At 34.5% G+C, this 60,802-nt stretch overlaps 4 protein-coding genes across 4 annotated transcripts; 2 read left to right on the top strand and 2 right to left on the bottom strand.

The window, feature by feature from the left end:
* Positions 1 to 1,905: 1,905 nt before the first annotated feature.
* Positions 1,906 to 12,447, bottom strand: LOC128221982 (zinc finger protein 239-like). The gene is made up of 2 exons (XM_052930711.1): positions 12,370 to 12,447; positions 1,906 to 4,225 (listed from the first exon to the last, which is right to left on the bottom strand). The coding sequence occupies exon 2, from the start codon at positions 4,217 to 4,219 to the stop codon at positions 3,140 to 3,142; it is 1,080 nt and encodes a 359-aa protein (XP_052786671.1). The 5' UTR covers positions 4,220 to 4,225; positions 12,370 to 12,447; the 3' UTR covers positions 1,906 to 3,139.
* LOC128221431 (zinc finger protein 678-like) lies at positions 7,056 to 22,595 on the top strand. The gene is made up of 3 exons (XM_052930039.1): positions 7,056 to 7,171; positions 7,411 to 7,528; positions 21,528 to 22,595. Exons 1-3 carry the CDS (start codon positions 7,056 to 7,058, stop codon positions 22,593 to 22,595), a joined length of 1,302 nt encoding a protein of 433 aa, XP_052785999.1.
* Positions 22,596 to 29,554: 6,959 nt separating this feature from the next.
* LOC128221978 (zinc finger protein 271-like) lies at positions 29,555 to 42,241 on the bottom strand. The gene is made up of 2 exons (XM_052930707.1): positions 42,156 to 42,241; positions 29,555 to 31,050 (listed from the first exon to the last, which is right to left on the bottom strand). The coding sequence occupies exon 2, from the start codon at positions 31,042 to 31,044 to the stop codon at positions 29,836 to 29,838; it is 1,209 nt and encodes a 402-aa protein (XP_052786667.1). The 5' UTR covers positions 31,045 to 31,050; positions 42,156 to 42,241; the 3' UTR covers positions 29,555 to 29,835.
* A 5,244-nt stretch (positions 42,242 to 47,485) lies between these two features.
* Positions 47,486 to 52,698, top strand: LOC128221984 (zinc finger protein 28-like). The gene is made up of 2 exons (XM_052930712.1): positions 47,486 to 47,560; positions 51,225 to 52,698. Exon 2 carries the CDS (start codon positions 51,482 to 51,484, stop codon positions 52,556 to 52,558), a length of 1,077 nt encoding a protein of 358 aa, XP_052786672.1. The 5' UTR covers positions 47,486 to 47,560; positions 51,225 to 51,481; the 3' UTR covers positions 52,559 to 52,698.
* Positions 52,699 to 60,802: the final 8,104 nt, after the last annotated feature.

The raw sequence follows: 60,802 nt of genomic DNA, 5'->3' as shown, positions 1-60,802 counted from the left end.
CACTAAGTGTGACCTTGACCTTTGAGGTAGGGACACGGGTCTTGCGCGCGACACGTCGTCTTGGTATGTGGAACACATGTGGCAACTTATTTTAAAATCTGTCCATACAAGAGAAAGATACAGCCCGGACACGACAACCTATACTCTATGTTCTTATATGCAGCACTCCATTGTGAATAAACACTAAGTGTGACCTTGACCTTTGAGTTAGGGACACGGGTTTTGCAGGCGACACGTCGTCTTGGTATGTGGAACACATTTGGCAAGTTATTTTAAAATCTGTCCATACAAGGGAAAGTTACAGCCCGGACACGACAACCTATACTCTATGTCCTTATATGCAGCACTCTATTGTGAATAAGCACTAAGTGTGACCTTGACCTTTGAGGTAGGGACACGGGTCTTGCAGGCGACACGTCGTCTTGGTATGTGGAACACATGTGGCAAGTTATTTTAAAATCTGTCCATACAAGGGAAAGTTACAGCCCGGACACGACAACCTATACTCTATGTCCTTATATGCAGCACTCCATTGTGAATAAACACTAAGTGTGACCTTGACCTTTGAGGTAGGGACACGGGTCTTGCACGCCACACGTCGTCTTGGTATGTGGAACACATGTGGCAAGTTATTTTAAAATCTGTCCATACAAGGGAAAGTTACAGCCCGGACACGACAACCTATACTCTATGTCCTTATATGCAGCACTCCATTGTGAATAAACACTAAGTGTGACCTTGACCTTTGAGGTAGGGACACGGGTCTTGCACGCGACAAGTCGTCTTGGTATGTGGTATACATGTGGCAAGTTATTTTAAAATTTGTCCATACAAGAGAAAGTTACAGCTCGGACACGACAACCTATACTCTATGTCCTTATATGCAGCACTCCATTGTGAATAAACACTAAGTGTGACCTTGACCTTTGAGGTAGGGACACGAGTCTTGCACGCCACACGTCGTCTTGGTATGTGTAACACATGTGGCGAGTTATTTTAAAATATGTCCATACAAGGGAAAGTAACAGAGCCGGACGGACGGGTCGATTTTAATATGCCCACCTTCGGGGGCATAAAAAGCATTCAATGGCAATCATTTGTATTCGGGGCTAAAATGGAGTTTTGTTCCTCGTTGTAAGCTGGTCGTCAATAATTCTGCGAAGTATTAAGTGCATTGAATGAAGGGTATAGAAGTTTTTTTATTAAAATCCCAACTTGCCCTTAAAATTTCACCTGTCCTTAAACTTTAACCTAAGTCAATCAGGGACCATAACTTGTATAAAGGATAATATGGGGTTATGGAACCTCATTTTGTGATGGTCCTGAACAACTGTGTGAAGTATTAACTTAATTGGACGAGTGCATTAACCTCTAATTATTGTATGGTGGTCGTCAATTATAATGCGAAGAGTATATATTTGAGTGAATGGTATAGATTTTCCTAATTATAATCCAAACTTGCCCTAAAACTTATACCTAAATTCCTAAGTCAATCAGTGGCCATAGCTTGTATTAATGATACTATCGAGGTATATCGAGGTATATAGCCTCATTGTGTGATGGTCCTGAATAAGGGTGTAATTTATTATGTCAATTGAATTAGGGAAAAGAAGATATTAATTAATAAATATCCTAACGGTAACCTGCCCTAAAACTTAATCCAAGTTCCTAAGTCAATCTGGGGCCATAAATTGTATAAAGTACCTTAGGATAATATGGAGTAATATAACCTTATTATGTGATAATGACCCTGAAAAACTGTGTAAAATATTGAGTTCAAAATTGAATAAAGGGTATTAGGCTGAAATGAAAATCTCAAGTTAACCGAAAGCTTAACCGGCTTCCGGCGCCTACACCGATGCCGACACTGACGCCGACGCTTGGGCGTGTAGTATAGGCCTCTTTATTCATTCATATTGTTACGTTTTCCCTTCATCAATACGAGTTCGACCCGGCCTGTCACTTAGTACCTTGACGTTGAATAATACATAAATATAGTCAAGCTAGAAATGATTCATTTAATTAAATGTTCAGATATAACATAGTCTACAAATACTGAAATGGGTCACTCATATGTTAACCTACATAAATACAGTATTACTGATATTTGTCTGACAAGATTTAAACATACATTCAACATCTACAATGTTCCGGGTGAAATAAAGAGTTAAAACCCCAACTTGAATAACAGAAGATGGATATATATAAAAAATATTTTGTTACATAAAGTGCCAAATGCATGAATCTATATGTACATGTAGTTTGCGCAGTTTACAACAAAAGGTTTAAAATGCATTTTACACGATTAAAAACTCAACTACTTAATACGATTTATCATTAGAAACGATAAAACATATGAAAGAACCGTAGTTACAGTTTGGATTTCATTTGAAATACAATATTATATATAACACAAATAAAACCAGCGAAACATATATTTCAATATACATGTAGATACATTGTATCACTAGATGTAAAATTGTTTGGGCAAATTCAATCAGCAGCGCGTTGTTTAGCAATGGTAAAGCATGTAATACTTGGGTCAATTAAAACTGCTTAAACATTGTAATATAAGACGCATATATATATATAAGTAAGAAAGGATGAAACATATAAAAGAACCACAGTTAGGAATAAACCTGAATAACAATATTATGAATCACACAAATATATCAGATCTCTGATATATATCTCTGAGAGACCTCTCATATGACGCATATGCCCTGGGTAGGATTTAGTAAATTGCCGCTTCACATGTGTCTCTTATACACAAATATAAATGTGTTAGCGTTTCAGAGAGACGTCTGATATATGAGGTCGTAGTTTACTTAGGAGAAATCATCACAACATCTTTTACACTGAAATATAATATCTACTGTGTGTATTCTTAATGTTTCCGTGAACAAATTTTCTCTGAAGAAGCAACATCACATAGGTCACACATGTATGAGGCATCTTAAATGTATATGTTTCTGTAAAATACCTTATTTAGAGGAACAAGCATCACAGATTCAAACATGCATGGTTTCCCCTCTGTATGTATTATCGTGTGTAATTTTTATAAATTGCATGAGTGGTATCAGCAAGACATGTATATCCATATTTTCTTCGGACATGTATGCATTTAGTCTCTAAGACCTTACATGCTTAGCATAAAATCATCTGTATCGCATTTGTTAGTACTTGTATGGCTTCTTGTGTGTAATATCATATGTGTTTGTAACTGATATTTCCGAGAAAAGTCAGCATCACATATCCCACACTTATATGGCTTCTCTCCTATGTGTTTTCTTATATGTACCTGTAACCCTCTGTTCTGGGAAAAAGCAGCATCGCATAACTCACACTTGTATGGCTTCTCGCCTGTGTGCTTTCTTACATGTGGCTGTAACCCACTCTTCTGTGTGAAAGCAGCATCACAAAACTCACATTTGTATGGCTTCTCTCCAGTGTGTATTCTTAAATGTGAATGTAACCCACTTTTCTGGGAGAAAGCAGCATCACATATCTCACACTTATATGGCTTCTCTCCTTTGTGTATTCTAATATGTTCAAGTAAAGTACTTCGATGAGAGAACGCACCTTCACATATACCACATTCATATGGCTTTTCTCCCGTGTGTATTCTTATATGTCTTTGTAAATGATGCTTCAGAGAGAAAGCAGCATTACATATCTCACACTTGTATGGCTTCTCTCCAGTGTGTATTCTTAAATGTGAATGTAACCCACTTTTCTGGGAGAAAGCAGCATCACATATCTCACACTTGTATGGCTTCTCTCCTTTATGTATTCTTATATGATGAAGTAAAGTAGTTCGATGAGAGAAAGCAGCTTCACAAAACCCACATTGGTAAGGCTTCTCTCCAGTGTGTTTTCTTACATGTGTTTGTAATTCCTTTTTCTGACAAAAAGCAGCATCACATAACTCACACTTGTATGGCTTTTCTCCTGTGTGGATTTTTATATGTGCTTTTAAATTCCACTTCCGTGCAAAGGTAGCATCACATATCTCGCACTTGTAGGGCTTCTGTTTTGTGTGTGTTACCATATGGGTAAGTAAATTACTTTTTTGTGAAAAAACAGCATCACAAATCTCACACGTGTAAGTCTCCTCTACAGTATGCCTTATCGGGTGATGCTTTATTTCTGATTTCTGAGACAAATCAACACCACAGACTTCCAACGTGAATGTTTTTTCTGTTGTGTATGAATCCATGTGTATCTGACAATATAAGAAAGACATGTATGTAGTACACTCAAAATCGTGTTAATAACAAATTAAAATGATAATGTGTTGGAAGAGAATGCTTGTATCTAAGTAGCATGCATACGACAGGGGTTGACACTAACTTTTTGGACCACTGTCCACAATTTGGTATTGCCGTATAGCTTGTATGTCAGACACATTAGATAAAATCAAATGTTTATATCAATTCAGTTTGTTATTAAACTCTTTTAAACATTAAAGGACATGCCCCGCCTCTTTTTTCCATTCTAAGGGGGAAAGTCAGAAAAACTTTATAAGTGCTGATGAACACAAATATATACAATGCACTCAATATGATGGACATGCCAGATATATAACACAATGCTCATAATATGTTGGATTATAAATTAAAGCAATGTGCAAACAAGATTTCTAGGCATAATTGGATTTAACGCTGTTTTGGGGACTGGATAGAACCCACAAATTATGGTGGCATATTGCTGTCATTTATAAGTAAAATGTATAGTATTAAAGGGCGACCAATCCCAAACAAACGACTGGTCATTAAACTCGACCGCGATATTATTCCCATAAAAATTATGCCCACATTTGGTGATTATTTGGAAGTGGATTCTGAATAATAGAGCGGACAAGACAAATTTTAGGTAAGTTCTATAATTAAAGGGCGGCAATTCTTAAACAAAACTTCACCAAAATGGCTGGTTATCGGTATTGTCAAAGCTCGTTTATCCACGCGTACTAACTAAATTTGGTGATGACTGAACATAAGCTTCAAAAGCTTTTGGTAAAGACCGATTAAAGGTAATTTCTTTCAATCATGGGCGATAACGCTCGAAACAAGAGCTGTCACAGAGACAGCGTGCTCAACTATTCCGCCGCTTTTCAGTATATCGATAGAAAAGTTTTTGTGAAACATGCATGGATCACTGTTACATTTCAATGCAATACATGATGTGCTGAGATATTAACATAAATGTGGTAACATGCAAAATTTTAACCAGAATTCTTAAAAGTAATAATAAAGGGCCATTATATGCAAAATACAGTTATCTAACTTGGTTATCCAATTAGGTTGGGTGGTTGAATACCATTGTATAATGTCTCAATGCAATACATCAAGTAGTTGCTGAGATATTATCCTATGTGTGCTAACATGCAAGACCTTAACCAGAATTTCTATGTTGCATAATAAAGGGGCAAAAATTATGTAATATCAAAAATATAGATATCTTTCTTGATTAGATAAGAAGGTTAAATTGTTGGGAGCCTGTGTGTAAAGTTTCAATGCAAAACATGATGTATTCGCTGAGGTATTGACTTAAAAGAGGTTACATGCAAAACCTTATCCAGAATTTCTAAGCCTAATAATAAAGGGCAATTATTTTGCATTAAATGCAAACTAGAGTTATCTAACTTGATTAATTTAGTATGTTGGATGGTTTAGTACCATTGTATAAAGTCTCAATGCAATACCTCAAGTAGTTGCTGAGATATTAACCTAAGCGTGCTTGCAAGCAAAACCTTAACCAGAATTTCTAAGTCAAATAATAAAGGCTTTCCAGCAAACATGACCATATCGGGCCGATGTCGGGTGAATATCGGCATATCGACCACTGTTTGCCGATATCGGCCCGACATCGGCCCGATATGGGCATATTGACTGAAACATTGTATGCGTAATAATACTACCTGATTTAATTTGAATGTTTAAACACAATTACATAAACAATAGCTTTTATTTTTTCATGGACAAAAAACCTTTTATAAATATGTCAATATCGGGCCGACATTGGGCCGATGTATACGTGGTATTGCTTCAAGGGAGAGCAATGCATATGTTGCAACTTTCACTAGCAGTTCATTCTCCTGGCAATTAATAAATATTTAAATTCATTATCATTAAGTAAAAGAACCAACTAACATGTAAGTTTATATTGTGTTTTTTTTTTCATTAATTCTGTAATTAAAAGATTCAGTTCATGTTTATTTGATTTTTATCTACGAAATTATTTAGTTTTATATTCACTGCGGTATTTGTGCCATTTCAAAGAGATGATGAAAGTCAAATCATATTTTTGGTTTTAATCAATGGTAAGTACTACTAAGTATTTGAATCGTTATTGAGCGCATGAATATAAGGAATAATTATAGTACTATTCTGTTAATCTATAGTTTTATTCTCGAAAGTTATAAATACTTTTATTTCGAGTAAATATGTTGAAAAGGAATTCGTGTAATATATTTTCGTGACTAGTTTTCTTTGTTGTTTTATGAGTTTGAAAAAAAAAGCAAAAAATCAACATTTAGGTAGCATGTGCACACAAAAGCAAAGAATTACATTAATGATTTGGTTGGGTTTGAACGATTAATTTATCCGCTTCCATTTTAGACAAACTTAAAATGAACATTTCGTTATCAATTATGAATCATAATTGACACATTTTAATTTACAGTACCGTATATTGTGGAAAGATCGAAGTTGCAGAGAGCGGACAACTGCAAATTGAGACTCTGAAAATGAGTAATAAAGGCCAGCATAGAGGAGGTTTGTCTTTACGTCCCAATGTAACCATTTATACTGAACTTATTCATACTATGTTAGTTACAACCAGTCTGTCATGGTGTGCATTTATATATTTTTGTGAAGCAAAATAATTTATGATACATCTGTTAATGACTGAAGATCGAAGGTATTGATAAAAAGCATGTGATTTAGGCTATTTCACACTTAAGTAAAAGCAGGTTGACTATGCCAACCTTTAAATTTACATAAAGGGGAGAAATGATCAGGAGAACCGTGTTTTAATCAGATGAGGATGAATAAATGTCAGTGACAACACCACCAAGGCATTTGAAGGTGACAGTGGCAATGGCAGAACTGTTCTGCAAGCATCACAACAGTTACTACAAGATCCCCCAACAGTTGCGCAATCTCTACAGGTATATACCGTTTTTAACCTTTGTTTACAAGCATAGTTCAAGTATATAATCCCCCAGAAATATGCGAAGGAGTGTAGGCAAATTGAATACAAACAACAGAAAAGATAATTCACATTTAACAAAAACCCAATAAAAAATTAAGAATACCAAATTCCTTGAAAATGCATTTTGTAATACCCGTATCCTGAAAAAACTTATTATTTCTACCTATGTATTAATAGTACATGCACTTATTCCAGAGGCTGTCGAGAAATATCGTCGTTTCTCACAGGACAGGTACGAGAGACATATGCCGCCTGGATAGGGAGAGCATCGGACAGAGATGGTGGAAGGGAAATTAGGAAGGAAATGAGGCAGGCACAGATAACTGAGTGCATCCTTGGAACTCCGAGATGAAAAAAAACAAAACAATATTATGTTAAAACCCTTAATGTTTAATGCAGTAGCTTAACCTTAAGTATTGTTCAATCAAATAACTCTTATTTCAAGTCTTATTTTGTTTGTTTATTTATACAGTGTGTATTATGACATATCTATGTATTGTAACTTGTACATTTTGATAATACCTTTCTGGGGTAGTATCCACATTCTGTGATAACCCTATTGTTTAAATGTTTAAAGCACTGATAATAATAAAAAAAAATGTAAGATCAAATGGCTTATGTTCTTGTGTAGGAAATTTTAAGTATATAATATGCCTGTAGGTTTCCGGTAGATTTTCTCTGCATTATTATTTTCTCTCTCTGAAGACTAACCAAGACAACATCTTGTGTTTAACTATCATGTTCTGATGCCATTGAGCATAACAATCCAGCTGTATGAGAATATGGATGAAAAAGGATCGCGGCATCATGCTGGCTAAATGTCGGCTATTACAAATATGCCGACATCGGCCCGATGTCGAGCCGTGTTGCACATCCGACATCGGCCCGATGTAAATGCCGATGTCGGGTCGATATAAAATGTTTGTTGGGAATTAATTAATTATTATTTGCATTAAATGCAAACTACAGTTATCTAACTTTGTTAATTAAGTAGGTCAGATGGTTGAGTACCATTGTATAAAGTCCCAATGCAATATCTCAAGTAGTTGCTGAGATATTTACCTATGTGTGCTTGCACGCAAAACCTTAACCAAGGGGTGACGCGGACGCCGACGCCGACAAAAATTTTAGGTTCTAAAAATTTTCAGAATGAACCAGCAAGCATTTTCGTAAATGAGCCGATTTAACTCCAAAATTGGCTGTCTGCATTCGTAAAACAACAGCAATACTGTTATTGTCCAAAACAAAGCATCGGGTGGGGTTTGTACGCAAGAGAACCGTATTAAATAGTTGTTTGAAGCAAAAAATGCATTGAGTGAGTCGGGAAGCCTAGTAAGAACGTGCATTGTTTTCACGAGATATTTTAATACAGACATTATTTTGATCTAAAACAAGCGTCTTCGTAAACGAGCAATTACTCTTCATTCGGTGCACAAGGTCGTTTCTAAAAATTATCGTTGAAACATAGAGAAAACAGTGGCAATCCTCACCTAATCGAGGACGTTTATCACTCAAAACAATGAACCTGGAAGCAGGGGCGCACCTGACATTACTGCCCTTGTATAATAAAAATCAAATAATTTGCAACTTTAACTTGCCAAATTCACAGACTTATGTATTATAAAAATGAATTTTACTTAAAATAGTTCAACTGATTGAAATTATGACCATAAAAGTAATATTGACAAAATGTTATGATATTTTGAACTTCCAAGCTTTCAACTTTGGAAGTTTTCTTCAAATTTATGGAAGTTTTCGTACTTCCAAAGAATCAATTTTGGAAGTTTTAACCCATTTCTAGGGAGTAATATACTTCCGAACTTTCTTTAACGGAAGCCCTGTAGTGAGCGGACAAAATCCTTGCTGAGAAAACTATATTATGTACCCTTTTTAAACCAGCTTATAATTATTATTCACAATCCATTGCATGTTTAACAAATGAATATGAATGTCCAGTTTTCTCTTTGCTAAAATCTTAATGAATGTTAAATGCTGACAATACGGGGTCATGAGACTTTTTCTGTCAATTTTAGAGAGAAGATCCTAGTCAAATTAGGAAAATTTAATGTCATGAAAATAACCAAAAAGGAATGGAATTTCAGAGGTACAATTGTTTTAAGATTTAAAGAACAAACTACAAATGTACTTGCGCATAATTGTTAAGAAGAACATGCTTATTTTTATATTTAAAGTTTTGGAATACAAGGAAAAGCTGATTTTTCACTTAGGAGATATTTCAAATTCATTTCATTTTTATATTTCGTCTTAGAAAGAGCAAATTTTGCATAACAAGAGCTATCACAGAAGGTGATTAATACCCCCGAACGCCACCCTGATATGAGATTGCAGTCAACTATTTAGAAAGACAACCTATAAATGACAACTTTATTTTATGGACTATCGTCATTGTAATTTGCTAAAATAGTGTAATGATTCATGTACACTGAACTCCTTCTCATTGTGCTGTACCATTGTATAAAGTTTTATTACATTCCATCCGGTAGTTTTCAAATTATGCTCCGCACAGAAAAAAATAACAAAGGGCAATAACTCTGTAATTGGCTGAAATAGAATTGTAGTTCCTGTACACTGCACTTCCTCTCACTATCATCTATCACTGTATGAAGTTTTATTAAATTCCACCCAATAGTTTTCAAGTTATGCTCCGGACAAGAAAAAGTAACAAAGTGCAGTAACTCTGTAAATGGCTGGAATAGAATTGCGGTTCCTGTACACTGCACTTCCTCTCATTATAATCTATCACTGTATGAAGCTTTATTAAATCCCATCCAATAGTTTTTAAATTATGCTTGGGACAAGAAAAAAGTATTAAAGGCCATAACTCTGTAATTAGCAAAAATAGAGTTATGGTTCTTGTGCACTGCACTTCCTCTCATTGTGCTTTAACATTGTATGAAGTTTCAATAAATTCAATCAAGTAGCTTGCAAGTTAATATCTTGAAAAAAAATATACAGCAAAAAAACAAATAAAGGGCAATAACTAAGTAATTAGCAAAAAGTAGAGTTATGGTTCTTGAACACAGCACTTCCTCTCATTGTGCTGTACCAGTGTATGAAGTTCCAATGAATTCCATCCATCACTTTTCAAGTTATAATCCGGACAAAAAAAGTAACAAAGGACAATAACTTAGTAATAAGCAAGAATAGAGTTATGGTTATTGTACACTGCACTTCCTATCAGTTAATGCTTTACCATAATCCAATTACATCCAATAGTTTAAGTTAAGCTCCGGACAAGGTAAAATGCAACGGACCGACTGACAAACCACCCGACCGACCACAGGGTGGCTCCAATAACCCCCTTCACGGGGGTATAAATATCTTCAGACCAATGATAAAAGATTGCTAACAAAAGATCAGATCACAGATTTTTATATTTCTGTTAAAAAATAAATGTTGTATGGCTTAAACCGTTACTAACAGTTTAAGAAAAATATATTAAACATATATTTTTAACTTACATTTAAAAATCTACGATCTAATTTTTGTCAGCAGTAACTGGTTTTCATGTATTTTCGCAAAAATTGGTTCGTTCAAAGACAAAAACTCAAAGTTTTAAAAATGGTATGTCTGTGATAGTGCAACTTAAAAGCTACATTCTCACAGATTGAACATATTGACATCTTTTTTATTTTTATTTGTCTCTGAAATAGCAAATTTTTGCGGTTACAAAAACGATTTATTATTATAAAATGCATAAAACATCAATTTTTGAACTTAAATATAAAAATCCGCTTTCTAAATTTTTGTCAGCAGTCTAATATAACTAGTTACCATGGATTTTCGCAAACAATGGCTCGTTCCAAGATAAAAAAATATCTTAAAATGTTCAATCTTTTGGTGTGCAGCTTTAAAGCTGATATGCCATTTTTACAACTTTTTATTTTTTGTCTTGGAAAGAGCAAATTTTTGCATAAATATCTGCAAACCAATGATAAAAGATTGCTGACAAAAAAATCAGATTGTAGATTTTCATATATATATTCCCGTTCGAAACTGAATGTTTAATGGCTTTAACGGTTACTTACGTTTTAAGAAAAATGCATAAAACATTCATTTTTGGACTTATATATAAAATCTGCAATCTAATTTTTGTCAGCAGTCTTATTTAAATGGTTTCCATAGATTTTTCCAAAAATTGGCTTGTTCAAAGACAAAAAATAAAAAAAGTTCTCAAAACGTTCAATCTGTGAGAGTGCAGCTTTAAGACCAAAACATGAATGGAAAAATTTATGCTTTAATATTTTATCAGCAGGCGTCGATAAATCCACTTATATCTGATCCAATTAAATTGGTTATACAGTATGTTGAAAATGAAGAAATCAAGCCGTGAATTATTGTGAATTGAATAATAAAAATAATCAAATTTATTATATTAATAAATAATACTGGTTGTCGTTATCTGATTAAATTGATCCAGTCTTTTGAACCGGCCAATTAGATATTGATTTTTGGTTAAAATAATGTCACTATTCATTGATCATTCATAAAATTTCAATGCTGACAATTATCTCATACTTGTAAGATAATCATAAAAAGCCAACACCAGCTGTAATCCAACAGAGACTAGCACCATTCCAGAGACCTGATTACAGTGACTTTTAGTAAATGATGGTCTGGATGATCAACATATTTTTAGATGACTTTCAAATAACCAAAAAGGTTAGGTATCTATAATGTAATGTCTGTAAATACTCATCAGAATTAGCAGTTGGTCCCACATTGTTATTTGACGTCACACAACCAAAAGTCAGCCATTTCAGACATGTTATCACGATGTTGATTCCCAGAGATAAACGAGTTAAAACGATAGATCTATATCAATATGTTACTACATTTTATTTCTTCTTGGTTTGCAACAAGGCAGTCAATATCACCAAAACTAAATATAATTCTTCTTCAGACCTTTCAAGATGTTGATTGTTTTGTGAGATTAAGTTTGTTTATTATAACTAAATGACATGCCTCTGCAGTGCTATATATTAGTATTTCTGAATACTATTTAATACCGACAAGAGTTTTCGGACAGGCTTAAACTTCGGTGGACAGGCGGATTGTTTACAATTTAGCGAAGACAAGCACAAAACAACCGATCAAACAAACACCACAAATTGCTCAAAATAGTATACATACCCAAACGTTATCAGCTTACTGATAAATAACTTCGAATAACCTTTTAAAATGATGAAATGACACACTCCACCATTGCACGGTAACAGACAACGATTTTATGAATACAAAAAACAGTCAACACGTTTAGCTGTGTGTTGGATAATAACCGCAGCGATTACTTCCCCTGGATACATATCATGTATTCCAACCATGATTGGGAAACCTTAACAGCATTTATGTCTCAAAATTGTGTTTGTATTCCAGAAAGGATAAAAATAATCTGGTGTATCCATTGCAATAGTTGAAATCACCGAATAAACAAACGAAATATATAACTCTTGAAAAAGTTATCTAATCCGACATGTATATTTAAAAAAAGTCATCGAGCGCGTAAGTTGAAAGTTAATAGTACCGCCCTTATTATCGTTGTTGTTTGTAGAGTATTCAATGTGATTATGAGTGTTATTTTATATATTGGGTATTATTATTACTCCATGTTAGTCTATAGATTGTTCGAGAATACAAATAGTTTCTGACAAACATATATGTATAATATGATAACAATTTGCACAACAATATTTAGTTGCATAAAACTTAAGGTAAGTAAAACTATCTAAACCTTTTTTAAATTTAGCTGTTGCATAAAACAACCCTGACAAAACCTGTACAAAATAGCACATACCAGGAATAAATATTCGGTCAACCTCTAAGGGTGGGGTAAGCTTATTTACCCTCGCCATCGGGTTATACCCATTCGGCGAGCACGCTTCGTTTTACAGTATGTCTACACATTTTAATAACATTAATAACATCTCTTCTTAAATCGTAGCGTGGGTGCTTTGGACTGTATATATATATATATATATATAAGTAATCCAACACAATATGTAAAAATCTATGGTTAAAAATTCAATATTTAAATAATGCCTTAAGAATCTATCACATACGAATTAAAATCGAACACTTCAAATACATAAATAGAAATTCTACTATAATTATTTTTACTACACAAACATTTAAGGTTCAGCCTACATTTTAATAAGATGTCTCAATTTTAAAATTGTTTACAATAATAAGTGTTTATACACAAAGTATCCTTGGCATTATAACAACTAGCTCGCGTGAAATTATTTTTTTTTTTTTTTTTAATAACGAATTTCTCACAAGTTAGTTTCCTAAACCACCCGGTATATGCTGGTTTGCACTGAGGACTATGCCTCAGTGCTATAGTCCTCAGTGCTTTTGCTGGATTTTATTATATTATTATTATTTTTTATTTTTTGAGTGATTTTTTTTCTTGTTTATAATACAACAGCGATATTCAATAACATAATAAACATGTATATATAAGTGTCCAACTTTTTTTTTTTTTGGGGGGGGGGGGGGGACTTTATCGCTGTATAACCAGGTAAACCAGGATGGAGAATATAACCAGTCCCAGCTGAAGACTCCATCCTAAGGTTATTACATTGTGTGAAAGCGTTGCCAAGGATTCATTAAACTAAGAACCTCGAAGTAAGATGTTGTCCGTTATATATATCGTGGGGGGAGGGGTCATAATCTTAGTTGTATTGTCATATCAAATGATAACACAAAGGTATTTCGATATCTAAGTGAGAACACATGACAAATGGCAGAACTTGAGATATCACACTTGTAAGTGTGAAAACATGACACTGAGCAATTATTTGTTTGTGCAGATTTTTTCAGGGTTGTTATATGCAACAACTAGATTTAAAACATGTCTTAGATTTGGGCGTAAAAATGAAAAGTAATTATAACAACTTGAAACAAGATAAAATGTCTCTAAACAAATACAGAACTCTGAAGCATTTATTACAAGTTATACTCACCTTACTTTTTTATGCAACTAAATACGGCTGTGCATATTGTTATAATGTTTGTCTAAAAATAATTATAATCACGAACAATCTATAGATAAACAAAGTAGTTAATAATACAATAAACATAAATTGTAAAAATAACATTCATTATCACATCGAATACTCTACATTACAACAATGATTGTAAGGGCGATACAATGTTTATTTTACTTTCAAATTATATACACGCGATGACCCTTTTTAAAATATACATGTCGGCTTAATTAACTTTTTCACGAGTAATATTTCGTTTGTTTTTCCGATGAGTATACACCAGATTATGTTTATCCTTTCTGGAATTACAAAAACTTCGGCAAGTGCACGAATAATATGAGAACGACATATTCACACATTCATACAATGTTTTATATGGAAACCGACCGATTTGTCGGATCGGTACATTTTCTGGGTACGATGAAACACAAATAACTATGGTAGTGGATTCACCGAGTTTTTGCAGGATGATAAATTAACCTTTTTATTTCAACGGCTGAACAATTAATGATAAAAAACCTCAGTTGGCATAAAAAAGCGCAAGTGTTATTGATTATTTAACTTATAAAACAGTAGTATTAATCATCATGTTTTCGTCCGAGAAGGAATGTACACAAACCAATGATGTACCAATCATAAACTTATGGGGAAAAAGGTGGAGACTTCAGAAGCAATTAATTTAGAAAATATTCATGAGATTGACTTAATCCATGTCAGCAAAATCAAGGACCGTCTCAAGTGAAACTTGATTAAATTGCATCGAACTTTTCTAAATAATATTTGTGTCCAAAGACATGATTCTACCATGATTTCTTAATAACGAAGACCCAGTATGGTTAAGTCACGTTTAAATACTTTTCAGATATCGGCATATTTTCAGGTCGAAAAAAAATCAATATTTTATTGTTCTAAAAACACCAGACACGACCAGAGGCACATAATTAGCCTCTAACCTGACACGATATGTATTTTCATTCCAAAAAAACTGTATACGTGTGGTCTGCAGTAATTGTCTTAAATATGTGTGTACATATTTCTTTTAGGTTTAACACCAGAATAAAATTCCTCTTACCAAATTCTGGTGTTAAATCTAAACATTTGTGAAAGAAAACAACTTTGAGGCATAAATGTTAATCCGGTTCCCCAATCGTGGTAGGAATATACGATATGTATTCATTGTATGTTTATAATCGCTGCGGTAATTACCAACACACAGCTAAAAAGTGTTGATTGTTTCATGCATTCATAAAATCGGTGGAATATGTCGTTTCTTCATTTTAAAAGAAAATTATTTAACTTATCAAGGATACCAAATTTTATCTGGAAGAAATGTGCAGAATAAATAGTATAAATGGTACATGTGTATTTGTATCTTATTATACACTGATTCGATCTTGTTATTAGTAATAAATATGTAACATATGATAAATGAATTAATTTGGAAGTAGTAAAGGTTTTGACAAATACACACACAACTGAGTTTACAAGAATCACTTACCGAATGAAGACAATATATCTTTAATAAAAACACATCTTTTCTTTGCAACATGCGTTCTGACTAAACAAGTGCTATCATTAAAAAAGAATTACAAAAACACAGACATGTCCAGCAGTAATTGTAAAATTCCGAAAAACGTTGTTATTAAACTCAGTTGTGTGTGTATTTTGCTATTCATTGAATATTAATTTGTGCCATATTATTAGACTCCCCTATTTTTTGCAATTACGTGATTCTGATAGTCATGGCAGTTCCGTTTGTGATTGCCATATTATTAGATTCCCTTTTTTGCTTTTAAGTAATTCTGATATTCATGGCATAATCGTTTGTGATTGCAATATTATAACCCTCCCCTATTTTTGCAATTTAAATGATTTTGATATTCATGACATATTCATTTGTGATTGCAATATTATTTGACTCCCCTATTTTTGCATTTAAGTGATTGTGATATTCATGGCATGAATTCGTTTGTGATTGCAATATTATTAGACTCCCCTATTTATACGAAGTTTGATAGGGGTATATTGGAGTCAACCTGTGGTCGGTCGGTCGGTCCGTCGGTTTGTCGGTCGGTCCGTTGCAATTTACCTTGTCCGGAGCATAACTTAAAAACTATTTGATGGAATTGGATTAAAATTCATACAATGATATAGCATAATGAAAGGAAGTGCAGTGTACAATAACCATAACTATATTCTTGCTTATTACTGAGTTATTGCCCTTTTATACTTTTTTTGTCCGGAATATAACTTGAAAAGTACTGGATGGAATTCATTGGAACTTCATACAATGGTAAAGCACAATGAGAGGAAGTGCAGTGTTCAAGAACCATAACTCTACTTTAGCTAATTACTGAGTGATTGCTCTTTATTTTTTTTCGCTTTCAAATATTTTTCCAGACATTAACTTGCAAACTACTAGATGTAATTTATTAAAAATCAATACAATGGTAAAGCACAATGCAGTGCACAAGAATCATAACTCGATCTATTACAGCTAATTACAGAGTTACTGCCCTTTGTTACTTTTTTTCTTGTCCGGAGCATAACTTGAAAACTATTGGATGTAATTTAATAAAACTTCATACAGTGATAGATCATAATGAGTGAGAGGGAGTGGAGTGTACAGAAACCGCAATTCTATTTCAGCTAATTACAGAGTTACTGCCCTTTGTTACTTTTTCTTGTCCCGAGCATAACTTGAAAACTATTGGATGGAATTTAATAAAACTTCATACAGTGATAGATCATAATGAGAGGGAGTGCAGTGTATAGGAACTGCAACTCTATTGCAGCCAATTACAGTGTAACTGCCCTTTGTTACTTTTTCTTGTCCGGAGCATAACTTGAAAACTATTGGATGGAATTTAATAAAACTTCATACAGTGATAGATCATAATGAGATGGAGTGAAGTGTACATGAACGGCAATTCTATTTCAGCCAATTACTGAGTTATTGCCCTTTGTTACTTTTTCTTGTCCGGAGCATAACTTGAAAACTATTGGATGGAATTTAATAAAACTTCATACAGTGATAGATCATAATGGGAGGGGGTGCCGTGTACAGGAACCGCAATTCTATTTCAGCCAATTACAAAGTTACTGCCCTTTTTTCTTGTCAGGAGCATAACTTGAAAACTACCGGATAGAATGTAATAAAACTTTATACAATGGTACAGCACACTGAGATGGAGTTCAGTGTACATGAATCATTACACTATTTAAGCAAGTTACAGAGTTATTGCCCTTTTCTGTGTTTTTGTCAAACTTTTGTCCGGACAGTAACTTGAAAACTACTAGATGGAATTTCATAAAACTTCATACAATGATAAATCATAATGAGAGGCGGCGTTTGGGGTATTAATCACCTTCAGTGATAGCTCTAGTTTTGCATTTAAGTGATTTTGATATTCATGGCATGAATTCGTTTGTGATTGCAATATAATAGGTTTCATCTGATATTGCAATCTTGTGCTTTTTCTGATTCATCATATTCCGTTTGTGATTTCGCTGTTCACATTTTGATATTTTGTTTTTAATATGATATTCTTCTTACAGAAAAGGTTTTCATTCCGATGCGACACACACTTTTGATTGTATATTACGAACTATTCTTTTGCGAAATGGTTTTCATATTGACTTGCGACTTTTTCGAAAAAAATACACACACTATTTCAACCTAAATAACGTTCCATAAATCAAACTCTGTTTATAACCAAACACCAACTAAATATATATTCCAAAATATATATACTCAGTCTGATATTATGACGTTGAAATTTGATCTTTCTATTATATAATTGATCTTTTAGCTAATCTTATTCCAAAAACTTAGAAAAATAATTGATATGCGCATATCCATAAGCACAGTGATTATACCAGACAGACAGACAGAGTAGTTTATTGTCGTAAACATGTAAATAACAGTTTCTTGACAAAACATGATATGTCAAATTATAATTATTATGGTCACAATGATACATGGCAAAATAAGAACGAAAAGAGAAAAAAAATAAACACAGATAAAACATATTATTGCTTATTATTTTATAAAAATGGTAAATATCGAACTAAATGTAAATGCTTAATATATGTAATACCAGGAAAATAGAGATTTGGGAGGCTAATGTCATATATTTTTATATAGGCTAGGTCATATTATTGATCACGGAATTTCTTAAAAGAAATGCTTGGTTAATGTATTTACTTAGATTTCTTATTTCGACTATATTTTGAGATTTCATTAATTCAACAAATTTGTACATACTTGGGTTTCTAACATAGATTGTTTTTATCAACTCCTTTCTGATATTGTTATACACAGGGCATATTATGACAAAGTGGTATTCGTCTTCTATATCGTTAGAGTTACACAAAATACAACTACGCTCAGCCCTTTCAATTCTATTACGGCCATATCTTCCTGTTTCAATATGAAATTTATGTGACGACAATCTTAGCTTAGACAAAGCCATTCTTAATTTAATTGGTAAAACATCTTGATAAAATTCAATTCCAAAGTGTTCCTTAAGGTATTTATAAGTACATAGGGTATTACTGTTGTTAACATTTTCAAACCATGATTGTTTAAATACATCGAGCACTCCATTTTTAAACACAATATGAAAGCTTTTCAAATTAACAGGGTTTGAGTTTAACCACACATAAGAAAAACCATAGATATCTAACAAAGTTTTTACATCATTAGCCCAATTATTACGGTTAGCAAGACTGCCTAACATGTCATTGTATAGCTTATTTATAATAATATTATCTGAAGAAATAGTCTTACACCAAAATTTTATAATTCTACCATATATATTTACATATAATGGGTATCTACCTAACTCCCCATAAACGGCCATATTGCATGAGCTCGTTTTAACCCCAAGTATGGTTTTGCAAACTTCAAGTGAATACGCTCAATTTCTTTTGATTTGGAAACCCCACACACTTCACATCCATAATTCAACGTGGCACTTACAAAAGCGTCAAATAATTGGCAAAGAACGCTAGGTTTGAAATTATAATAGTTAGTATTATTAATAAGTACATTTAGTGCCTTAAGTCCCTTCTCTGCAATAGTTTCTTGGTTCAAAACAAAAGATCCAGTAAAATTAAAAACAGTACCAAGATAATTAAAATTATCAACCGTTTCAATGTACATTTTACGAAAAACCATTGACCTTCGTTTTATCTATATTAACTTCTAGGGCCCACTTGATACAGTATTCATGTAACGTATTTAGACTTTTTTGTAATTCATCAACAGATTTACCAAAAACAACCATATCATCAGCAAATAACATCAGTATAATATTCATATCGTCAATCGTAAGTCCGCATAATGGGTCACCTTCTAAAAATAGCTCAAGGTCATCAACGAAAAGGGCAAATAATATCTCCCCTTGCTTAAGGCCGACAGCACACTCAAAATATTCGGAAAGCGAAGTACATTTTTTAAACACATGATTTGACATTTGCATACATATTTTTAACAATTCTGAGCATTTTTTCATCAACTCCTGATCTATATAACTATAACTAACACTATCAAAGGCGCGTTTCATATCAATAAAGGCACAGTACAATCTTTGTTTACTACTTGCGTGCTTTTCGGACTGGGTGCATAGAAGTACAGTTGGTAACGTGCTAACAATATTATTAAGCAAGCCGTTTATATACCCATTACCAATATTTTATCTTACACATGTGTACAATAACCTATCAGACATTTCTATTAGTTAGACTAATTACACGCAACCTAGATATCCCTCCGCATTTTTGTAAACAAAATGGTTTAAATGCCAACAAATACATACCTCAATAGTGAACCCGTAAGACGTCCGGGAGACAAATGGCTAACGAATCATAGTGCCAGAAAGCATCGTGTACAAAACCTTTCTGATAACAATGGTCCGTTAACCAGATAATGCAGATCATTAGTCACAGAAATATCCAGTCAGTCAACAAATACAGCCACATTAGTGACAAACACCTCAAGAAATTTTAAAGAACATTTCAAACATTTTAATCTTGACCAACATAAGCAATATGCAATCAATGCCATCTGCTTCCCAGTTTAATCTGCTGTCGGTTACCGAAAACACAAAGACGATTTCCGCAGCACAGACATCTCCTTACACATCCCTTAGCGGCTAGAACATCATGGTCTCTGGTAGCTAAAGAACTTCAGCGGAAACGTTATGTATTTATACCTTTTGGGACGTGTTCATGTGTAGTAAACATGAAAAATAAATTTCAACTTTAAAGTTATGGAAGCCAGAACTAGTTCTCTCGAAACATTCTTGGTGGAACTTTTTCAACATCCATGTAATACAGAGTAAGGCTTTGCCGTAATCATCTGCATGTTGTGAACCTCCATGTACACTAAGATTGTACGAAAACGCTGCAAAATCATCGTAGAAAGCGACAGCGAAAAAATTAAACAGAGTAAAACTTGACAGACCGATGTAGGTCACATAAACCGCGTAAATGCGTGTACTCTAGAGTGTGACGTCATTAAATTGTGTACTTATTGTTGTTGTTTTTTGTCAAAATTGTTCTTTATTAATGTTGTTGGATATTTTACTACACATTTTTTATTCGTCACTTATTAAGCACTTTATCAGTATTAAAACTTGATAACTGCTAGTTACTATTGTCATTTTAATTTGGAACTATTTATATGGCGCATCGTTGACATTCTCCTCTGAGTACTTCGGCTGTCAAACAATCGGTTCAGAAAGTGGAACTAAACTGGTAACAAAAACACCATTTTAAGAATGTGAATTTTTTTTTATCTGACACTCGTTGTCATTAAAGGCAAGAACTTTATTAAACTCGTCCATGAAAGTTGTTAGTAAGCTCACCAAAGACTCGCTTAATAACACATTTCATAAACATCTTTAATACAACCTCGTATTAAATGACAACCCGTGTCAGATCCTATATGTATTGCAATAACAAACTGTCGTCAATAAGGAAAACCCGTCAATGAGGCAACCTACTATATGAGTTATGATGTTTATAAAATAGCTATGAACAAAATAACATAAAATATGGGGAATATTATTAAAACATGTGATTCGAAGAATTGACTTATTTGAACGATATTGTCATTCATGATACAAACATTTATTGTTTCGTTTAGATTCACATGGATATGCACAAAGAGAAGATCATACACATGCACGGTTTGTGGGACTGAGTTGTTTTTAAAGGAAAATTTAAAACGTCACATGAAAATACCCACTTGAGATATGCCATACACATGTTTGTGGGACTGAGTTGTTTTTAAAGGAAATTTTAAAACTTCACATGAAAATACACACAGGAGAGATGCCATACACATGTGAGATATGTAGTGCTGCTTTCTCTCGGAACGGTAATTTACAGAGGCATATACGAATACACACAGGAGAGAAGCCATACAAGTGTGAAATATGTGACGCTGCTTTCACCCAGACTAGTACTTTACAGAAACATATACGAATACACACAGGAGAGAAGCCCTACAAGTGCGAGCTATGTGATGCTGCTTTCTCCCAAAAAGGCGTACTACAGCAACATATACAAATACACAAAGGAGAAATGCCATACAAATGTGACATATGTAGTGCTGCTTTCTCTCAGACAAGTAATTTACAGAAACATATAAGAATACACAAAGGAGAGAAGCCATACAAGTGTGAGATATGTAAGGCTGCTTTCCCTCTGAAAGGTAATTTACAGAAACATATAAGAATACACACAGGAGAGAAGCCATACAAGTGTGAGATATGTGATGCTGCTTTCTCTCAGAAAGGGGTATTACAGCAACATATAAGAATACACACAGGAGAGAAGCCATACAAGTGCGAGATATGTGATGCTGCTTTCTCTCAGAAAGGTAATTTACAGAGTCATAAACGAATACACACAGGAGAGAAGCCATACACGTGTGATATATGTGATGTTGCTTTCGGTCTGAAATGGCACTTACAGAGACGTATAAGTATACACACAGGCGAGAAGCCATACAAGTGTTGGATATGTGATGCTGCTTTCTCCCAGAAAGGTTATTTAAAGAGTCATACAAGAATTCACACAAGAAAGAAGCCATACGAGTGTGATATATGTAATGCTGCTTTCTCTCGGAAAGATAAATTACAGCAACATATACGAATACACACAGAAGAGAAGCCATACAAGTGTGAGATATGTGATGCTGCTTTTTCTCTGAAAGGTGTATTACAGCAACATGTAATAGTACACACAGGAGATAATTTATACAAGTGTGAGATATGTGATGCTGCTTTCTCTCTGAAAGGTGTATTACAGCAACATATACGAATACACACAGGCGTTATACAAGTGCGAGATATGTGATGCTGATTGTCCACATTTGTTCTTATCAAAGGCATATAAGAATTTACGCCAAAGTGATGTCCTAAAAGTTAAGGCAGGGGATGCTGCTTTCCCTCCTATTAATAATATATAGAGGCATTTGGTGAACAACACAAAGGAGATAAGTCAGAGACATGTATGTGTATATTTGTAGCGTTGTTTGCGTTTCAAAGAAAAACAATACAATTGTGAAATATACCATTGAATATATTTAACCAATGGACAATATTGTTGATCATAGTAGCTTAAATCGCAGATTTACATGCATGTCTGCTTTTAAAATTGTCTTTATTAAATGTCTTCTTACAGCAGAAAAGCGTAGGAATCATTTTTTAGCTAGTTTAATGTTCAATATTTGGATACATTCAAAAAGACGCTGTGTAACGGTTTCCTGCCATCACGTGTTCATGAATAATAAAATTTTGAAGTTGGAAAATTAACGATACGGTGTTTTGTTTGTTTTAAAGAGTTGATAACGAGACCAATTGGACCGGTAAAACGTGAACATCCTACAACAGAGTACTAACCGCGTGTCATTAGAAGCAACGAAACAGAATAGCGAACCTGGAAACAAGTGTTTGTTTTACACGTTTTTAGATTTTAAGAAACTACATTGTGAACTCAGTCTGTCAAATTCATGCTTATATTTATGCATTTAGATAACTTGTATTGAAATTTAAACTGGATTTGAACTTTTCTTGCTTATTAAGAATTCATTTTCATCTTATGTTATAATTATTGAAGAATCAATGAATTACATTAATACTTCGTTCAGTCGTCTTTGAAGTTAATGTAGTAAGACTCTTACGTGGTTTCACATTCCAACAAGGAGGATCACTCTGTCATAAACTTATTTACTTGTATTTTATTGTACCAGAAAGAAATGGAAAAAAAAACCCAGTTAACTTCGCTATGCAAAGTATTTGTTTTGTTTAAACTTGTACAGAACGCTCACGAAATGCACATTCATGTTTAAATAAATTACATTACGGTCAGAATATATAGTCTCAAAAACTGTTGCTCCAACAGTTTTATCTATATTGTACTTAATATCAGCGTCCGGGTGTTCCTCGATATAACATTATTAAGTTTGGCATACGTTCGTATGCAAACTAATCTTTAATTGTTTTATAGTGTCACTTTTAAAATCGATTGAGTGAATCCATCGAAAATCAATTTGCACTCATTGGCTGTTTCTAGATAAATGCCATGGCAGTAAAAACTTGATATATTCCATTTAAATACCACATGCAATACTGGATGTTTTATTTACGGACCATTGTACATAACGAAAGCAAACGAAGATACAACGGCAGTACAAACGAGTATGTACTGATTAGACGGTGGCTGTGCAGCTAGATGGGTTTCTGAGAGAAGAAATATCATTTTGCATAGATTTCCTGGCAGAGAAATTGATAACTGTTTCGAATACGGATTAAAAGTTATTTAAAAAAACTGAGTGGTAATTATTTTGATTTGTGTCTTCTTTAAAGCAATTCACAGTTGGTCCATGCGTTGCAGTTTTTACACTTTGTCTCATTTAAAAAAGCTAGATTTGACTGTCGCCAAATTCTCTAATTGCTTGACGACCTTTATAAAAATCAATTTAAATTTCTATGGAGAAATCTATATTGTCATATGTCTAAAGAATATCAAAACAGTATCAGCTATTTATATCACACAACATGTTTAATAACCTCAGCAACAACTCAAAACAATGGTTTCGATGGTTTCCGCAATTTTGAGTAAAAAGATGTTGATGAAGTTGGTTTTTAAAAGAAATACAACTTATAGTTATACTATTGATGTCGGAAAACGCAGGTTATCATATTTTGATCAAACGCAATTTCTTTTTATCTTACCAAAATATAATGTTGAAAGACCCCAACCACTAGCAAAACAGTGATCACGTGGTCTTGCATTTGAATTGTGCATGTTAGATTTGTTAACATGTAATTAAATTAGGCTTGTGAACAATGAGCAAAAGATGTGAGGTCCAGATTTGGCTTTCATAGATTATAACCTTGTATCAAATTCCGTTTGTTCTCAAAATTGTACTGATAATTACCATTTATAACGTCATAAATGCTAAAAGAAAATTATTATTACGTCAGTTGTGTTGTCAATTCCGATTTCGTCAAAACGTTTGTTCGTGAAACCGTTGTAACTAAAATGTCGTAATGGTACGCCTTTATTAAACTATGTATTTGCACCAAGATAATGAAATACGAGCAAATGTCCAATATGTTATCCTAAATGGCGGATTTTATAGCCAATTTACACCGAAAACATCTGTTATCTGTTCCTCTGCATACATATCATGCATGTGATTACAAAAGTGCCAATGTAAATTTATGATGGCATGCCAATAGCATCATATTTTCACTGCTCCTCACACAGTTGTGTGTGCAGCATTAAAGGTGGTATCATAGTCACCGATCTTCACACAGTTGTGTGTAGAGCATTAAAGTTGGTATCATAGTCACCGATCTTCACACAGTTGTGTGTGTAGCATTAAAGTTGGTATCATAGTCACCGCTCCTCACACAGTTGTGTGTGTAGCATTAAAGGTGGTATCATAGTCATCGTTCCTCACACAGTTGTGTGTGTAGCATTAAAGTTGGTATCATAGTCACCGATCCTCACACAGTTGTGTGTGTTACATTAAAGTTGGTATCATAGTCACCGCTCCTCACACAGTTGTGTGTGTAGCATTAAAGGTGGTATCATAGTATCACTGCTCCTCACACAGTGTTTTTGTGCTGCATGAAAGGTATTATCTTAGTTTCACCGCTCCTCACACAGTTGTGTGTGCAGCATTAAAGGTGGTATCATAGTCACCGATCCTCACACTGTTGTGTGTGCAGCATTAAAGGTGGTATCATAGTATCACCGCTCCTCACACAGTGTTTTTGTGCTGCATGAAAGGTAGTATCATAGTTTCATCGCTCCTCACATAGTTGTGTGTGCAGCATTAAAGGTGGTATCATAGTCACCGATCCTCCCACAGTTGTGTGTGCAGCATTAAAGGTGGAATCATAGTCATCGCTCCTCCCACAGTTGTGTGTGCAGCATTTAAGGTGGTATCATAGTCCCCGATCCTCACACAGTTGTGTGTGCAGCATTAAAGGTAGTATCATAGTCACCGCTCCTCACACAGTTGTGTGTGCAGCATTAAAGGTGGTATCATAGTACTAGTATCACTGCTCCTCACACAGTTGTGTGTGCAGCATTTAAGGTAGTATCACAGTCACTGCTCCTCACACAGTTGTGTGTGCAGCATTAAAGGTAGTATCATAGTCACCACTCCTCACACAGATGTGTGTGCAGCATTAAAGGTAGTATCAAATTCACCGCTCCTCACACAGTTGTGTGTGCAACATTAAAGGTAGTATCAAAGTATCACTGCTTCTCACACAGTTGTGTGTGCAGCATTAAAGGTGGTATCATAGTATCACTGCTCCTCGCACAGTTGTGTGTGCAGCATCAAAGGTGGCACCATAGTCACCGCTCCTCACATAGTTGTGTGTGCAACATTAAAGGTGGTATCATAGTCACCGCTCCTCACACAGATAAGTGTGCAGCATTAAAGGTGGTATCATAGTATCACTGCTCCTCGCACAGTTGTGTATGCAGCATTAAAGATGGTATCATAGTATCACTGATCCTCGCACAGTTGTGTGTGCAGCATTAAAGGTGGTATCATAGTATCACTGATCCTCACACAATTGTGTGTGCAGCATTAATGGTGGTATCATAGTCACAGATCCTCACACAGTTGTGTGTGCAGCATTAAAGGTAGTATCATAGTATCACTGCTCCTCACACAGTTGTGTGTGCAGCCTTAAAGGTGGTATCATAGTCAACGCTCCTCACACAGTTGTGTGTGCAGCATTAAAGGTAGTATCATAGTATCACTGCTCCTCACACAATTGTGTGTGCAGCATTAAAGGTGGTATCATAGTCACTGCTCCTCACACAGTTGTGTGTGCAGCATTAAAGGTAGTATCATAGTATCACTGCTCCTCACACAGTTGTGTGCAGCATTAAAGGTTGTATCATAGTCACCGCTCCTCACAAAGATGTGTGTGCAGCATTAAAGGTAGTATCAAATTCACCGCTCCTCACACAGTTGTGTGTGCAGCATTAAAGGTAGTATCAAAGTATCACTGCTTCTCACACAGTTGTGTGTGCAGCATTAAAGGTGGTATCATAGTATCACTGCTCCTCGCACAGTTGTGTGTGCAGCATCAAAGGTGGCATCATAGTCACCGCTCCTCACATAGTTGTGTGTGCAACATTAAAGGTGGTATCATAGTCACCGCTCCTCACACAGATGTGTGTGCAGCATTAAAGATGGTATCATAGTATCACTGCTCCTCGCAGTTGTGTATGCAGCATTAAAGATGGTATCATAGTATCACTGATCCTCACACAGTTGTGTGTGCAGCATTAAAGGTGGTATCATAGTATCACTGATCCTCACACAGTTGTGTGTGCAGCATTAAAGGTGGTATCATAGTCACTGATCCTCACACAGTTGTGTGTGCAGCATTAAAGGTAGTATCATAGTATCACTGCTCCTCACACAGTTGTGTGTGCAGCATTAACGGTGGTATCATAGTCAACGCTCCTCACACAGTTGTGTGTGCAGCATTAAAGGTAGTATCATAGTATCACTGCTCCTCACACAATTGTGTGTGCAGCATTAAAGGTGGTATCATAGTCACCGCTCCTCACAGTTGTGTGTGCAGCATTAAAGGTGGTATCATAGTATCACTGCTCCTTACACAGTTGTGTGTGCAGCATTAAAGGTTGTATCATAGTCACCGCTCCTCACACAGATGTGTGTGCAGCATTAAAGGTGGTATCATAGTGTCACTGCTCCTTACACAATTGTGTGTGCAGCATTAAAGGTGGTATCATAGTCACCGCTCCTCACACAGATGTGTGTGCAGCATTAAAGGTGGTATCATAGTATCACTGCTGCTTACACAGTTGTGTGTGCAGCATTAAAGGTTGTATCATAGTCACCGCTCCTCACACTGATGTGTGTGTAGTATTAAAGGTGGTATCATAGTATCACTGCTCCTTACACAGTTGTGTGTGCAGCATTAAAGATTGTATCATAGTCACCGCTCCTCACACAGTTGTGTGTGCAGCATTAAAGGTGGTATCATAGTATCACTGCTCCTTACACAGTTGTGTGTGCAGCATTAAAGGTCGTATCATAGTCACCGCTCCTCACACAGTTGTGTGTGCAGCATTAAAGGTGGTATCATAGTCACTGCTCCTCACACAGTTGTGTGTGCAGCATTAAAGGTGGTATCATAGTCACCGCTCCTCACACAGTTGTGTGTGCAGCATTAATGGTTGTATCATAGTATCACCGCTCCTCACACAGTTGTGTGTGCAGCATTAAAGGTGATATCATAGTCACTGCTCCTCACACAAATTTTTGTGCTAAATAAAAGGTAGTATCATAGTTTCAACGCTCCTCACACAGTTTTGTGTGCTGTAAAAAATTTACGTTTGCATCATAGTTTTACCGCGCCTCACATAGTTTTGTGTGCAGCATTAAAGTTATATATTTTTGTAATTATGTAAGTATATCCGATAACCAGAGCTTCGTTTACAAATAAAGATGGTTTAAACAAGTCCAATTTTAACAAAGAACTTGAGGCTTCTAGTTTTCATATGTTTTTGAATTTCTTCCATATTTTCAATATAATTTAGCCAGAACTGCTTTTGGTGAACATTCGCAAAATATAAATCGCTGTCTTGACTGAATTTGAATTATAAGCTGTATTAAATTAAATGCTTGTCCTTTGCCCAAGACAGAGCGATTTCGTACACCAACTGCATTCGGATTAAAAGGTGTTTCAACAGTCATACTTGTCCTTTACCCAAAATTGAACGATGAGAGAAATAAAATATTGTTCAAAATATATGGATGGTTTATGATAAAATGGTTCAATTTCAAATAATGATACCAGACAACTGCGTATATGATAGTAATAGTTGTTGTCGAACTGATACCTTTTTTGATTTCTGCTTCATATAAATACAAAATTGCCCTATACGAAATATATCAATTAAAATCTTAATAATAATTTGAAGTAGGGGAGGTAATAAGACAAGTATATGGCCATGCTTATTGCATTGTTGGGTAACGTGCAGTTCCGACAATATTTCATTTAAACTATTATGTGAAATGAAATGTCATTGAATTTTCAAGTTTATCTATGTATTAGATACCAATTTATTTCAAAGTTCTAAGCAAAACACCATTCGAAACTTTTGTGAGCTTGGGTGAATTCGGTTCTATGTTTCGTAAACCTAGCTATACAAACGTAACTTACTAGGTTGGGCACAAATTATTCAATGTCCATAACACGTTTCCAAAAGTTTGTTATAACGGTATATGGCATACGTTTTTTGTTTATTGGTACTTTGTTTTTATCAAACATGTTTTGTAGTTTTATTTTACATTAAGAATGCTGGCTGGTCATTTTTTATCACCATTTAACTATTGTCTGCTACATGTTTATGATGACCAACGTCAACTTCTATTTTCAACTGAAAGTTGTTCTCCTCTTGTTTGAATCGTTGTCTAAATATAAAATAATTAATATCTTGTTATGTGAGGAGACTAGTATGTATCATCTAAAGGATCTAGATAACGTAACATGTTCAGACAACAGGTGTTTCTATTTTAAAAAATGTCCCATAAAAGGTATGGTGTCGGGACATTTCGGTCCATGGACATTACGGACCAGATATAACGGACCATATTTTGGGACTTTACGGACCACCTATAGGAACATACCGAACCATGAATGATATTTTCCGTAATTTCAACGTTCAAAACAGTGTTTTTTCGGGGTGGTACAAAATGTAATAATTTGGCATACGAATGTGATACGTAATTTATTTAATAATCAATAGTAAAAGATTAATTTGGCCACAGTGCTGTTTCATGTACATGTATTGACGAAACTAGTTCGCACATTTGTTTAAATGCATGAATTGTATCAAAGACAAACATAATCGACAGCAACAGTCATGTCTATTTGAACATGAGAATTATTCTATCACAAAATACATCAGTAAAAACAAGAATGCACAATTAAACCAAGTTTGACAATGTTATCAAAAGGCAGTAAGATGCCCACATATTTATATCATGTGTACCTTGTTGAAAAAAGTAGCAACCTATTCATCATACATTTGGTTTCATCCCCGTGTGTAATTGAAAATGTCTGTGTAAATATTTTTTCTTAGTGAAGGCAGCAGCACATTCCTCACACTTGTATGGCTTCTCACCAGTGTGTATTTTAATATGTCTATGTAAATCACTTTTTTGATAAAAAGCAGCATCACATAACTCACATGAGTATGGCTTCACCCCCGAGTGTGTTCTGAAATGTCTGTGAAAATCACTTTTCTGAGAGAAAGCAGCAGCACATACATCACACTGGTATGGTTTCTCGCCGGTGTGTATTCTTAAATGTCTTTGAAAATCACTTTTCTGACAGAAAGCAGCCGTACATACGTCACACATGAATGGCTTCTCCCCTGTGTGTCTTCTTACATGTTGTTGTAAATAACATTTCCGAGAGAAAATAGCCGCACATACTTCACATTTGTATGGCTTCTCTCCCGTGTGTATTCTAATGTGTTGTTGTAAATTACCTTTCCGAGAGAAGGTAGCATCGCATACATCGCACTTTAATGTACTCTCAATTGTGTGTATTTTTTTATGTTTATGTAAATCACTTTTCTGTGGGAAGGCAGCATCACATACCACACACCTGTATGGCTTCTCTTCTGTGTGTATTCGGACATGTATTTTGAATTGATATTTTTGAGAAAAGGCAGCAGCACATACCTCACACTTGTATTGCTTTTCTCCTGTATGTATTGTAATATGTCTATGTAAATCACTTTTCTGACAAAAAGCAGCATCACACACCGTACATTGGTATGGTTTCTTTCCCATGTGTATTCTAAAATGTCTATTTAAATCACTTTTCTTAGAGAATGCAGCATCACATTCCTCACACTTGTATGGCTTCTCTCCTGTATGTGTTCTTATATGTTGTTGTAAATGACCTTGCTGGGAGAAAGCAACAGCACACATCACACACTGATATGGCTTCTCTCCAGTATGTGTTCTTATATGTTGTTGTAAATGACTTTTCTGGATGAAAGCAGCATCACAAACCTCACACTTGTATGGCTTATCCCCTGTATGTCTTCTTATATGTGGTTGTAAATTACTTTTCTTGGAGAAAGCAGCATCACATATTTCACATTTGTATGGCTTCATTCCTGATTGTATTTTCATGTGACCCTTCAAATCCGATTTCCGATGAAACTTAGCCCCATTAACCTTACGTGGCTTCTCTCCTGGCGTGTGCATGTCCATGTAAATCTGAAAACATAGTACATGTTTCAGTGTTTGTTTCATATTTTGGGCAATAGAGGTTAAATAAGTCAATTTTTCTGCACATATTTTATTTCTCTTTTTTTGGAAAAAAATACATATATATATATACAAATCAGGCATACAGTAGGTTCAAAGTTTGTGCTTTTTTGATGGACCTTCATTATTAACGGCAGTTTATTATTGCAATACATAATATGCATATATATATATATATATATATATATATATATATATATATATATATATATATGTGTGTGGGTTGTTTTTTTCAAAACTGCAATGTACCGGCTTGTTAAACAATGACCTCCAACTTTATAAATAAGCATTGGCCTGTCATGACTATGAATATTGAATTTTCATTGTAGTTGAAGTGTATAACATATGTTTAAAGAACTAAGTTTAAAGTAGGTCATCCACAAAGTCGAATAATACTTCTTATGTTTCACTTTACTGTCTACGTCATGTATTATTATCGAACTGAATTCCCCATACTACCGCAAGGCGTGAAGAGAAGAGATTACTTTCAGGTGAAGAACACGCATATAGAACATATATTCTTTGGAAGCATACTGATGATTGGAGTAGAACAATAGTTTAAGGAATTCAGGTTTGATGCATTAAAGAAAAAAAAACAAGAGCTGTCACAATATGTTACGAATGCCCCCGTATGTGACATTACTTTTCGATCGAATTTAGTACATAACATTGACCTATGAACAAGGTCAGTACATGAAAAGTTGATTTTGCCTTTACGTGTCAAATACATATGGCAAGTGATTTTAAATTGCCTCTAAACATAAAAAATACCACTCGTACTTGACAACGTACACTGTTATGTCCTTATAAGCAGCATTCCATTGTGAATAAACACTAAGTGTGACCTTGAACTTAGAGGTAGGGACATGGGTCTTGCACGTGACATGTCGTCTTGGTATGTCGGACACATGTGGCAAGTCATTTAAAATCTGTCCATACAAGAGAAAGTTACAGCCCGGACACGACAACCTATACTCTACGTCCTTATATATGCAATATTCCATTGTGAATAAACACCTAAGTGTGACCTTGACTTTAGAGGTAGGGACACGGCTCTTGCATGCGACACGTCGCCTTGGTTGTTTTAAAATATGTCCATACAAGGGAGAGTTACAGCCCGGACACGACAACCTATACTCTATGTCTTTTTATGCAGCACTCCGGTGTGAATAAACACCTAAGTGTGACCTTGACCTTAGAGGTAGGGACACGGCTCTTGCATGCGACACGTCGTCTTGGTATGTGGAACATATGTGGCAAGTTATTTTAAAATCTGTCCATACTAAGGAAAGTTACAGCCCGGACATGACAACCTATACTCTATGTCTTAATATGCAGCATTCCATTGTGAATAAACACTAGAGTGTGACCTTGACCTAAGAGGTAGGGACACGGGTCTTGCACGCGACAGGTCGTATTGGTATGTCGAACACATGTGGCAAGTCCTTTTAAAATCTGTCCATACAAGGGAAAGTTACAGCCCGGACACGACAACTTATACTCTATGTCCTTTTATGCAGCACTCCACATTGTGAATAAACACCTAAGTGTGACCTTGACCTTAGATGTAGGGACACGGGTCTTGCATGCGACACGTCGCCTTGGTATGTGGAACACATGTGGCAAATTATTTTAAGATCCGTCCATACAAGGGAAAGTTACAGCCCGGACACGACAACCTATACTCTATGCCCTTATATGCAGCACTCTATTGTGAATAAACACTAACTGTGACCTTGACCTTTGAGGTAGGGACACGGGTCTTGCACGCGACACGTCGCCTTGGTATGTGGAACACATGTGGCAAGTTATTTTAGAATAATATGTCCATACAAAGGAAAGTTACAGCCCGGACACGACAACCTATACTCTATGTCCTATACGCAGTACTCCATTGTGAATATTCACTAAGTGTGACCTTGACCTTAGAGGTAAAGACATGGATCTTGCACTCGACACGTCGTCTTGGTATGTGGAACACCTGTGGCAAGTTATTTTACAATCTGTCCATACAAGGGAAAGTTACAGCCCGGACACGAGCTATTGAGCCGGACACACGGACGGACGGACAGACTGACGGACGGACGGTGCGATTTTAATATGCCCACATTCGGGGGCATAAACAGGGAAGAAAATATCAATTAAAGGTACGTCAAGTTATTCTTAACTGCCTGGACCAAACATCATAATTCAGCCAAGATTTGACAACCTACACTCGTATGACCTTAAATGCAATGTGAGCTTGACTGAAGAGGTAGGGAGACCGGTCTTGCACGCGAAACGTCGTTTATGTATACCAGACACATGCTGCAGGTTATTTTAAAATCCGTCAATACATGAGAACGTTACAGCCCGCACACAGCCACCTGCGTTATGCCCTAATTTGCACCAGTCCATCGTATTTAAACACTACCGGGTAAGTGACAATGGTCGCGACATATCGACTTTAAATGCCAGATATTCCAAAATCACTCAAAACATGAAAAAGTTACGGCCCTGACACCACCTTCGCTATGTCCTTATATTCAACATTCCATAATATTTAAACAATATGTGTGACCTTGACATTAGAGATAGGGTCATGGTTCATGCACGCGAGACGTCGTTTTGGTAGGTCAATCATATGTGACAAGTTATTTTAAAACAAGTCCAAACATGAGAAAAAATAAATCCCGAACACAAACATAATACGCTTTGTCCTTATATGCAGCATTCGATAGTGTTTAAACACAAAGTGTGACCTTGACCTTAGTGGTAGGGACACGGGTCTTGAAATCGATACGGTTTGTTATGCCAAAACACATGTGGCAATTATTATATATATGTCCATACATGAGAAAGTCACACCTCTGTTTTCTATGCCCTCTTTAACAGCATTCTACGAGTATAGTATTTTAACGCTAAGTTTGACCTTGATATTTGAGGTAGGGACGCAGATCTTGCACACAACACGTCATCTTGGTATGTCTAACACTTGTGGCGAGTAATTTTATAATGTGATAAAACACACAAAAGCTACAGCCTGCACACAGCCACGTAATTTACTCTTAACTGTATGTCCAAATATGCACCATTCCATGGTAAGGGATTTTGTGCATTTTTCGACTGTCTTCTTTTATTGACGGATGTTCGTAATTAAATGCATGATGTGCTTTTCATGACTGGAATGAAATAGTTTTCTGATACATTTTAAAAGGAACTCGGACACAATCTGCAGGACACGGATTTATTTTTATTATAACAATTATTAAAAAACATTCAAAATCATTTATGTGTATTATTCTTAATCATATATTTCACTTCCCGTTCTGGATTGTTGAAATTTAATCCGCGTCTATAGGGATACATGTTTGCAATTTTCAATGTGGAAGTGAATACAGATAAATTTTAGTTATAAAAAAAAGATTTGTTAATGATATCAACTCTTATTCAACTTTACTTAAAATGTGTCGTCAATAACCGTTTTGATCCGTGTAAAACTTCCAAAATGTCATGTAACGAATAAGCCTATTGTTTAGAACAGGAAATTAGAAAAAGTTATTCTCTCCTTTTGGATTGACTGGTCGCCGGTCATACGACTCCTTATTTTAGAAATTTACTTTCTGTGCAAACGATTTATATACACGCTGTGCTACTAAATAAGCATTTGAGAATTTACGGGCATATTGTGAATATTAGTTTAAATTATGCATTTGATAACAAATATAAGTGCCTTAACACGACATTAATTGACTATTTTAAATTTAAGTGATATAAAATAACACATATAAGTCGCAATAACGAAATTTACACAATTTAATTTTAACTGATATAAAATGAATATTCAAAGCGTAATTCACACGATTTAAAACAAACATTAATGAATAAAAGTAGGCCGAAATGATATCTCGACCAAATCGACCCTACACCAATATTGTTTTTCGGTGATAATGCAAGGTACCAGTCTAAATAATTTACTATAAATCCACGGTTAGAATGTCATTCACAAACATATAATACGTTTGATTCATAGAAAGTTGGTTGTAGTACCAAATAGCACGTGGGTGTCAAGCCATTGAGTACATACAAAAACACGAGTATATAGAAGATATACACGACTAGATAAATACTGCTCCATATAACTTCTGTTAAACAAACACTCGGTCTTCAGTGAATTACTTGTTTAAATTTTTGTTCTATCAAATTGTTTATAACAATATGTTTTATATAAGCATTCTACCTAAAATTGCAAAAAAAATCACTATTACTTACTAACATGTATTTCTTATTTCTAATTTTAAGTTAAAGTGATATTAAAGAGACATCATTACAAATCACCTATGCATACTATTAACAATCAGCCCTTATAATGACAGACATTATATGTAACCTGTAATTAACCCCTCCATAATTTCCATCTCATTGGTATATGAAATAGGAATAACTTCCATCTACTCTAAACAAATCATCAACCCAAGAGTAATTTGAATTCATATTTTGCTCATAAATACCAGAATTAAATCCATCTACTCTTAACATGCCATTTACACCGGCATGATTTCCATCTCCTTAGCTCATGAATATGGACTGATTGCCATCTAACCTTAAAGATCCATAAACTCCGGCATGATTTCCATCTCCTTAGCTCATGAATATGGACTGATTCCCATCTAATCTTAAAGATCCATAAACTCCGGCATGATTTCCATCTCCTTAGCTCATGAATATGGACTGATTCCCATCTAATCTTAAAGATCCATAAACGCCAGCATGATTTCCATCTCCTTATCTCATAAATATGGACAGATTCCCATTTAATCTTAAAGATCCATAAACTCCACCATGATTTCCATCTCCTTAGCTTATGAATATGGACTGATTCCCATCTAATCTTATAGATCCATAAACTCAGGCATGATTTCCATCTTCTTAGCTCATGAATATGGACTAATTCCCATGTAATCTTAAAGATCCATAAACTCAAGCATGATTTCCAGGGACAGACGGACGGAAGGACAGACGGACGGACATACGGAATCGCGCCTACCATTACTATATCCCCTCGACTTTTCAAGGCGGGGGATAATATGGACTGATTTCCATCTAATCTTAAAGATCCATAAACTCCAGCATGATTTCCATCTCCTTAGCTCATGAATATGGTCTAATTTCAATCTAATTTTAAACATCCATCAACGCCAGCATGATTTCCATCTCCTTAGCTCATGAATATGGACTGATTTCCATCTTATCTTAAAGATCCATAAACGCCAGCATGATATCCATCTATTAAGCTCATGAATATGAACTGATTTCCATCTAAACTTAAAGATCCATAAACACGAGCATGATTTCCATCTCTTAAGCTCATGAATATGGACTGATTTCCATCTAATCTTTAAAGATCCATAAACTCCAGCATAATTTCCATCCCCTTAGCTCATGACTATCACAATGGCTTCCATTTACTTTAAACAAGCAATTAATACCAGCATTGCTTCCATATGCTTGCTCTCTTAAATATCAGATTGATTATCATTGGTCATAAACCACAGAATGACAACTAAATTACAGAATTATTTCTCCCACCTCAGATAAGTAGATCCAATAATTCAACCATGCTAGAAATTCGTATCTTGCCTATGGGCGTATATAAAATGCCGTATGGAACTACTTTTTAATGGTCGCTAGATTCTAATTACCTCCCTTGTTGAAGACTGTCGTCTGTAGCATCATAGAAACCATGTCTTGTGGCAATATTTAGATCGCTAATTAATTATTTCTCGCTTGAAATGTCACCATAAAAATGTTTTACGCACATTTCAAGAAATAATGATTTACTCTCCTCAGAACTATTTGAAGACCGATTTGACTTTTAACATAATCTGAATCACTGCACGCATCTCCATGACAACCACAAATACCATATATCCATACGCATTTATTTTCACTACGCACAAAATAGTTCCAGCAAAATATACATATCTTCTTAATTTTGTTTCACAGAGGTGTGAAAAAATCTACCATAGCCACTCGTGTAAGATAGATTCATCCCGACCCTCGCACAGGGTGTTTTGCGGAAACTCGGTTAACCTGGTTTCCGCAAAACACCCTACGCTTCGGTCGGAATGAACCTATCTTACACTCTCGGCCATTGAAGATACTTATAATCTACATCTTAATAATCACATGAATATCAGAAATATCAGAATGGTTTCAATATTTTTACTACCAAGTAGTAACTTAGTACAAAGCATGTCAACCATGGCAACTATGACATCATTTACTTACATTTAATGACTTTACAAACTATTCATACTACCTAGCCAGTCACAAAAACCAGCATGGCTTAACTGACATAGCTTTGGTTTCAATCTTTTTCCTATCAAGTAGTTACTTAGTACAAAGCATGTCAACCATGGCAATTATGACATCATCTACTTACATATAATGACTTAACAAACTATTCATACTACCTAGCCAGTCACAAACACCAGCATGGCTTAACTGACATAGCTTTGGTTTCAATCTTTTTCCTATCAAGTAGTTACTTAGTACAAAGCATGTCAAACATGGCAATTATGACATCATCTACTTACATATAATGATTTAACAAACTATTCATACTACCTAGCCAGTCACAAACACCAGCATGGCTTAACTGACATAGCTTTGGTTTCAATATTTTTCCTATCAAGTAGTTACTTAGTACAAAGCATGTCAACCATGGTAATGATGACATCATCTACTTACATATTATGACTTAACAAACTATTCATACTACCTAGCCAGTCACAAACACCAGCATGGCTTAACTGACATAGCTTTGGTTTCAATCTTTTTCCTATCAAGTAGTTACTTAGTACAAAGCATGTCAACCATGGCAATAATGACATCATCTACTTACATATAATGACTTAACAGACTATCATACTACCTAGCCAGTCACCAAAACCAGAATGGCTTAACTGTCATAGCTTATGAATACAGAAATGACTTACAGGCCTGGTTTAAAACTGCACTCTCATAAAATTAGATGTTTTGACAACTGTTTTATTTCTTGTCTTGGAATGAGCCAATTTTTATGGCGACAATCCATGGAAACAAGTTAAATAAGAATGCTGACAAAAAATTAGAAAGCAGATTTTTATATTTAAGTTCAAACACTGATGTTTTATGTATTTTTCTTAAACCGTAAGTAAATTTTTAAGCCATAAAACATTAATTTTTGAACGGAAATATGAAAATCTACGATCTGATTTTTGTCAGCAATCTTACAGTATTGGGTTGCAGATATATACGTAATAATTTGCTCTCTCCAAGACAAAAATTAAAAAAGTTGCAAAAATGGTATATCTGTGAGAGTGCAGCTTTAAGGAATGTTTGGGATGACAATCCCCTGCTGTGCATCTCCTGCTAATTGTACTGATGTCACAGTAGGGGCCAATTTCCTATGCATTTTATTTTTGGCTCAGGGCCATTTAGGGTCCATTTCCATAATAAAACGTCTAAAACTGCACAGCAGCATACTCAGATCCGAGGTCTGATAAGACAATTAGGCAATAAGATAAAGATTAATTCACAGAGGTTGTTTAACATACATGTTTTTTTGTGTGTGTTTTTTGGGGGGATCACTAATAAAAGGATTACACTAGGCCTTTAAATAGAATTACTTCTGTGGTAGTCATAAACATTCAGGCATGATTGCAAACTAAATAGCTCATGAATATTATAATGACTTCTCATATATACTTCTTGGAAATTAATGAACACCAACATGACATCAACTACAAAGTTCATGAATATATCCAAATGACCAAAAGCTCTAATGTACTTCTTGGCTAGTCAAAATCATCATCACAACTTCAAACTCCAGAGTTCATAAATACCAAAATGACTTTAACTGGACCTACTTCTTCACTAGTCATAAACACTGTAATGGCTTGAAACTATATTGCTCATGAATATCAGAATGTCTTCCATATGATTAGGTTCCCACCAGCACAACTTTAAACTTGAGACCTCAAAAATGTTGAAAAGAACCTTCTTTACTATTGAAAGTCAGTCAATGAAAACTTATGAACATCACATTAACAAAATGAAAGATGGAATTTATCATTGACTAAAGATTGTCAAGAAATGCAAATAAACCAGTTGGAAAATTTCTGTCTTTGACTAATGCTTGCCACTTGATATATGCAGTAAAACTGGTCGCTTTTGCAAAAATAAGGAGTTTCAACATGCAAACTTCGACATTTATAAAGAAACCATAAAATATAGACAAACAAAAAATAATATTCCAAATGATAACTTCAAAGAGAAAACAAAATTCTTAAAGAAAAAGTCCACTTTTTTCCTATTTTCTACTTTTGTCACAAAAACATGTTAAATAATTATGATGTCATCAATGAAGCCATAAAATATTGGAGTTACAACCCATCTCAATGTTATATTGACAAAAAGTTTTCTGTGCAGTGTTTCGTCCTGAACGGTATGCAACTCTATCAATGTAACAGGCAGACATTTCTGGTAGATAGAAAGTTAAAGTTGATGTGTAGGGTTCGGGAATAATGTCCTGGTGGATTAAGGTTGATGTTGATAAAACACCAACTACAATAAGGCTTATCCATTAGCTGACCAATAACCTTATCAAATAGTTCAGATCATCGGCCATAAAAACCTCAACAATTATAGCAGATTGAAAACCAACCAGGCCATGGTAATTCCGACATCATGAAAATCTACACTGAATTCAACAAATACATGTATCCCCTATATCTTAATCATAGTTATAGATTAGCAATTTAGCCTATTTCAAGCCTTGTACCCCCGTCAGTGTACAGTACACAACCTCTCAGTCTGTGTATTAATTTTAATCTACTTTCCTTGATCCCTCTTAAATCAGGTCTGCGATCTGAGTATCCTGCTGTGCAGTTTGAGAGGTTTTATTATAGAAATGGACACTAAATGGCCCTGAGACAATAAACGAATACACAGGCAATTTGCCCCTACTGTGACACTTGCAATTAGCAGAAGATGCACAGCATATGATTATCATGCCAAAAGTTCCTTAAACTGGGTCTTTAAGATTGATTTTTACAAAAATTGTGATAATATTATAATAAATTGTGTATAAAAAGGAGTTTCTGAAAATCCTGAACTAATATTTTCATATCAGTTTATAAATGGCTTGTAGCTAAAACAAATACTTCTTAATTATTCAGATGTTTAAATCCAACACAATTATATTATATAACACTATTTAGAAATTTCCATTTTAATATTTTGGCTAACAACTAGATTTACTATATTTAATTAAGTATTAATGTTTTTATTTCTTTTATCCCAATGCACAATGAGTGCAGGGGTATACTTTTTCTGCAGTCAGTTAATTTCAAAGCCATTCCGGTCTACTCAAGGGGCATTTTGTTGTCAGGAAAAAAGGACTAATGCACTGGTTGGTGCTGAAAAAAAATCTAGTTATGAAATTAAGCAAATGGCATATTTTTGGAAAAAAAAATTCGGCTACCGTTTTTTTTGGCAAGTGATTTTTTTTGCAATAAAATCTTTTGAGTCAGTGGCAAATAAATTGATTTGGTCCCCTAACCAGAAACAAACCTAAGTCTTGTTTAGGACTTAATTGCACCTGACACCAGGATCGCATACTGAAACCAAATTTGAAAAAAATAACAGAGTGTCCTGCACATTTAAAAAATGTTTATATTTATTATTTCACCTAACATTAATATGCAATTTATAAGTTTTGTTTTGAATGCCGTTTGCGTCAAGTTGCTTTGGCTTTGAAACATTGCTCCTGAATTGCCACATACATAATAGAAAAAATAAAAATAATTTTCAATGAATTAGTGACACAATACATATTGTGAAAATGTGTGACTGCAATCTCGGGTCATACTAAAATAGTTAAAGAATGTTTACAATCAGGATTGGCATTTATAAAAGAACATAAAAAATATCCTTCCACATACAATCTATTACAGGATGCATTTGGTTTATGTATTTTAACAATATAATGCAATTTGAGTGGCCAAAAATGGCTTCAAAACTATATGTACTTGTAGGATTCACAATATAAAATCTGTATGTGATAGTGATACAAGTTAACTCTACAATCTACTACAAGACACTTGGAGTTATTTTAACAATAAAATTGGGGATATATTTATCAAACAGTTATCACGTGTAGTACTGGAAAGATCATTTTGTGCGTAAATATCTTCAAACCAATGATATCAAATTGCTGACAAAAGATCAGATTGCAGATTTTCAGATTTCTGTTCGAAAATAAATGTTTTATGCTTTAAACCGTTATGAAAAATGCATAAAACATTAATTTTTGAACTTAAATATAAAAATCTGTGATCTAATTTTTTGTCAGCAGTCTTATATAACTGGTTTCCATAGATTTTTGAAAAATTGGCTTGTTTCAAGACATTTAATTTAAAAGTTGTCAAAACATTCAATCTTTGAGAGTGCAGCTTTAGGACAAATTCAAATAAATAGATTGATACTGACTATCACAAGTTCTCATTCCATCCTCAATCGGATGTACTTTGGAACAGTTTGCGAAATCAAATTGTCGCTATCCCCAGCCCCTGACACATTCAAGGTAGCTGTGGCAACCATTAAGCATTAGATAAGCCAGCATTTTTGTTTATCTTTTTACCTGTTCACCGGTCCCTAGACTTACCGAAATACGATTATTTACCGAAAGACGGATAAAATCACCGAAAGACGCATGAAAGTTACCGAAAGACGCCTTCCAATGCATTTATTTTATTGTTTTTATATTAAATTTATACAAATACATTACCAAACAAAATTTTAGAGAAAAATATTAAAATATAATGATGTAATAGGCAGTTGAAATTTCAGTGTTCGAGATCGAATTCCGCGTGCCGACTCGCCAACCGAAAGACAGATAAAAGCTTCCAAAATAATCAATTATTCCAATTAATGATGATTTCATAATCGTTTTCTTAAATACCCCCTGATGTTGATTTGCTTCGTCAGGTTCTTAGTGGGCCACTTAGCATATAGCATTGAATACTTACATGTACAGCAAACTGTTTGGATGAAACGGTTCAAACAATGTTAAGGTTGAAGAAAGAATAAAGTTGGTGCACTCCACCATTATGCGGTAACAGACAACAATAAAATAATTGTATGGAGCAGTTAAGACTTTGAGTTGTGTCTGTGGAGTTCCTCGTAGCGGTTACGTCCCATGTTGAAAATTGGGTCGATACTATTTCCCGGTCTCTCCTCTTAAAATCCGGTCCCGTTCAACACTTGGCCCCAGGCAACGGATTGTGTTGCCGATGTTTGTTTGACAGTCTTATTTGTTTTTTATATGTAACAAAATGGAATCAAATATATAAACAGTATGTCCTAATGTATGCAATTTGTTATAGGTCAAAATTATTAATGTAATTTGTTAAAGATGTAGAGAAAGATGCGACGGCAATGAAAATGCTCATGTTTTTTTTTAAATAAAATATTAAGAACGGCTAGATTATGAAGTAACTTAGAATTGCTCCTTATAAATTATATTATGTCAACGTTGGTTTATTGTTCTTCCTCTTTTGTTTAAAAAAAACCTAAACGTTATGTTGTTTAAGCAATCCAGCTTATGTCATTAAAGTTACTATTCGAAGAGTATTTATTTGAACATGCGCGGTAAGGAACACATTACGTATCCAGTTTTCGTTTATAATTTTTTTGCTTTTCGCTAACCGTTGAATAAATTCAAACACCTTCGTCTATATTACCCACTTTTAGCTGAATATATTTTATTTGTCAACTGGAGGTTTGCAATAAATCTCTAACTGTTTAAGAAATCTGATGCTGATTTATTTATTTACTTTTAAATTTAGTTTTATCTTATTATCGTATTATTTCTAAACTTTATTAGAGCCTTAGCATAACAATCGTTTATTCTATAAATTGCCTTTATAATAAACAACAATATTTTTATTTGATACATGAATTTCATTAAATAAACGTGAAGACATATAGACTATATAAACGTATGAACCGAACAGTAGCCGTGCGTGTGTAATAAAACTAGCTAATCCGTTTATCAGGGACATGCGCTAATCTCTGACAATCGTTGTATAATGCATTATCACCTTTCATTGTATGACATTATTGTGTATTGTCATAAAACTGTTATGAACAGTATAATAATAGTTAATAAACTACTGAAATATTCGGAAGGCTATTTTACAAATGAAATATAACTTACAAGATACGAGATACAAGATTTTTAATTTAAAGTCGCCATGATCGTTGGAACTACGATGCTACAAATTTATGAAATTAACAAATCTCAGCTTATGATTTAAGATCCGCGAGTTCAACAACAGCCAAATGGACATGACTGTGGTGTCTTTGCAATTGTGCATGCTGTAGATTTTTTAAGAATGGCTATGTAAATACAAATGTCAATTTAATTGTAAGTTAAATGAAGGAACATCCAGTCAGCTGTCTAGAAAATAAAAAAAATAAACGTTCCATAAAGAAAATAAAGTCGCGATCCCTCAGACATTTAAAATAGAAATTTCCGTGCATGTGAAATGCCAGAATTTGTCGAACATGCACCGATCGAATATGGCCATATACTTGAAGTTTTACGTATTACTAACAAAAATAGAAAAAAAACAATACTTTCTCAGAGTGTTTGCGCTAATGTATATCTAATGTTAACAAGGATTGTGGACCCTTCACTGGCTCAACTCCATGATTGCAAATTGATAAGGTGTTATAAATATATACAGGTGAACATTGTCAAACAATATAATTATAATCAATATTAGAACAATTCATAAGTTTTACCAATAAATGTATATTTTGCATGTATCTTATTATAATTTTATAAGAAATATAACGAACATAATATCATGACAGATAAGATAAGATAAGTTTTATTTTGAGTCGGCAAGATACAAACAATAAAACATAAGCTCATGCGAGCTTTTGAACCGACTATTTATAAACATATTATATATGGTATAACAAGTGTATATAAGCTAAAAGTCAATGGTATATATAGTGGCATATTTTAAGGTTTTATACAGTTATTGATAATACATAATAACATAAAATAATTAAAGGCGGTATACAAAGTGAATTAAAAGGTACTCTAACATAAAAACAGGGACTAAAGTATTCAATTAGGTAACAGCTAGAGATATGAATGATAGTTGCCAAGTTATGGTACATGCTATTAAAAAGGTCACTTAGTTAAAAAGACTTCTTATGAAATTAAGAAATTCACAGATAGCTTCATAAGCTTAATTCTTTTTAATTTGATTTAAACAATATGAAAAAAAACATGCACAAAAAACAAACAAACTTGTTAGCAGATACAATTCACAAAAGGATAAAAACTGTGTTGAAATTGGTGATCTGGGCAGAATCTGCCTAAAAACTGCCATAAAAAGAATAATAAGAACCTAAACAAAAGAACAAAAATAGCAACATTGAACATAGCAACATTGAGAACAGAAAACTAAAGCAAGTAGGCAGTTGTACAGCCACAATACAGACATGCGCCAATATAAGGAACAGAAAAATGGAAACAGTAAATTATTAAGCACATATTTAGCAATAAACAACAAGTATGGTCAATATAGGTGAAGCTGATAAAAACAAAATAATAGATGCAGACACAAGTTAATAACAAAACACATGCATGTATTCCCCACCAGTGCTGTGTTCACAATACTAACCAGGCTTACAAGCGATGCACTTACAGTCCTTTCCACTTCAAGTGGAGATAAGACTTTAAAATTGATTTAAACTTGAACAGGATCTGAAGTGATCTGGCAGTGAGTTCCACGGACCTGGTGCTGCATACTTGAACGATTTTTTACCAAATGTAGATGTTCTTACTTGGGGTAACTGTAAAATATTTGAATATCTGAAGTAAATATGAGTAGAATTTTTGACATCAAGATCAGATAAAACAGGTGGAGTAATATTATTAACAATTTTAAACGTTTCTTGAGCCATAGTTCTCATTCTGCGGATATGTAAGGTATGTAGTCTTGCCTCGTCAAGTTGCATAGTAAAAGAAGAAGAGTAATCATCATAAACAAATCTTAGTGCTCTCTCTTGGATCTTTCTCCATTTTTTAGTATTTTTCTCTGTACAAAAGTGCCAAGCTAGTGAACAGAAATTAAAATTTGATAGTACAAATGTGTTAAATATAGTGAGTCTGTTTAGTCTATTCAGATTTTTACAAATTCTCTTAAGGATATGTACTTGCTGTGCAGCATTTTTACATATACTACTTATTTGTGCATCAACATTTAGCTTGGAATCAATATCCACACCCAAGAGCTTGACGACTTCATCACATGATATTCGTGTACTGTCAAGACTGAAAACAGGAGACTTGTCAACGGTTTTCTTGCCCACAGCAATTGCTTGGAATTTGTCTGGGTTACCCTGCATGCAGTTGAAATGGAACCATTCAACAAGAATCCTGCTTTCATCTTGGAGCACCTCGATCATTTCGTCAAGCTCAGGGGAGTGGAAGGAAATGGTGTAATCATCAGCATAATTTTACACCCTTACTCTATAAAATAAAATAAAAATATCATTGATAAAAACGTTAAAAAGTAATGGTCCTAAAATAGATCCTTAGGGAACACCTTTTTATATTTGCCCATGAACTAACAATATTACTTATCTTAATTTGTTGTTTTCTATCAGTCAAATAAGATTTTAACAATTTGGTAGAAATTGTAGAGATGTCATAAACAGACAATTTGTGTAATAGAATATCATGAGATAAACAGTCAAAGGCTTTAGATAGGTCCATAAGAATGGAAGCTACATATTCATTTTGATCTAATGTAGATTTCCAGTCCTCAAGTAGCCTTATTAATGTTGTTTGGCAGCCATGATTTTTTTCTAAAAGCACATAGAAAATATTTCTAAAGTATACGGACATTTGCTCACTTAATACTATCTCAAAAATCTTAGAAGGACTTGGCAATATGCTTACAGGTCTATCATTACACTTATTAAGAGGGTCTTATTTTTAAAGATATGAGTGACTTGTGCTCATATTTTTTTTCTGGGAAGACACCAGTACTGATTAACATATTTACAAGAGAAGTAAGATGCGGGACAATAGCCTCTTTGCCAGCTTTTAACAATTTAACTGAAATCCTGTCAACACCTGTGGCCTTCTTACAGTTAAATTTATCTATTATTTTACAAATGCTTTTTTCATCAGTATGCTTAAAATCAATTTTTTGCAAAGATATAGAGCTCATTTTGTCATGAATTTTAGATAGACTTGGATGACGTTCTGGTTCATATAGTCTTGTCCAATTTCTTTAGCCACATTTGTGAAAAAATCATAAAAAAATTCTGCAACATCAGCATTTTCGGTAACAATTATGTTTTGTTTTTCACTGAGAATAATCTTATTTTGGTTGATTTAGGATTTGTTAGATAATTAGGGCTTAATTAAATTAATGGTTTCCCAGAAGTCAGCGGATTTGCTGCCGCCGACACATCTAGAGATTTTCTTGAAATGTTCTGAGAAAATGTTCTGATTCATATTTGGCGGTTTATAAACACAAGATTGTGACCATTTGGTTTTGTTAAAAATCAGTTCAAATGTCATACTTTAAACGTCTTTGTATTCCAGATCCGTCCTTCGCCTCGCAGGGATATCAGACCTTACAAAACAGGCAATTCCACCAACACAGGCATCCTCAGACCAAACACGAAACTAATACTTAAAGACATGTAAAGCTACAAATATGTAAAGCTACGACCCTCATGAAATGATGACAGAAATACCGAGTATAAGTAACTTTTTATATAGATTAAAACATAAGTAAAGTGTACTTTTGCAATATTAAGATATAATTTTGATTAGTAGTAGAAGTATAGTAGTCATTGGCGTAGCTACATATAGGCCTTGTAGGCCCGGGCCTATAACTTTTTTGGAAAACAATACATTTGAATAACCAAAAAATGCAATAAAAACTAAGAGCTACGCAAACACTTTCAACAACTCGAAACGAAAGTGTGCGTTTTTTTTTATTTTAACAAAAACATATTTGGTGTTTATTTAAACTGCGTGCAAGGACGTGTATTATACATATTGCTTGGTTTTATTGTAATCATTGCAAGTATTATGGAGTGTGTGTAATGTGTATATAAAGGTCCCCAAACTCGCATATAATCATCGGGCCTACAAGTTTTAAACTAACGATGTTGATGTATAAATGTTGTTCATGGTGTCATGTCGTGTTCGGTATGTTCGTTACATGTCCAGGGGAAGTAACCGCTGAGACGTGTTTCACACATGAACCGCTCAAACGTGTTGCCTGCTTCATGTAATTGCATTATTGTTGTCTGTCACCTGTAAATGGTGGAAGTTGCCAAAATAATATTTCTTCAACTTAAAAGGCTGATCGAATATTATATTTAAGTAAGTATAATGTAAGGGTCTTCTAGTTTTTATTATATCTATTATGAATATATTTCCGATATGATTTGACTGATTTGTAAAATGTACACGTTTTTTTTACTGTTCTACGATATAACGATTCAATTTTATCGGATGCTTACTTGCTAAATGCGAGTCAAATTCAGAAATGATAGTAGAATTCCACGCCGATATTATAAGTGTCACTTATATCCAAGTTGAAATTTTTTTTTACAAAAAAACATTGGTATTTTTTCAAAGCCTCCAACAGTTGTTTCAGTGATTAGTCCAAATAATTATACGTTGACAGATTTTTTTTATGATTTTTGATATGGCAAATCCTTCACATACACATTTTTTTGTACCAAAAGTGGGTACTTGTTTCGATCGGGTTTCCGGGTTAAAGCATATTGCATCCATAAAATATCATAAAAACAAGAAACATTACTAGATAATGTTATTTTATATTAGTTCCGTACACAAAAAAAATATATATCCAACGAATAATTATGAGTTTGATGGGGTTTTCTTCATTTAATTCTGTCAAAACATAATGCAAGGCTGCAGTACACAGTTTTACAACAATCGGAGCACTTCAGTCATGGCCGAGTTGTTAGGGTTGTATTTATGAGGTCTATCACAAAGCTTGTCGGAGGTGGCCGAGTTATTACGATTGTTCCACTTGGCATAATTGTTGTCTGTGTCAGTCAAGTTTTGTTTTATTGGAAAGGTAGATCATGTGTTTAATGCTTGTTTTGTGGAAAAACTGTTTGACATAATTAAATTGTGGTCAAAGTTGTCAGTGTACATTATTATCACATTTATAACAGTAATTTTCTATTTTATACCTTTTTATTGCTATGCCATTTATTTATAAGGACCATTATTGACCATGTGGTATACTGTCATTGAGTGTTTATTAAAATGAGGAATAATGGTCTCTTACCTTGTTGTACATTAAATGTCATTAAACACAACATTTATCATATGAGTTTAAATTTAATAAACTAGTTTTATTGGAATAACATTGAAAGTGATGCTATTTGATGATTTAAAAAAAAAATTAAAACCAGTAGTTATGACAGTTTAGGTCAATGACTGAAAAAGTCAAATTTGAGCCCTGACTATAGACACATTAGATTATGCAGGCTCTCCAGCAGCCCTAAAATTCCTAATATTTTTCAATTTGGCTAAAATTCCTAATAAAACTCAAAATTTAAAGGGAATTCCAAAAAAAAAACTTATTATTTTTATTGTCAATTCCTACTTTTTTCATTTTTCTTCTCTAATTGCCTTAACAGTTTTGAAATTACAAATTAATACACTCAATATTTCATGTATAAAGTGTCTTTAATGAAGCTTACATTTTTATATTCAATACAGTTAATGGCAGATGACCAGTTGATCCATGTCAGGCAATTAACAGCTGATACATGGAACCCTGGTGTATGTCATTCCTGTACTTAGGCCTAAAAAAATACACTTGGTTCGGGTTACCCGACCCTACCTACGGAATAGGCGCCGAGCCTACCGTTTTTATAGTCAGTTTGAAAAAAAAAATGAAAATGAAAAACTATTTATTTAAAAAAATTTTCGTTTTTTTTTAATTGCTTTTCAATGTAGTTTAAACCTTAAATTCGTATACAGAAGGTAACTTTTACACCATTCTCCAATGATGAAAATAATATTCTTATATGAAGCCTAATAAAAAAAATAATTAAAAAAATAAAAAGCCTATCTACCCTACCTATTTTTGAAAAAGGTTGTTACCCTAACCAAACAATATTTTTTAGGCCTTATAGTTTGTGAGTGTATTTCTTGATAAATTTTGAAGAGGTAAGTCCATTATGATGGTTACATAAAATTAGCCCTTATTTCTTACCAAAAAGTGCTGGACAGCCTGAAAATGTAAACAATGTACAGTACAGAAAGAAAGGATTTTTGTATGTGTGTCTAAATAACACTTTGAAGAAATTTTAAAGATGCACTCTTTAGTCTTACTCACAAAAATGATTTTCCGCAGTATACATTTGTTTAAATAGACCTTAAGGATGAACAAATGTCAAAAGTTGCAGAAAACTCCTTATGAGACTATAGTAGTTTATAGTTAATCTTTTAGCACTAACCAATTATTCAATATTTTTACATTTTGAGCTATAGGATACACTGTAACTATCTTGTTATATATCTGCAATTAATATTTATCATAAATGCAATATTAAGTATTAAAACATAATAAACACAACAATTTCACTACACTCACCAGTTCTTGAATGCATAAATTTCATAGAAAGAAGATTCATAAAGAGAAAAATAATTCTTTACTTGTCCTTTTCGCCATGTACTTTATATTGCAGGCTTAGTGAAATACGATTGTATATGTCATTTTTCTGAAAGGGACGTTTTTATTTGTATGCCCAATTTCGAAGCGAATGGGCTTATTGCTTTGCACATGTTGGTCGGTTAGTCTTGTCAGTTAGAAAATCGGTAGACCAAAGCTTGTCAGGGTGATAACTACATAATTCCTGGACATGTTGTCAAATGAAGGTTGGGATTGAACAGTAGATGACTTCTATTGATTTAAAAGAGTCATGGGGTCAAAGGTCAAGGTCAAAGTGACCTTTAATGGGAATGTGCTGTCAAAGCTTGTCCGAGTAATAACCCAACAAAACCTGGACCAATGGCCCTCAAACCTAAAATGGAGGCTAGATCTGACCAGTAGATTACCCTATTGATTTAGGGGTCATTGGGTCAAAGGTTAAGGTCTAGGTGATCTTAAATACATAGTAAATTATAAAGGTTGTCTGACAGATAAGTGGAAAATGCCTCGACCCATGGATCTTTACGTGACTTGGAGGATGGGCCTACCTAGTAGATGACCCCTATGATTTTAGGGGTCATCAGGTCAAACGTCAAGGTCACAGTGACCTCAAATACTCAACTGTTGTCCAATGTAGTTACTGGACAATGGCTGCACCAATGGACCACAAATTTGACTTGCAGGTTGGGATTGACCAGTAGATGACACTTATTAACTTTATGGTCATTGGTCAAAGGTCAACAGTAGATGACCCCTATTGCTTTTATTGGTAATCAGGTCAAGGTCAAGGTCACGGTGACATTTGACGTGAAAAGGTTGACAAAGCAAAATGTGAAAAGGTGTTCAGGGTGTTTACTTGTCAAAGCCCGCACCCATGGACTTAAAAATGATGAGGTCATATAGTCAAACTTGAAGGTTACAACTCGTATTGGTTATTAACATTACGTTTAATTTACATGTTAATCTGCAAATATCAGTCATCGTCTGAACAGGTTTAAAAACTGTACCAACCATCCCCACACAGTATCTTAAAACTGCCTCATAGGCATCTTATGACAATGAAAAATCTGCTGTCATTTTAGTCCAGGCATATTACATTCAATAGTCCAATCATTCTTGACAAAATGGCGCTCATGTGGGGCATAATGTTTGAAAAACATCTCTTGTTTTTACCTTTAAATATTGAGTTATTTAAATGCATGTTTTAATAACAAAATTGGGAATTTGATTGGATAAAACCATAAATGATTCGTGTAATTATACGTGAAATAGGGCTTTTTTTCTTCGATACGTTATTCTGAACAAAAAACTAACAAATAATCTTTGCCGCCTGAATTGTATTTTCAGATTCACATTGATATACGCACAGGAGAGAAACCATACATGTGTGGTCTGCGGGGCTAATTTGTCCCAGAAATCTTATGTAAAGCGTCACATAAAACTTTGTACAAGCGAGCAGCAATACAAGTGTGTGATCTGTGATGTTGTTTTCTCTCTGAAACGTGATTTACAGATCCAAAATCGATAACACACAGGAGAAAAGCCATATAGGTGTGAGCTATGTGATGCATAATTTTCCTTGAATTTAAAATACACATTTGATTATGCCAACGAGAGAGAAGCCATACAAGTGTGAGAGGTGTGATGCTTCATTTACATTGAAAGGCAGTTTAAAGACACATTTGAAAATACACACAGGAGAGAGACCATACAAGTGTGGGATATGTGATGCTGCTTTCACTTTGAAAAGTAATTTAAAGGGACATAAACTAATACACACAGGTGAGAAACCATACAAGTGTGAGATATGTGATGCTGCTTTCTCTTTGAAAAGTAATTTACAGGGGCATAGACTAATACACACAGGTGAGAAACCATACAAGTGTGAGATATGTAATGCTGCTTTCTCGTTCAAAAGTAATTTACGGAGGCATAAACGAGTACACACAGGAGAGAAACCGTATAAGTGTGAAATATGTGATGCTTCTTTCTCCTCGAAAAACAGTTTAAAGACACATTTGAATATACACACAGGAGAGAAACCATACAGGTGCGAGATATGTGATGCTGCTTTTTCTCAAAAAGGTAATTTACAGAGTCATAAACGAATACACACAGGAGAAAAACCATACAGGTGTGAGATATGTGATGCTGCATTCTCGATTAAAAGTATTTTACAGAGGCATAAACGATTACACACAGTAGTGAAACCGTATAGTTGTGGTATATGCGAAGCTTCCTTCTCTTTGAAAGTTATTTTGAAGAGACATATGGGAATTCACACAGGAGAGAAACCATACATTTGTGGGATATATGATGCTGCTTTCTCCTTGAAAAGTAGTTTAAAGGAACATTTGAGAATACACACAGGAGAGAAGCCATACACGTGTGAGATATGTGGTGCTGCTTTTTCTCTGAAAGGTAATTTACAGAGTCATAAACGAATACACACAGGAGAGAAGCCATACACGTGTGAGATATGTGATGCTGCTTTTTCTCAGAAAGGTAATTTACAGAGTCATAAACGAATACACACAGGAGAGAAACCATACAGGTGTGAGATATGTGATGCTGCTTTCTCGTTTAAAAGTATTTTACAGAGGCATAAACGATTACACACAGTAGTGAAACCGTATAGTTGTGGTATATGCGAAGCTTTCTTCTCTTTGAAAAGTAGTTAGAAGGCACATCGGAATACACACAGGAGAGAAACCATACATTTGTGGGATATGTGATGCTGCTTTCTCCTTGAAAAGTAGTTTAAAGGAACATTTGAGAATACACACAGGAGAGAAGCCATACACGTGTGAGATATGTGGTGCTGCTTTTTCTCTGAAAGGTAATTTACAGAGGCATATACGAATACACACAGGAGAGAAGCCATACAACTGCGAGATATGTGATGCTGCTTTTTATCAGAAAGGTAACTTAAAGAGTCATTAACGTATACATACAGGAGAGAAGCCCTACAAGTGTGATATATGTGATGCTGCTTTCGGTCTGAAAGGTCACTAACGGAGACATATTAGTATACACACAGGAGTTAAGCCATACAAGCGTGGGGTATGTGATGCTGCTTTCTCCCAGAAAGGTGATTTAAAGAGTCATGCAAGAATACACACAGGAGAGAAGTCATACAAGTGTGAAATATGTGATGCTGCTTTTTCTCTGAAAGGTGTATTACAGCAACATATACGAAAACACACAGGTGAGAAGCCATACAAGTGCGAGACATGTGATAATGCTTTCTATCAGAAAGGTGTATTACAGCAAAAGAGATAAGTCAGAGACATGTTTGTGTATATCTTTAACGTTGTTAACGTTTCAAAGAAAAACAAAGCAATTGGAAAATATAGCATTGAATATATTTAACCAAAGGACAATATTGTTGACCATAGTAGCTTAAATCGCAGGTTAACATGCATGTTTGCTTAATTGTCTTAATTAAAAGTCTTCTTAAAGCAGAAAAGCGTAGGGAACATTTTACATCTTGTTTAATGTTCAATGTTTAGATACATTCAACGCTGTTTCAACGGTTTCCTGCCATCACGTGTTAATGAATAGTAGTCCAGAAAGTTGATGGATTTGAACTTATCTTGCTTTTGTATTAAATACGTAAAATAAGAATTTATTTTTATCGTTATAATTATTTTATTGTACCAGAAAGAAATAAAAAAAATGACTTCGCTATGCAAAGTATTTGTTTTGTTTAAACTTGTACAGAACCCTCTACGAAATGCACATTCATGTTTAAATTACATTACAGCCCGAATATAAAGTCTCAAAAACTGTTGCTCCTATAGTTTTATCTATATTGTACTTAATATCAGCGTCCGGGTGTTCCTCGATATACCATGATTAAGTTTGGTTCGTATGCAAACTAATCTTTAATTGTTTTATGGTGTGACTTTAAAAATTGATCGAGTGATTCCATCGAAAATCAATTTACACTCATTTCTTGTTACTAGATAAATGCTAAGGCCGTTAAAATTTGATATATTCCATTTAAATACCACATACAATACTTGACGTTTTATTTACCGGCCATTGTAACGAAAGCATTCGAAGCTACAGCGACGGTACAAACGAGTATGTACTGATTAGACGGTGGCTGCGCAGCTAGATGGATTTCTGAGAGAAGAAATATCAATACCAAAGATTTCCTGGCTGAGAAATTAATAACTGTTTCGAATATGGATTAAAAGTTATTTAAAACATCTGAGTGGTAATTATTTTGATTTTCGTCTTCTTTAAAGCAATTCACAGTTTTTCCATGCGTTGCAAATTTTACATTTTTGTCTCATTTGAAATAGCTAGATTAACTGTCGCTGAATCCTCTTGTTGCTTGACGACTTTTAAAGAAATCAATTTAAATTTCTATAGAGAAAGCTAAACTGTCATATGTCTAAAGAAATGAAAACAATATCAGCTATTTAAATATCACACAACCATGTTAAATAACCTCAGCAACAACTCAAAACAGTGGTCGATGGTTTCCGCGATTTGGGGTAAAAAGATGTTTATGAAGTTGTTTTTTTAAAAGAAAAACAACTTATAGTCATACTTTTGATTTGGGAAAAGGCAGGTTCTCATATTTTGATCAAACGCAATTTCTTTTTGTCTTACCAAAATATAATGTTGAAAGACCCAAACCACTTAACAAACCAGTGATTGCGTGGTCTTGCATTTGAACTGTGCATGTTAAATTTGTTAACATGTAAACACATTAGGTTTTTGAATAGAATAATGAGCAAACGGTGTGAGGAGATTTGGCTTGCCTAGACTATTACCTTGTATTAAGTCAAGTTTGACTCACATTGGCACGTGCTCTTGTCAGAGTTGCATTGGTACATTATAAAACACACGCGTGTCTGACTTGGTATTATCAAAATTGAAAGGTCTTTATTGGCGTGGTAATCTTTCGTGGTTTTTATTTTACTATTATAAACGATAGTAATAATGTGATGAAATATGGTATACAGTTAAGTTGAAGTTTAATTTGAAGGTTATTTAAGTATCAATAAATCTAAATTAAAAGCTACGTGGCCTAAAATTCAAATGATTAAATATGATTAACTGCTTTTCAATATGCCTTTAAGTTTCAACAATCAATTTAGTATGTAATTATTTGAGGTATTCTGTTGTTCTCAAAATTCTCATAAAAATATACCCTTATTTTAATATTTGTAGTGCATTCAATACGTATTAAAGTTTGAAACTGTGCCTAGAATTAAAAAAAAAACACATCTAGTTTAGTTAAAAGAAGTAGGTACCCTTTAAATTTTAAATAAACAATGCATGATTTTTTAATATATATGATAAATGTCCGGTTATCCAAGGCTACATACCTAAGGCATTCAAACAGACATGTAGGCATGCTTATTTATATCATTGTGTTTGTAATGAAGCATTTAAACCATTCTGATGTGGATGATTGCATTATGTTACAAAACACATGCTATAATAGCAATTCAAGATTTCGAATTAATTTCCCTTGTTCTTTTGTCATTTTCACTTATTTTAACGCAGATAAACACTATTTAAACCTCTTAAATTTTCACGAGGAATTCGTGCACTCATTAAAAGATTCTCTAAACAGTACAGAATTGTTTTTTCTCCAAGAACTATTCTTTGCGTGACTTTAATTCAGCGCGCCTGGTTGTGAACAAAACATACTTGTTGAGGTTCGAACATTATCCAAATGGTCAAGTTGTGCTTTGTAGTCTTAATATAACGTATATGTCGCAAAAGCGCACAATGCAAGTTTGTTGTCTGTAAATGGTGTTACATTTAAAACATTATGAATGTATGTTATTTCAACATGGGAAGTAACCGCTGCGAGGAACTCCACAGACACATCTCATAAAGTGTTGCCTTCTTCACACAGACATATTGTGTTTGTCTGTTTCCCAGTAATGGTGGACTGCTCCAGCTTTTTATTCTTTTATCAAAGTAAATAAATTGTTTGAACCTTTTAACCAATTGATCGAAACCGTTTTCTGTACCTGTAAGTATAAAACGCTTTATGTGTGGTTAATTGACACACTGAAAACCAGGGGAAAGGTGTAGTTGTGGAAGTAACTGTTCCAAGTTATAGATCAAGCGGTCGGTGGAATGGGTGCAGGACGGTCCTACTAAACACTGGTATATCTTGGCCAGTTTTTTGTTTATTTTAAAGCGTTGGTTGTCAAACCTGGACACTTTGAGAAATCACCCCTAAGCATGATCTCTGCGATGAACACGTCTTTCACACCTGATTCGTACAGATCATCTACTATCTCCGAAATTCACTGGACAATTTCGCTCGGTGTTGACGTAGTCGTTATATCATTGCCTCCAATGTTTATAAACACTACATCATACTCCGTGCGAAATAGTCTGCCATATAGGTTATTGTCCATGCGGTCCGTTCTCAGAACGTGTGTGATGCGGAAGGCATCGATACAGTGGAGGATGCAACCAACGTGTGTGATGCGAAAGGCATCGATACGATGGAGGATGCAACCAACGTGTGTGATGCGAAAGACGTCGATACGATGGAGCATGTAACACTGGAAGATGCCAACTGTGCCGTCGCAAAGACAACATAGTATGACGACGCCCCTGGTGATGTTTCATGCAATGCCATAGATGGCACATATGCATTACCGGGGAACAGACCGCTGTCGGCAAATGAGTTGATGAATATTATTGTTAAGGACATTTCGGCTTTGCCGAAGGTGCCTCGCGGTAAGAAGGAAAATGTGTATGTTGTGTTGGATAATACAGTTAATGCAGAACGCCGACAGACAAATAAACCAGCACAATACTGGGACGACTGTGGTGTATGGCACTATAAGAAATCAAGGGAGTTCAAAACAAAATACATAATAAAAGATGAAGGAAGTGCAAACAATTGCTTATGTCAGGTCATAGTAAAGGAAAACACAGTGTACAAAGAAACCCATGTAAAGGGGAAAAGAATTAATAAATTAATCGAACCACAGCCGGCATTAGAAGATGTAGTAACATTCCATAGGTAGTACTTGTCCCTTAAGAGGAAGAATGACTACAAGAAAAGGGTAACCTGGATAGAGGGTAGCAACATCGGTAAAAAATTGCTGTAATCGAATATACAGGCAAATACGATGAAAATGTCACTGCACACGGCAACGCCAAAGCTGCAACAAATGCCTATGAAGAACTGCCCCGGATGTAATGAAGAAACTCCAGGATAAGGTTGAACACCAGAAACCGAGTGACGTTTATGCTCAAATGACTGACCCATGCCACAACAATTCGATGGACATTCCGCGTGATATAAGGCAGTGCCAGAACGTCAAAGCACTCCAAAAGGCTGAAAAAAGAGGTAGGTCAAACAACAATATAGGAGACGAGTTGTTGAATGTATTTCAAATGGTCAGTGAGCAACATCCCTTTGTCGCAGAAGTTATTTACTCGCGTGAAAATCCACTGCCTTCAGTAATATGCTACACTGATGACCAAGTCAAAGATTTCAAATCCTTCGTCTGCTCAAACGAAGGTGTTGTTGGTGTTGACCGGACGTTTTCATTGGGTAAGTGTTTTGTAACAACAACAGTGTATAAATCTAACAAAGTAACAAGAAAAGGCACCGGTGAGCCACTCATATTTCTAGGCCCCTTAATGCTTCATTGGCACGGAAGAGAGCAAACATACTACCGATTTTTCAGTCATCCACGAGGCATCCCGACTGCGAGAGAAAATTATGCAGCAAGCATATTAAAGACAACGTAATACGCCAGGTGACGGACAAAATTCCAAAGTCTACCACAGACCGAAACGACATCGTGAATTTGATCTTTGGTCGTAAGGGTGTGGCATCCGCCAATGATTCTGTCGAGTTCGACGAGAAAAATACGGAATTTAAGTCAACGCTACATGTGAAGAAACACGACGACTTCGCAAAGTACTACGAAAAGTATGTCGAGAAAAAGATCTTGGACCACGTCGTGTCAACAGATGACCAGTTGTGGACTAACAACAACACTGAATCAATTAACAATCGACGGAAAGTGCTTCTTGGGTGGCAGCCTAGAACAACAAATGAGTTGATTGAAAAAAATCTATGAGCTGGTTAAGGTGCAATTGGTAGACTTAAGAAGAGCACTATACGGAAGTGGAAACTTCATTTTGAACACAAGATATGCGAAACGTAAAACTTCAAAGCTCTGCTGGACATCAAAATCAGAAGATGACAAGCGCAAAATGTTACGAAAACTTCTAACCGCTAGTTCAACAAAGAACGAAAACTCTGTACAGTCTACAGATTGCAAATACACAGTGTTTAAGAATCCAAATTTGGCTAAGAAGCCAATTCAGCGCACAAGATGTCGGGCTACAAGGAGTCAGCAAAAGTAAGTCCGGGTGTGTCACACGATATAGCTCTATGCATATCATTACCCCGTAGGGTACGCATTCTGGTTCGAAATCCTGTTTTCTGAACATAAATAACAGCAATTAACACAATACATCAGCACACAAGATGTCGGGTCTCAGCGAAAGTAAGTCCGGGTGTGTCACACGATATAGCTCTATGCATATCATTACCCCGTAGGGTACGCATTCCGGGTCGAAATCCTGTTTTCTTAACGTAAATAACAGCAACAATGCAACGCGCAATACATGCTAAAACTATAAAATAACCTGCTTCTTGAACCAAACATCTGCACCGAGTTTCATCAGAATATCTTGAACCCAACATCAGCACCAAGTTTCATCAGAATATCTTAAACCCAACATCTGCACCGAGTTTCATCAGAATATCTTTAACCCAACATCAGCACCAAGTTTCATCAGAATATCTTGAACCCATTATCAGCACCAAGTTTCATCAGAATGTCTTGAACCCAATATCAGCACCAAGTTTCATCAGAATATCTTAAACCCAATATCTGCACCGAGTTTCATCAGAATATCTTGAACCCAACATCAGCACCAAGTTTCATCAGAATATCTTGAACCCAATATCAGCACCAAGTTTCATCAGAATATCTTGAACCCAACATCAGCACCAAGTTTCATCAGAATATCTTAAACCCAACATATGCACCGAGTTTCATCAGATTATCTTAAACCAAACATCTGCACCGAGTTTCATCAGAATATCTTGAACCCAACATGCTAAAACTTTAAACATAACCTGCTTCCTTACAGTAAATAACAACAGCAAAACATCTCGTAATAACATGCTAAAACAATTAACGGGCCATGGCAAGAGCGCCTTCACGTGGTGTGGCCTGGATACGATTGATCAAACATGAACCAACAGTTCTGTTAATATTTGATCAACGGTAACTGAACGCTCTATTAAGAAACGTATCTTAACGATAGTCAAACTTACTGTGAAATTTCTGTGTTTTAATGCACAGCGAGAACATAAGCAAGGTTGTATTTCTACATAATTTGTACCTTGCTACAAGTTCTTAAGGTAATGACACATACATCATTAAATGCATAAAAATCAGTTAACATAAACAAAAGCTTATCATTTTTAAATTCCATATAAAAATAAAAATACAACTGACTTTGCTTGACTTTGCTAGACTTTGCTTGGCTTTGCTACACGGTTATTGACTTTGCTAGACGTTGAAAACCAAAGTATATAAAACACATAAAAATAAATAAAAATGAAACTGACTTTGCTTGACTTTGCAATCTTGAAGTAATGTAATTTCACAAATTTAACACAATATTTGCAATAAATTATACATTTGTCCAACTAAATATATAAAACTCATAAAAATAAATAAAAATAAATTAAAAAAACAGACTTTGCTTGGCTTTGCTAGGTTTTGATAGGCTTTGCTAGGTTTTGCTGGACTTTACAATCCTGAAGTAATCTAATTTTACAAATTTAACACAATATTTGCAATAAATTATACATTTTTCCAACTAAATATTTAAAAATAAATAAAAATAAATAAATAAATAAAAATAAAACAGACTTTGCTTGACTTTGCTAGGTTTTGGTAGGCTTTGCTAGTGTAACGGGTTCTACCAACTCACTATGACGGAAGTCTATAGTGTAGACTGTTGCGTACATGTAACTACATTTTCCCGTGCTAAAGAAGTTCAGTACTTTTATTTGGATTATAATAAGTATGATTTACAATGTATACTTCTTTCAATTTCATTTAAAGTTTAAGTCATACTTTGTTATATGATTTTATATTCAGAGTTTACTGTCTGCTGTCTATTAATAACTGTATATGCAAATCTGGTTAGTTCCATTTTTTTCGTAAATGATTCATTGGGAAGTGTGCTTATTTTGAAATTAAATATGAAATAGATTTCTTAAAGTAGCTTGTTTGGAATAAATTATATCATTAAAATGTCCTATAAATAGCAACCTATAGGCTTGTTATAAAGTTGTTTAGCTTTGTCTTTTGGTTAATTTTATAACCAAATTAAACTATGCTACTTGTATTAATATTCATATGTTATAAACCATACTTGGATTTGTTTTCTTTCTATTTAAACACTGACTGAATCATTTTCATTAAGTTATCTGTCCTCTGACAATACCTTCACCATTTTTACATTCTTGGACTCTGTCAATGTAGTGCATGTATTCCTTGTGGGCCACTCACATTTTTCATATAGGTTTTTCAATTTTAAAACTTGATTATTGTACCTGAGATGTGAAAGTTCTCTGATTGTTGATAGTTAAAAATAAATTTCTTGGAGTTTAGCTTTTAAAATTGTGTTAATCAATATTTGACACTCGACAGAATTGTTACAACATAAAGTTGCATTATGGCTTGCCTGAGCAGCTAGGTGTAGCTAGGCATTTGTTAGTTTCATAGATGTTTTGGTTTTACTGTGTTATTTCCATTTGAATATAATTAATGAACTTAAATTAATGAATAGATGTATGAAAAAAATGCAAACATCTCAGTTGTTTT

The sequence above is a fragment of the Mya arenaria genome, chromosome 16, assembly GCF_026914265.1.
Source record: "Mya arenaria isolate MELC-2E11 chromosome 16, ASM2691426v1".
NCBI classification, from domain to species: domain Eukaryota; kingdom Metazoa; phylum Mollusca; class Bivalvia; order Myida; family Myidae; genus Mya; species Mya arenaria.
The sequence above is the reverse complement of the archived record's forward strand: the minus strand, read 5'-3'. Positions and strand labels throughout refer to the sequence as shown.

Bases quoted from the DNA above. Each gene is read 5' to 3' on its own strand.
- LOC128221431 (XM_052930039.1), top strand. From the start codon at position 7,056: ATGTCAGTGACAACACCACCAAGGCATTTGAAGGTGACAGTGGCAATG. The intron at 7,172-7,410 runs GTATATACCGTT...CACTTATTCCAG, and splicing joins CAGTTGCGCAATCTCTACAG to AGGCTGTCGAGAAATATCGT. The intron at 7,529-21,527 runs GCACAGATAACT...TTGTTTTTAAAG, and splicing joins TTAGGAAGGAAATGAGGCAG to GAAATTTTAAAACTTCACAT.
- LOC128221978 (XM_052930707.1), bottom strand. From the start codon at position 31,044: ATGGACATGCACACGCCAGGAGAGAAGCCACGTAAGGTTAATGGGGCT.
- LOC128221984 (XM_052930712.1), top strand. From the start codon at position 51,482: ATGCCAACGAGAGAGAAGCCATACAAGTGTGAGAGGTGTGATGCTTCA.
- LOC128221982 (XM_052930711.1), bottom strand. From the start codon at position 4,219: ATGGATTCATACACAACAGAAAAAACATTCACGTTGGAAGTCTGTGGT.